The sequence below is a fragment of the Nyctibius grandis genome, chromosome Z (genome assembly GCF_013368605.1).
Source record: "Nyctibius grandis isolate bNycGra1 chromosome Z, bNycGra1.pri, whole genome shotgun sequence".
Classification (NCBI taxonomy): Eukaryota; Metazoa; Chordata; class Aves; order Nyctibiiformes; family Nyctibiidae; genus Nyctibius; species Nyctibius grandis.
The window spans coordinates 69580092-69641039 of record NC_090695.1 but is presented as its reverse complement, the minus strand read 5'-3'; the positions used below and the strand labels follow the sequence as shown (position 1 = coordinate 69641039).

The following is a 60948-nucleotide window of genomic DNA, read 5'->3' as shown; positions in this document are numbered from 1 at the left end:
CCCAAATTAAGGAAGCTGATAGTGACAATGAAGTTTGGAGTCAGTTGGCTGAGTGGCTGCACATTAAGCGAGGCCGCTCAAGGAAAGCAGACCTTTATTACAAGTGTTGGTCCCGGGGATGGACAGTATCCATGAGAATTTGTGAAGCACTTCTTACAGCTTGTCCACAATGTCGGACAAGGCTTAAGGCCAACCACCCAAATCAAGCCCCAGCCCAGCGTATCAAACAAGGCAAAGCTCTTTGGAGCACCTGGCAAATAGATTATCTTGGTCCTTTTGAAGCCTCCCCATGGCAAAAGATATATTTTGGTAGGAGTAGAGGTGGTGTTAGGATTGACTATGGCTACAGCTGTTATCACCTCCATGGGAGATCAGACGGTCTGAGCACTGAGAGAGTGGTTTAGTATTTTACCTATTCCCAAGTGCATTCAAAGAGACAATGGGTTGCATTTTAAGGCTGCAGTGGTGCAAGACTGTGCACAAGGGGAAGACATCAAATGGATGTTTCACACACCATGTTATCTACAGGCTAACAGTATAGTTCAATGAAACAATGGTTTGACTAAAAATATGCTGACATCTGACACCATGACTGGGACATACAGTTACCACAAGCAGTTTTTACTCTTAATAACCAACGGGGAAATTATGGAAATCCAAAAATTGGAGCATTTTGTCCTACAGGACCATTAATGGGTGACAACAATATGGTAGCAAAACTGATAGTTGGATTTGCTCGAATTATGAATTTAACCTCTGTAACGGTTTGCTTAGCCACACTCAAGACAGCAGGAGACCCTTTACCAATCTTTGTGCAGGACATTAACATTATCTCTGGCTCTTGAGCTTACATGGAAGCAGTACAATAGCTATAGCTGGGAGAGAGAGGGATTTTCTTTTAAGTTGCGTATCAACCTACAGGGCCAACTTCTGCAAATCCCAGAGGTCCATCTGTGTTTCTTAGTGCAGAGACTTAAGTGGAGTTCAGGTGATAAAAGCAGGTTACCTTAAGATTACTGGTAACATCTGTAATGATCTGGGGCTCCAGGATTTCCCTCTCCAATGTAACATATGGAGATGATAAATAACCTGAGGAATGCGTATCTGAGCTGTGCTATGGCTCTGCTAAAAAAAAAAAAATGAGGTTTTTCAAAGCCTCTCCTTTTAGCATGAAAAAAAAACGGCATGTGCCAGAAGAAGAGCACCTTCTCAGTTATGTTGAAATAATCTGTTGTGTATGTGTATGCTATAATGAAGATTTATTCTTTAACTGCCAGGCACTGGGCTCAGTTAAGAAATATTCTCATACGCATGGAGCAGAGAATCTATCATGGTCAAACTTTCATTAGCACATGCTGTTTTCAGTATCATTATGCTTTAAGATTAAAGTTCACTTCATTATTTTACCTCTAATATTTCATTGATTTTTTTCTTTCATTTTGACAATTTCAGTATTTTCTTTCTTTACAAAGTGGATTATTCAAATACTTATAAAGTAGGTTAACAAATTTTCCAAGGTCACAGAAACAGACATTTTCATGAAAAAATAAATCTTACCTTAACCTTCTATTTTGTAAAGACAAATCTGTTCAGGTCTTGACAACCCTTAGAAACATTCAGTGTATCTCACTAATAGGTTTCTGTTGGGGAAAAAACAGTACATTTTCCACATAATTTTATCAAGTAAATACTTTGACAATAACTTTGTATTTGCCCACTACAGCATTTCTTTCTGTTGCCCTCTAAGACCACGACATTGTCAGTCACAACACACCGACACAAATCCCAATTCATATAGAAAAGAGCTACAGTTCTCAGAGGGGCTGAATTCCAGCTTTGGCTCCTCTGTTTATGAGGAAATCATTCCTGTCCGGTCCCCTAAGGCAGACCAGGAGACATCTTGCAACTTGCATGTTATCATGCATATGATATCCTCAATGTTTAACATTATCCAGTTGGGGCACTTTTGGACTCTGTGACCCTGTCTAAGCAGAACTGCCTATAGGAACAATGTAAGGCATAAAGGCAAGATATGCCTTTCAGTCACCTTGCTGTAAAGGAAAAGAGGGCTTCTACAGCATGGCTACAATGCTCCCACTGGTAGGCAGGGAAGAGGAGGAAAATGTGGATGTCCATCTCTACCCACTATGGTCTTTCAGCAGTCAGATCCTTGCTTCCCTGCAGAATCGCTACTATTCACTTCACTGTCTCCCATTCCTCCTGCGTAAAAACAGGCTCTGTGTTCCTCTCTTCCAAGCAGGTTTTTTTGTCATAACTCCTGCTCTGATATTCAGGTATCTGCTCTGATATTTTCATTAATTATTGTGGCAGATGCTGCAAAGGGGACAGCACCACTAGAGAGGACATCCACTCCTGGGCCAAGTACCACTGTACTGGGGTCCATCCTCTTCCTGAGGACTGACGATCTTTCTTCTGACTGCACAGGTTCTTTACACCACCTCAGGTGTTTTCCTTCCAAAGGAGTGCGATTTAATTGCATTAAGTCCCCAGCTCCTGAAAAGATACATCCCAGTCTTGTTTCTTTCACAATTTTGAGATTCCTACTGTCTCCAAGCCTAAGCAGCAGAGTCTTGCACCAGAAATACATTTCTAGACACTACCTTTTCCCTAAGACAGCCACACTTTGTGATTCTTTCTCAGCTGGCTACGTGTTTTTACAGTCTCTTTTAACAGTGTTTCTTGGACCTCTCACCGCTCCCAGACTAAGTGCCTTGTACCCTAGGAAGAGGGTCTTTGCTCAAGCACAAATTGTGTTACCAAATTGTTATAAAATAGTCAGGCTGAAGAAGCTATTATAAAAAGAAGAAAGATCTATAGCTGCAGCAGGGGACATATGGTGGATACACGAGAATGAAACCTCCAGGGATAACTGGCAAGAACGTATAAAATGGTCAAATGTGTTGTGGCACACACCAATTTTGGAATATTTTTTCTTATCAGGCATTCACTTGAAATACTTTCAACTCATTTGGCAGTCTAATTCTTCTACGTCTCATTGCAAATCTCTCGAATGCCAGTAGCGTTATTCAACATTGCTGCATCTAATTTATTGAGCTTCTTTGCTATGGGATATTTAACAAAACAGTAATGCATTAGGCATAATTAGAACGTGACTAAATGAATTTCTGTAATGCTGGTTACACTGGTTTACTGCAAAAGTAATTCACACCTCTATGCTGTAGACCCAGTATTACCTGTAAGCCAGCTCACAGTATAAAGGATACACGGCACACAGAATGCAATGAAAAAGCACCAAAATTTGCAAAATCTTAACTGACAGCATGCCTGTTGACTTTAACAGTAGCAATTAGCAATGTTTAATAATAGACTATTAAGTAATTACATACTGTTGTACTTGTGCTGAATTTTATCACTAAATTCATGGCTCTCCCTTTGTCCAGGATTCACCAGCAGGATGTCATCCTCAACCACCAACATGAAGGGAGCTGCAGGGATTTTCTTACAGATGATGCTGTTTATTCTAGCACCGTGAATAAAGCATCTCAATTAAGCACTGATGTAAGCACTGCTGAAATAGCTTACATTTCTTTTGATTTTGTTGAAATTGAATTCTTCAAAGAAAACTGGGCAGTCATCCCTTACCCTTTCATCAATCCAAAGCAATGGGAAAGTATAAAAGTTAATCTCAAACATGAACAACAACCAGCTGCGCAACCTTGTGTGGTCAAACCTTATGTCAACAGAAAATGTAACCTGACATACTCTGAGAACACATTTACCTGGGCTTTAAACTTTGCCCCACTTGACAGGAACAGACATGTTGCGTTACAACAGGCTGATGACTTTTCAGTTCCAGCCACGCCAAAGAGATACTAACATCTTTAAAGCAGTAGGGAATGTCACTGGTTTTAAGAGAGGGATGTCATAACCACGTTTTTAGTGAGCTAAGTTTACAAAATACTTTTGAAACGTGAATCTGAACAACTCCCAAGAAGAGTTTGGGGTGCTAACAGATGGGATGAGTTGCTAAATTCACGTCTTATTCCAAGACCAACATCAGGCAACTCAAGAGACAGTAAGTTCTAGGTCTTCAACTATGTAGCTGCAAGGCAACTAGCAACTTGGCCACAGGCTAACACAGGATGAAGGAATCCTCTGGACGTAATTTAAGTAGGTAAATTTCTTTTAATTTCCATAGCCTTTACAAACACAGCAACTGAGTGAGGATTCCACAAATACATTATTTTATTCTATCTTATTCTGATTTATTCTATGGGTGATTTCCGGTAACTGCCAATCACCAAGGTAGCCCCTCCAAGGTGGGGCTTTGAGCAATCTGGTCTAGTGGAAGGTGTCCCTGTGCATGGCAGGGGGGTTGGAACTAGATGATCTTTAAGGTCCCTTCCAACCCAAACCATTCTATGATTCTGTAATTCTTTTCATTTCCATAGCCTTTACAAATATGTACAAAGTGTTCAAGTGCTTCAAGTCAGTGGCCTATGTTGGCTGCTGAACATCTGCATCCATTTACTCTCACTTCACATTTGCATGTTTTTCCTCATAATACCTCTATTTTTACTTGAAAGAAAAAGGAAAGTAAAGATTGCAGTGAAGGCTTACGATGGCTCAGAGAGGAGTAACCTTCAGAGTCTGAATCCAGCCAGCAACAAATTCATGTAACAAGGTCCAACTAACCAGTTTGGTGTCAAAGCAACTGTGAGTACCAGATGAGTTTGGAAAGCACAACACAGTCAACAGAAAACACTGGAAGCACTGAGACCTAACTTGACAGGACTGCTGTGTACAGGAGTTGCTAAGAGGAGCAGCTATGCTCAGAATCCAAACAGCCGAGAAAATAATGGTGAAAATGGAGCACAGGAACCCAGGCAGGCATAGGCAAGTAACAGACTTGAGAAGAAGCTGGGAGGAGTGCTGTGACACACAGTAACATGGAGAATCATAACAGCAAGCTGCTAGTCAGATCTAGCCTAAAATGGGCTTGACATTCTGTAAGAATTGTAAAATCTTCAGTAGTTGTCCTTCTTGGAAGAAAACCTAGGGTTAACAACAACTATATCCCTTAATCCAGCTAATGATCTTCCTCACACCCTATTGCGTATGTCATTACAATGTCAATATGCTCAAGTGAGTTCTTACAGGTAATGCAAAACCCAGTCTATCAAATTCAATTTTAATGTGTCTTACCACTTGTAATCAACAGCTTTTGACTATTATCACAAGATATTGTCCTTGATGTCTTGGGTGAAGGAATAATACAGGAAGTAGCAGGTGAAATATCCACTTGTATCCACTAGCAAGTGGAAATTATTTTTAATTTCTGAAGAAGTTATTAATAGCAAAAGGTTGCTCACCATTTTGATGCAGGGAAAAAAAAGATAAAAGGCTAAGAACAAGAAGCAATCAGAGCTATTGGTGTAAGAGTGGAACCAGCTTTAAGAACAGTCAAACACTCCTGAAATAGCAGTGATGACTAGTAATGTTGAGGAAAAGACAAAAGAATAAAGGAGGAGGGATATCACTAACATCTAAAGACTTACTGTATGACGGAAATGGTTGAAGTGTTCTAGCTCGACTTAAAACACATCTGTGTATGCTATAAAAAACTGTATTAACACATTTAATGAGATCATCCAGATGGCAAATATTATGTCAACAGTGTTATACATAAATTGTTTGCAATAGCTTGCTGGTTCTGTTTTCAGAAGAATGGCCTGTTTGGCAAAAAGTATATCTTTTTTCTCCTCTTTTCTCCATCAAGCAGTCCAGAAAGAAAGAAAGAATGAAAGAAAAAAAACAACTTCCCTACAAATCTTACAAGTTTTGTAAATCTTGTACATACAGATTTAAACATTTGTACCCAAAAAAGGTTCTTGTATGTCAGTGAAAAAACACATGTGCACAGAGTAAAATGAAGTATCTATCTCCTTCACAAGCAGAAACCATTTCACAACTGCTCTGCGGCTGAGAGGCAGTGAAGCATGGCACAATTACTATTTCTCACATTCAAGAAGTAGGAGGGGCATACAACATTAGAAGACAGCAGGTCTGGAGTATACAAACAGAAATACATTATTTCCCTTAGTATTTAATTAACTTGTAGGTCCCATTACTACAGGATGTTGTGAAGGATAAATGGGTTCTAAAAGAGATTAGATGAACTCACAGAGAACAAACAGGTCTGTCGGGAACATTAGACACAACCGTTAGAATACAGCTGCGTCATGAAGTTATCTGAATAGCTGTCTGCTGAAAGCTGGTGTGATGTGCTTGAGAAAGGATCACTTTATACATGACCCATTTGCTAGACCCTTTGAATCTATTCCTTGCTCCAGCTAGAGATAGACATCAGGCTTGACAGACCTTTGCTCTGATCCAAGATGAAAGTTTTTTATCCACTGTTCATTCTTCTTCTGAGGCAGGTCCACAACTACTGACTTACTAATCTTTTAATACTCTAATGTCCTCGTTCAAAAAATTATTCTTTAAGATCCTCTAAATTAGTCACAGTAACACCCGTAAGCTCAGAGGTTTATTATGTATTACATTGACATTTGAGGGATTTGGGACTGTTTCAGATCCCTTCAAGAAACTGGGAGTAATGGGCTCTTGAGAACCATATCACCAGAAGCTAACCATTCTATGGCACTAAGGTCAGTAGTAAACTTCATAAAAGAACCTCAGGTGTACATCATTCCCATGGACTCCACATTCTCAGTCCTAACGGGCTAGAATGCTACAGTCTGCAAACTTCCGTAATATTTCTCTGTTCTCTTCAAGCTTTAACATCAGTCAAAGTTATGGATAAAGAAGAGCCACAACACCACAGAGAAGATGTAAAAGCTGACTTCCCATCACCTCTGCACTCCTTTGATAACCCTGATGACTTTTCTTGCAAATTTGAGCAGCCAAAATGGTGCTGACCTCATGATACGTGTGGAACTGTCACTTGTTTCAGGCAGTATTCTGTACTCTTAAACTGCATGTACATGTTTACAGATAATTTGTTCCAGGATACATGACTAAAAAGAGTTTCATAATGTGACAGCATTAAAAAAAAAATCACATATATAGAAAAACAAAACCACACTATCATTTCAGTCTTATGCCAAATGCAATGAACCCATCTTTGAAGTTTTCTCATCAAAACTGCATGCATCTGTATTAGTTACTCTGTTAGCCTGTGTCTGTAGCTGTAGCATGTGAAATACAGCAAAGGTCTTGTTCAGGAGACTCTTCTGCTGTGAGGTAGTACCCTCAAACAGCAAAGTTTAAGATAACCCCATTCATGAGTTCCCAAACCTTATTATTTGAAACCTAAATATCAATTCAGAAAAACAACATCTGATTCAATCAAAAATTCCCCAGAACTCAAAGCTTTTATTCTGGTAATCTTTAGCTCCTTAAGAAAAGAATCCTAATTTTGGTAAGAAATTTAGCCTCCAAAATTAGGGCAAGAAACCTGACTATAAAAAATGGGTGGGTTTTTTTGGGTTAGTTTTGGGTTTTTTTCAAGTTCCATCATTTGTAGTGGAGATAAAATGTTTGCTTTCAGAAATAGGTGTCTGAGGCAAAACAGTGAACACAGCTTGCCAAAATGAAAGGAAGACTGATTTTTACAAACTTTAAATGAATGTTAATAAATTGTTAATAATTCAGGCTTTTTGTTTTATTTTTGCATCAACAATAATTGTTTATTAAGCACAATATAGGTTTTGGTCTCTTGCACAAAAATTACATTCCCACTTTTTTTTTTTTTTTTTTCCAAGTAATTTCTTCATTCTGATTTACATTTTTGGTCATGAAAGCATAAGGTAACTAGTTACATTACCTATAGCCATCCAACTGTTTGTTCATTGACAGCACAAACTAATACAATACATGAATATTTAAGCTGCACGTATTAATTTTTGCTCTGACTGAAGTGAATGAAAATACTCAGTTATGCATGTTCTAAAATACTTTGTCATATGTATAAAATACAGCATCAGAAGTCCCAGTACAATTCTTGGAATTCAGTATTTTTGGTTATAAATTGTACTATTTTTCTGAGGGGAATTTTATGCAAACAAAACCCTTAAGTATTTTACAGCAAGGCACTTTTCATATATGTTAACACACACAGACTCTGACTGAAGAGCGTCCGCAAATGAATCCAAGTTTCCTCCAGCTGCGTTGACAATCTGGATACTTCTTCCAATAGGTTTGGCTCTGATGAGAGAATCTTAAGATGTAACTGAAAATGAAAGCAAGCAGTTAGTGAAACGAATACAGATAATAAAAAAATTTAAAGATCAGTTTCCTCATTCAATTCCAATACTTTGCTTTCAGGAACGTCCCAAATAAGGGAAGGACTCTTTCCCTTCAATTAATTCCCTCCATTTAATGCCGCCTCCCTTTTGCTAGTCTTTTACGAGCCATTTTACTCCCAAATATGTATTAGATGAGATAAGGTAGCAAAATGTCTTAATTAGTTATTGCTTTACTAGATCTTCTTCTGCCACTGCTGCTGATCTATCCTAATCACACACTTCTCCAGAGGGTAACCTGCTCCTCTTTCCAACCTGCATCACAAATTCCTCTTTAGGCTAGAGAGGCTAAATAGATGCCCTGAGGTCAATCAGGATTATTATTTTAATTATCCATGTTGCATAAAGTAAGAAGAATGATGCCAGCACACTCCGTACTGATAGAGGGAGATGATATCTCTCTACGTAATAAACAGTAACCTTGGTACAGCATGAAGAAAAGAAACCTCTCAATATTGTAGATAAGCAATACATAATTAGCAATTAATGGATGGAGTAGTTATTTTCCTGGCTACAACTTAAATCTAGGAGTCTTGCTAAGCTCAGCATTTTTATTTGGAACCTACAACAAAAGATATTGGTGTTCATGTGTCACAGGGTGAGTTAATATTATTCTACTGTAGCTCAGATCTGGAGTACGTTTCTGAGGCAAACTACCTAACTGTCCCTAATGTACCCTGCAAGAGCTAAATTTCTTTTGTATGAAACTAAACAGAAAGACGAATTCTAACATCTAATATTGCAACTATTAATCATATCCACTCCATGGGACCATACTAATAAAAACCAGACCAATAATAAACAGACATGATAAAAAGCCACTGGTGAACAAATATCAAGACCTCAACCCTAACTGTTTCACTCTACAGATCTACTCCTATTCATCTGCACTACTTGTTCTTGTGGAAGCTGCTCCATGTGTTCTATTTAACCCCAACAATAGGAAAAGAGCAAGTCATATTTGTCCAGCATTACACTCTATCTTTAAAACCAATCCCTGCAATACTGCTATCAAGAAACATTCAGTTAAATTGACAGTATTACATGTGTCAGAATGTTTATAACAACTTTCTCCTAGTAAACTGTAATTAATTGCTTTCCCACAGTTTCATAAATCAGAGTATCTTGACAAGGTAAGCATTTGTACCTCAGAAGGGTTTCAATATTCTGCAGAACCACTTTCTCTCTAAGAGTAACTGCTACTGTACTTTATCACAATAACTTTCTAACTTACACACACCTAGGAATAATTTCATTAGCTCTATGATGCTTAACAAGTAACAGAAGAAAGGCACTCCACTGACATGGAAAGTAAAAGTCATGCTTGCAATGTCTAGTGGTAAGTCGAACAAAATGCTTATTTTACTTCCCCAAACATTGTGCATTTAATTCTTTTCTTACTTAAGACGTAGCATATCTTAGCTTAGCAAGGAACAACCATTAAGAAGTTAGGTATGTTACAAAAAATAAAAACAATTCTAAGTAATGAATACTAGAATAAAACCTGTCTAGCATGGTCATCTTCACGATATCTGTTTTTTGCAAGTTCTTTTTGACCGAGTTGTCAAATTATCGAATAGATTCAGTTAGTCATTTTAAAAAATCACTTAAGATAATTCTTTCCAGCAATTTACATCGTTTTACTAGACAACTATCATTTTAAACAAGACTAACATAAAATTTTATTAAGAAAATTGTTACCTTTAAAAATAGCGCAAGGTATGCCTGAGCAAGCTCGAAGTTGTACTTCTTGTTCAGCATCATCCCAATCATTCTCAAAAAGCTCAGCATCACCTCCATTGAGCCACCACCTTCAGGGGCCAAACCCCTTAGTTCTATCTCAATATTGGATGGTCCCAAGCTTTTCAGTAAGTTAAGTGGAGCTGCATCTGTGTTAAAGCATTAAGGAATACAGTATCAGGAACATTTGCAGAAATCAATCTTACAAATCCTTCACGTGGACAGGTTTATTCCAAAATTCTTAAGCAGTGACAGTATGTTTCAAGTTTCTACTGTTTCCTTACTTTTTTTTTTCCACAAAATGCCATCTTGCCTATAGTTTACTGTCCCATCACATACTACAGAGAAGTTCATCTCTAATAAGACAGTTGCATTTTATTTGTAGGTTCACCTTGAAAAATACACGTAACATCTTTGTATTTGTATCACTTTTTTCCCATTTCTGTCTTTTAAGCTAAAGAAAATTTCTTATTAACCACATAACACTGTCATTTTACATCTCTTGGCAAAAAGAATGTATATACTTGGGACTTTAAGCTGTTATTGAAAATATATCCTAGAAGACAGAGGGTACTACTTTTAGTAGGAATCTTTACAGTGTTTACTCTTACTGACATTAAGCTAAATCAAGGATCATCTGGTGCCTCTAAGGTAATTATTACTTTTGTTAAGTGAATTCCTTCTACTTTTCGTGGGACCTGGGGGGTGGTGGGGTGGGGGAAATCTTTTCCCTGGTAGAAATAGATGCAATTTACAAACTCCTTCCTCCTCTTCATAATTGTTCTTCCTCAGGATTTCTACAATCCTACCTTTGAGAATTCCATCTATTTGCTTTAAAAATGCAGAAATAAAAATATATACAGTTGCAAATACAGCTGTTAGTAAAAATATTTTTTAAAATGTCTTCTAATTAATACTCCTTTTTCTAAGAAGAGCAACTTCGGATACTCTTATATCATGGTAACTAACAGTATCACGCACTGGATAATATTCCTTAGGTGGTATAAATCTGTTTCCATCTGTGTTTGATTCCTATGAAAATCATTAGCTAGTTTTAAGTGTAACTGTGATATCAACAGTACGTACCAAACATGCATTAACTCATTTTTGTGCTGTGCTATTAAAAAAACAAGCATGGAACATACTATGAAGCTGGTACGCACACAATATGGAAAAGATGCCCAGCTCAATCTATGTTCCACAGTCCTGATCTGAGGTACGAAACCCTGTCTCCATCCCAACAGTAAGCCAGGATGGCTTCTAGTATACTACTATTTATTTGCATAGCCTAGTCACCTTTAGAAGAGATGCTTGTAAACTAGCAAGCACAGAGCCATGTTACACACCAGCAGCTTCCTGAGTCAGGATCAACAGGCCCTCTGGACTGGGATTACAGCACAGACCTGGAGCACACCTGCTTTACAGCAGAGAGGTGGCCTGAGGGAGGCCCATGGGACCACTACTGCAATGCAGCATGGAGTGCACTTGCTCCCTGGTACAGCCAGCCTCTAGATGCCTGTTTAGGTCTTTAAATATTCACCTGATATTTCAGTCTTCTCTGAGCACCTCTGAAGCAGCTTAATAGAATACTATCAATTGAAAAACTAAAAATACACCTTGCTTGTGATAGATAATAAAGTTCTGCACACAAAATGTTTTAAGCACAGTTGAGTAAGCTGGTCATCTCAAAACAGTTTAATGAAGGGGTAGAAAAATTCCCAGCAGAACTGCCTTGTGAACAACCTACCAATGACTGTCCATTTACATTTCCAAGTCAGCTATATTAGCGATCATTTCCAAAAATCTAAATTTCAATGATTCTGTAGCAGTACAAGTTAAACAGGGAAAACAGCAGGTACATTCCACAGCCAATTTAAGTGACTGAATTTCAGAATGAATTGAATGCTGAAATAAGTCCAACGGCTTATTTTTAAATCAATTATTTCTTCTTAAGCTTTAAATTATAAAGCAATCAATTAAAGCTCTAAGTTTGCTGACTGTTTAGTGAAATAGCCCTTGAAAACAGAACTTGCTAGGCAAATTACGTTTTTCATGCTTCAGTGAATCACCAGACTATTCCTTATGAAATCATTCCCTTCCTTTCTTACCCTACAAATAATATATAGCCCTTTTTCTGGGTGAGACCATCACTATCTCCAAAAAAGTCTATCAATCTTAGGAACATTACCTTCTTTCTTTATATGGGTTTTAGCCAGAACTGGGCTCCATGCTGCAGGCAAGCTGGAGTACCAACGGATCTTTGATCTAGACTGGCTATCTATGTATTAGTCAGCTTTATATAACAGGTCATTCTCTTTGCCTTTGCTACTGTACTACGCATATTTTTTTTCTCGTACATGTGCAATTCTGGCATTAGAAATTGAACTTATATCAAAATACTATTAGCATCTACATTTTTAGTGAAATGTCTTGTTAACTCACATTCATTAGTGCTCAGGGCTTCTTCAAGATGAATGTAGAAATCAGATTTCTGTGCCAGTACTCCGAGGTTTACTACCTTTGACTAGACCAGGAAAGTTTATAAGAGAGTGTACATAAATATGTAAACATATTTTTACATCTCCATTAGATTCTTTTCCTAGTGACAGAATAAAAAACTTTAAGAAAGCATTAATGTAAACACATTAAAACTGGTACTTCAAAGTCTTTAGCAAGATTTCGCTCAGCACTAAAAAGCATTTAAGATTTTCTTTTAAAATACACTACATAAGCGCTACTATATTGACTCTTATTTTTACCTGTGTATCATTTTCTTCCTCTGGAGCAAGGTATCGGGGTATAAGACCAGGAACTGTTGGGATGAAGAAAGGGGCTGACTTGGGAACTTTTGGTGGCTCTCTTGGTTTATTTTTTTTCTGTTAATGAGATATTTGAATTAAAATCATCATCATCGTAAGAATATGTGGGAATTTTCTTTGTCTGAAAACTGTAAGGACTAACTGAAAAGTAAATATAAGGTAAAATGTTTTACCACTAAATATGAAGATACTATTTAGAGGAAAAACAGCCTCTCTCACAAATCCAAGAAATTGTGAAAATCACCATATAGTCTTCTACTGCAAAATCTTGAAAAATACCTGAAAAGTGGCATCAGATTTTGTGAATAGGTAAATGCAGCTCATAGAACAAGGGCAGATATATCTGGCCCACATATACTGCTGGTTTTTGCGCAATCCCTCTTTTTCCAGTTATGGGAATGCCTGACAGTGATTTGGAGGCATAACCTAGAATAGCTTTACAGGCGCTTACTAGCTGCATTGACATGGAAACACCTGCCTTCAGACAGCTATTTTGCACGTTGCAGAAACAGTAATGGCAAAAGTTATGGAACAGCTCCTATTTCTCAAGATTTCTTGAGCATCCCAGAGAATGGTTAAGCCAACTGTCTGTTTTACATTACAGGAGAAATAGCCCTTATTCTACCTTCCTCTTAAAAAATACAATCCAAATACTACAGTTCATAAGCAATGGTGTGCCTAATACCATTACCTTGATAACATCAAGACTGAGGAGATTTTTCCACCTTGATTCTGGTAATGAGGAAAGGGTCACCAGTTGCTCTCCCAATTGCTCAGGTGAGACATATTCCATCATTTCATCACATGTTTCTTCATCTCCTGCCACGTCCACATCTTTCAAGAACAGATATATTTTATGAACATATATACTTCACATTTATTTATTTTTTAAATCAAAACAACATCATTGTCTTTTGCAATTTTTGAAAAACGCATGCATAACAGCTATATATATGGGTGCTAGCATAACATATAGCTGAAAAGCTACAGAAGCAATCTTTACTAACTCCATGAAATATTAAATTTAAATTGCAAACAATTATAGCTAAAATGCAGAATTGGATAAACAAGATTTTAAAGACTAACAAGATTTATCCGCTTGGGCTGAAATTATATAAAAGCAATTCATAGATGTCCTTAAGGAAGAACAATGGATTACTTTTTAAATTTTGTTAACTGTTTTAAAATATATACATAGCAATTTTAGTTCTGAGTTACAAATCTGTAAAATCTTTGCATTTAAATACGCACAATATTCACAACCTGTTCATAGGTGTGACTGGAGTGGCATACAAAAATGAAGAAAATCTCAACATTAAAGCACAACATCACACAACAAAAGACATGCAGTCTGCCATTAGGTTTTCTCTAGACTTCCTATGTGGTCTTGACCAAACACCTCTACCTTCCTTTCCTTTTTGCAAAACACTACATGGCTGAAACCATGAACGTGACAGAAAAGCCTAAAACAACAAAGAAATTAAATCATTAAAAGCTCTAAGCATCTAAACAGGAACTTTACATTTGCTGAAGACAGAAAGTGAACGAAAACGTTCAGCCAGAGTCAGTTTATAGGATTAAAACATTAATAGTTTTAGGATGAAATCCTGTGTCCCTAAATTAAGTATCTAAAAAAGTATGTGCTTAATAAAGCAGTCATCATCAAGTATGTTCCTCACTCTTTTATGCTGTCAATAGCTAGGTGCATTTCTCCTCCAGAAGGAGATCTAAATGTAGGCGCTGCTAAACTTGGGCAGACAAGATCTCCATCTAGAGGCCTTCAGAAGCACAACCATTTCTATTAAATGCATCAAAAATGCAATTTAGGCCTTTCTTTCACTAGGAATCTAACACAGGTACATGGCCAGCCAGCTGAACCCAATTCTCTTGCCAACAAGACAATATACAGCAGTGAAACTACCACAGCATACAGTCAGACAAAAAAGTTGGAGGGAAGTGGAACAAAGAACAATCTCCTTCCCACTGCCAAACAGTAACGTTAATTTCAAACTGGCCTCTCAGATGTCAAAACGGAAGGTATTTACACAAGTCTGGGATTAAAGCCAGCAAATAGCACAGATGTTTTTATTATCTACAAAATCTCCTTGAAGATGTGGAGACCATCACAATGTAATTCTTTATGTCTGAATATAGAGACATGACTAGGTTTTAGTAACTAATATCAGCGTATGAGTAAGTATGCCAAAAATGGTAGAAGCAATAGGAACAGTTCAGAGAAAGAATGCTAAGACACAATGAATCTTCACTGAGGAAACAAGCCATCTTCTATTTGAAATACAATACCAAACTGAAAATAAAATACTCTTTCATCTGAAGACTACCTTGCACAGGGCAGGTGCTAGGGCGTGTCACCATAGAAGGTTCATAATCTGCTGGAAGGGGCCGTAAAGAGACGAGTGAATACAGAGAACGGTTTGACCTGAAAAATAAGACAGGCATTAAAAAACAATTTTCAGGTGAATGGGCACAAGTATTTTAGATATAATTTTTACTGCAGTCTAAAACTACTGCACTATGGCAATTCACCAGGTTCTATTCAAGATTAGTTTTCCTCATCTACCGGATAAACAAGAAATGAAACACTACGATATACATCATCTGAAAGTCTGAAACATAAAAGTTTTGCTCAAGTATTATCGCCAAAAACGTTTAATACATATGGCATTATGAACCATGATTACTTCAATCATTGCCAGTTACTGTCTTTACTTGAAATTGCAAAATTGCCTGTCTAAAAAGCTTCTTTTGTACTTAATATGTACAACACATTACACAACTATAAATGATTCATCCTGCTTTCACAGAATTACAGTAGTACTTTTAGCAAATTTTCTTGAGGTTTGGAGCATGCACACAAGTCATTCTGGCAAATTATTTTCTTCTGTCAATATAAATCAGGGCCAGGTTTATACATCTGTCATTATTCACAATGAAGCACTTTTACTTAAGCATGGAAAGGTACAACAATTGAACACCCTCCAAGCAAAACTACAGGCAACAAATGTAACCTGAAAGATCTATCTATCAAAAGGAAAAAAAAACCCAAACCACTTAAAAGGTGTGTTACTTCATAACTGGACCTAACCAGTCATTTGCTTTAAAACTGTATGAGAAGGAAATTGAACTAAAACACATTTTACGTCTGTGCTGATCTATCACGAATAAACAGAAAAAAACGCAACTTTCAAATTCTACTCAGAAGTCTCAGACAACATTGTATACCAGAACAAGAAAAAACAGCCTTCGGAAAGTAACACTGTATGAGCACTGACATTCCAAAAGTGGTAAAAAAAACCAGTAGAGTCAAAGAAAAACTTTGGAATGGCATAACAGGAATTCTTTAAAGTAAGAAAGAAACATTTAGAAAAATGAGATCATTTAATTATCAGAATAAATATCTTAACTTCAAGAGATTTCAAGATTTACGAATCACAACAATACAAAATACCTGTCTTAATTAGAAACAGGGAAGACAAAACCCTGGAGACGATACTTTGCAGAACAATTCTCTACTTGCGATAAAGGTGATTAAAAGAATTCTTCCCCATCTAAAATGCTGTGTAGGAACAGATATATTATATACTCACCACAAATAAATTCCAAGATCATCCACATGTGTTGAAGCTAGAAAATCTCCTGTAGGAGACATAGTAAGGCTCACAGCTGCGGAGTCTACCAAAAAACAATCTATGAGGCTAAGGAGAAAAAACACAATAGAGAAATTCTAAGATGAACTTGTTTATCTATGCATATCTGAATTACAGCACAAATACAACTGAATGCAAGCAGACACTCAAAGTATGTATACAAACTAGTGTATTATAAGTATTCAAATATGACATATAAACTTAGCAAATGAATGGTACTGTGCAACAAGCCACTCGCCTCTGTAAAATTCTCTAAAATCAGCTAAAGCTGGTGCATTTATGCTACCTCCTTACACATCCACATTCTGTGGAAAATATGATGAACCATCTGTCCACATTTGACTCCTTATGCCTAATACTAAGCTTTTTAGTGGCCATAAAGTTCATTCTTCCAATCAGCCCCATGCCACTCTGACTTCATCTTTTAACAGTCTGCTGTTAATTGTCAATTCCCTCTCTCAAGATACTTCATATACACCTGGTTAACACTAGGATCTAACGTTCCTAAGTGAAAAATGAACTGTAGACTGCAAAACTTTATTATCAGTAACAGTTTGTTTTGACATTACCATATCTTCAGCCTGATACACCATTCCTTAATCATTCCTTTCACTATTGCAGAAAATGAAAACAATACCATGTAAAAAGAAAGTTAAAATATTCTGTAGTATGTGACTATTTTAATAATAAACCACTTTTGAGTCCTGGACAATGCACACTCTAGCAGACTTCCACACAAGCGTGGGTTCATAGCACAGCTTGTCACTTGTTGAGGTATAAATTTCAGTTACTTCAAATTGTAAGAAGCAGTTGAGTTTGACAACTAGTTCACTGAGAGAAATAAAAAAAAAAAACAAAACAAATGGAGAGCTTGAATACTTTGCTCTTGTTTACAGACCAAAATCAAAAGCAAAGTGAGAAGTGATGAGAGCAGCTAGTTCTACAAGGCTGGCCTGTTCACTAACCATAGAAAAAATACTGATGTAACAAAACAGGTTAAAACGTAAAATCTTGTGGGCATGTATTTTCTTAGGTACTCAGCACTCCTGTGATGGTTTGACAAACCATGTTAAAAATAAAAGCCTTTTTTTTTCCCCTGAATGAAATGTTTTATTCCTTCTGCATGCTGTTAGTTACATGTTACAAGTAAAAAGTAATCAGGTAAGAGCTAGGTCATTCATCGCTTTCAACATAAAATATACTAAAACTAAACCAAAAAATGCCAGAACATGTATCAGTTACACTGACACATTTTGCACACAGTGCATAATGGCTAAAAAATTTACCACAAATACTGGGTTTAGTTTCAAAGCCATCCTTTTACCACAATCTTTATCAGTAACTGAGAAATATTGTTCAATAAAGCAACTGTAAGGAATAACTGCAAAACAAAGGTAACATTAAATCACATTTTTCTACTTACTGAATTTAAATCATGATTAAAATTACGGATTTGGACAGGGGAGGGGACTCAATCCCCTATAGGACAATGAGAGACATGCTTGTAATTTTTTTTACACAAAACGTACAATAATTGCTAAATTAATCCTGCCTGGGGGCTTAAGGCATTTACCTTTACACTTCCTACCTAACTGCAAAAGTGAGGTAATGGAAAGTATAATGAACTCACAATATCAACATGTTTCTTATACCATTCTGCCTCAAGTACTCCGTCCAAACTGTAAACAGTCAGCTTGTACCCTTGATTCCCTAATTTGTCTATGCAAGCTGCACTGCAGAAAGAAAACTTTACATAATGCCAAGGTTCCAGCCTGTAACTTTCTCTACTCAAATCAGTAATTTTTTTCCCAATTCTCAAAAACCTTTAAATAAAAAACATGCACCAGGAATACTTACATTATGTAAGGACAGTTAAGCAGCATTCCCAAGTAAAAACAGATGTTCAATAAGTAAATGGTATGACATCTATTAAAGTCAGCTGGTATTTTTTTGTAACTTATCACTTAGTCATCTAAAAACATATTTTCCATTCTTTTATAAGGACAATATCAAAGCTGAGTCTTTAGAACACACAGTTTATAATTCAGTTACTCTATTTATGAGCAAATATACCACAGTAGAAATAAATCAAGCATCTGGCTTTTTATTAAAAGCTGTTCTTCCTCTTCAATACACTTCACTGCTTATAGTTAAGGGAAAACCTTTCCTTTAAATTCTGGAAGACCACTTTAACCTAATTACTTTCAAAAACAGTGTTTGTTGTGAACCTGACTAGATTTCAGCTTGACCAGAATTTCTTGCAGATTTGAGAGAAGAGACAAAATATTCACTTATGTGTTACATGCAAACAAGAACTACAATTAGATTACTTTTAAAAAACAGTATGAATGGATTCTTACTGCAAAGTGTTATGTTATTAAAGAAATGAAAGATACAGGTAACATTTCTGAAGTTTTATAATAAATGCTGCAATTTTTTGTATGCATATCATTTTGGAAGGGAAAGAGGGTTAGAAAGTCCAGAGCATTGATTTCCATTTATACTGGAAAGAAGACAGTTCCTGTCCAGCCTGTCCCATTTTAAACTACTGCCATTCATCATGTAAGAATAGGTCAATTGTTTGTTGAGATTCAACACACTTTTCATAGTAGAATGAAACTTTTACATTATACAGAATTATTTACCAAACCACATTAACAAAGTAATCAACCCAAATGAAACCATTCAGTCCCAGCTATGACCAGAGCTGCACACTGTGTAGCACTAGTTTAAATTACTAAAAATCTACCTCATGTGCTGCTAAAAGAATGCACTGGAAGAACTCACAAGTTACTTTTCAGCCTGTTTTTTCTGGGCTCCCAAACTTCTTATGTGTACTTGTGTAATTCTTGGCCAAATTTCATTCCTGGAGAAGACTACTCACAGTGGATAATAAAAAGAGTATTTTTGGCAGTTGCAAGCATGCACAAATGAAAAATACAACTGAAGTAAAGCCTTATTGTGTTGCTAAAATGAATGTAAGTGGGAACAGGCTTCTATTTATAAAACCAACTGGAGTATTGCATCCAGCTCTGGGGTCCCCAGCACAAGATAGACATGAAATCAGAGGAAGTCCAGGAAAACGATCAGAGGGCTGGCACATGTCTCCTATGAAGGAAGGCTGAGAGAGCTGGGGTGCTCTGCCCTGGAGAACAGAAGGCTCTGGGAAGACCTTCTTGTGGCCTTTCAATACTTAAAGGGGGCTTATAAGAAAGACAGAGAGACTTTTTAATAGGGCCTGTAGCAACAGGACAAGGGGCAATGGTTCTGAACTGAAATGGGGTAGGTTTAGATTGGATATAGAAGAAATTTTTTACCATAAGGGTGGTGAGACCCTGGAACAGTTTGCCCAGAGAAGCTGTGGATGGTCCATCACTGGAAGTGTTCAAGGTCAGGCTGGACAGGGCTTTGAGCAACCTGGTCTAGTGACAGATGTCCCTGCCCATGGCAGGGACGTTGGACTAGATCTTTGTAGGTCACTTCTAACTCAAAACATTCTATGATTCTATGAATACTTCAGCATATCATAAAGCAATTCACCTTAAGCAATCTCTTGCCATTTAGATTATAATGCTGCTTTCAGACAAAGAACAAATTCACACTCAATTCACACTACATGAAAACTCCAGGTTTCACCATTAGATCTTCAGGACATTGTTATTCTGTATACCCAGAACAAGGCACATATTGCCAGCATCACACACAACTAAAGTAGTGTGTACTAAGTTGTTACACCGTGTACAGCTTTGAATACCACATAGTATAGGCTGGTGACAGATAATCAAGCCAGAGGCTTTTTGCCACTTAACAGACAGAAAGGGGATTATAATAAATTTCTGCTATACATTTTTAAACTAACTCACCATCCAGAAGGAAGGTCCCAGGTCTTAATGGTACAGTCCATTGATGAAGTTATTAGCCAACGACCATCAGGACTGAAAGTCTAAAATAAAATAGTCAATTTAATGGCTCAGCTGACAAGTCAGTCCCTACAGGAGGTCCTGTTTTACACAGTTCAAGATTAGATTGCTCCCTAACACCAGGATGAAATGGTCTGGCCATAAAACAAAACTGATACCACCTTATTGAAAGCAAGAAAAGGACAAAAATTGAAGCTATTTCAGAACAGGTTTGAACATATGACACAGGATACACCTGGCTGTTAGTAAAAGCACTTTGGTCCTCACTTTTACATTAATGATGAACACCACTGAGCATAAAACTGAAGAAATCAAATAAATACTTACTTACTAGCACTTAGAACTAAATCAGAAGCTGAAAACTATTTCAATGAACACTACGAAGCACTGTTACACAAGATGTAAAATAAGTAATTACCAGTGCGTTGCACAATCTCAGATCTGTTTACACCTTTTATTCACCTGGCTCATCTTTTCTATATGTACAGTTAAGACTGTTGCACAATTTTATTTTGTTAAACCCAAAATTAGCTTGTTGCGAAGTTACAGTAAAATCCCAAAGCACACTAAAAATACATGGCCATTTGAACACTATACATTTTAACTTGAAAACTAACACAGCCAAACTGCTGTAGAGCTGAACTACAACTTTACTATTCACAGCTGAACATAATACTTTGTGACTTAATATACGCAGAGAAATCCTCCATCTTTAAAACAAATTAGGTATTTGTGTATGTCACATGTTACAGAAAATGAGTTAACAATTACCATGTCATTAATCCGTCCATGGTGTCCTGAGAACGTTCTGACAATCTTCCTCGTTTCTATATCCAAAACACTAATACTGAAGTCATCAAAGGCAATTCCCAGAATACCACTGCCAAGAATCATTAACACATATGATAGTGAATACTCAGAGACAAAAAATAAAAACAACATCCTAACATTGCTCCAAAAATCTTTTACCCTGAGATAATCTCAGGTAAACAGTATTACATTCCTTCAGTCTAATGAAATGTCTTGTAGTCATTTTGTTTTGTCAACTAGTAGTCAGTTGGAATTTCAAAGCATCAGAAATTTAAACTTTATTAGAATATTTGGTTGCCATCCTAGACTTATGTACTTACAGTAAAACAATATGCACATGAAATAGCTTCAGTTTCTTACCTGTCTCTGTGAAGCAGAATTGCACTTGGAGAAGAAGAAAGCTCAGTGGAATAAACTAGATCTTTAGTTTTGAATTTCCAAAATTTAATTAATCCTTCACTACCAGCTGTGATTATGAGCTGGTTTAATCCATCCACTGCTACCCCCCTAACGGCCCCCTCATGTGCTGCAAATCAAGGGAAAAGAAAGTTGTATTTCAGAATTTAAACACAGCATAGAAATCAGCAGAACGCCAAACACTATTCTGTATGTCTTCACCAAATTACACTAAATGAGCAGTAAGCATATGACAAACAATTCTAAAGCCACCCAACAAGACTGCTCAAATATTAGAAGTTTCTTTATCAGTACAGAAACCAAACTGCTTTCCAGTAAGCACCTAGAATACATTACAAAAGTTGTGAGATATTGAAGCTGAGTATTAGCTTTTATTTCTGCTTTCAGTTTGGGGGGCTTTTTTTGACTGTGAGTTCTGAGGGACTTTTTGAATCACTTATGTAATGCCTCCAGGGGGCGCAACCGCTCCAGGCAAAATTTACAGCTTGAATTCTGGCACAGTCTGGGCGTTTTCCTAGGCTACTTTACACTGCAGTGTAAAGATAAGGCATAGCTCCTCTGGTTTTGGACCAATTTTATTTCTCAGTCTATGCCTAGGGCTACTGGCCAGTAACCAAACTTATAAAATTCATCCTGCTATCAAGCAATGATGCTATTAGGAGACTGCTTCATGTTTGCTACGCTAGGTGGCTTTTAGAAACACAGTAAGGTTTAAGGGTTCATCAGGACTCTTTCCTTGTTTCTACAACGAAAAAAAAAAACAGATCACAAGGGCCCTATTATAAATTGCAGACTTAGAAAGCAACAGCAAACATACATGAGAATACATGACATTAAATATATATATATACACAACCATTAAAAGGAAAACTCTGAACACTGTCACATTAACTCCTAAGTTTGCAGCTGGATAATTTAAAATAATAGCATATGCAAAGAACTGGACTTGCTTAGGATTACAACTTCTCATGTATGTAAAGTACTCTTTCATTTTTAAGCAGGGAGCATAAAACAGATGGGAAAATTTATCTCAGATAAACCCTATAACTAGAAGCCAAATACTGGAAATGTGATTATCTCAAAAAGAGCTGAGGTCATCTCATTTTAGTGCTAACCATTTTGGTAACTGCCGATTTTGTGTTAATTAAAACGAAACACATGCTAACACCAGAGCTGTTAAAATTAGTGGGATCCTGTTCTTCAGAGTAGGCTTCGAATTACTTCTGATACCAGTGCAAGATAGGACAGTGCAGGGTAGAGAAACTGAAAAGATTCCCAAATTCAACTCAGAAGCTGTGTTAAATTTCCTAGATGACAGAATACCAGGTCATCGCTGTTAAGAGTCAGTATTTTAGAAGTGTAGCAATTCTTACCTCTATCTTTGCCGTAACACCCTCTGTGAATGCCAGACTGCATGTTATACACATCTACCTGTCCAGTTGACAGCCCAATTACAGCAAAGTTCCCACATGAGGTAATGTCAACTACCTTTCAAGGGGGGAAAAAAAACCCAACACCTATGAAAACAATTCTTTAAGTGTATATCTAATTAGCAAAGTTGTTAGAAGATATATCAGGAATATAAAATACTAATATGTATTTATTAGACTTCTTCAAGGAAAACTGCACACCATGAACAACAGATTACATTTCAAAAAGCAGAAAGCAGAGCTCTAAAATAAGCAAATAGTCAACAAGTAATAAATATGGCACTGCATGCTTATGAAGGATAATGAAATACTGACTTAATGACATCCATCAGAAGTCATATCTAATGTCAGCACTGTAACCTAAATGACTAACCTATATAAGCAAGACATCCTCGAATTCAACACCTAAAATAAACTCCAAGCATGCCAACTGCATGCCTCTTTCAATGCCCGTATTGCTAATGGCACCCCAAACCAGAGTAAATTCACACAGAGTTTAAACAGCAAGAAACAAAGAAACAATGGTCTAGATGTCTTTGGAAAGATACAGTCCAAAGAATCTAGTAGTTAAAAGAAACCCAGGTATTTACAACTGAACGGATCTTGTCTACCACTTAACTACTAACCACAAGGTCAGAAAAACAATTAATCACAAGATACAGCAGTAGTATGAACGCCTAGCACAGGAAGTATGCCATGGTAACTACTTGTCTTGCAAGCTTGTAAGCCGCAGTAAACATTTGTATCTCTTTCACTGAGTGTTTGACTTCCATTGTGTCCAGCTCAAGCTGTAAAGCATTTTAGACGGAATATCCCACCTGCAATTTGGAAATACATTCTTCTGTATAGCCAAAAAAAAGTAACTTCAGCAATTTGCATTCACAGAGCAAGTTTATCATCACAGGCATATAGTCAAATCTACATCACTATGACAGGTTAAAAGTAAACATCAACCACCTATCTGAATCAGAAAATAAAATCTGCACTTAACCTGGATGTTTAAGGAAAAAAATGCATACGCAGCACTTTTCTTAAGACCACAGGCATTACAAAACAGCTAGCAGGACACACTGAGCTGGCAGGAAGCACTCTGCAAAGCAATTAAAACATGTCTAGATAGTGCTTTTTCATTTTAAATATTGCTTCTGTACAAATAGAAATCAAAATAGCATATACTGTAACGCTGAAGAAACATTAACCTAAAAAAACTTACTGTTGCATATATATCAATAGGTTTGTGTTTGCTAAATTCTTCTGGCCTCAGTTTATGAGCTCCCATGGATGTTTTCTGATAATTCCAGGTTGTACAGGTTATATACCCTTGATGGCAGGCAACAATACTATCCCAGTCACTCTGATGTGCCACTTCTGCAATGTAACACGTACTCCTTTTAGAAACAATCATTCTAAAGTCAAATAAGCTCTTCTGGTATCATAAGAGTACTTTGAAATACCTTTAGGCAGAACAGTTCATATTTAGTGTTCTTGTTGGACAGTCAAAAGGCTACCATTCAGAAAAAACACCTGGCAAGCCACTGTGTATATGCTAGTGTAACTAAAATGCTAACAAAATCATGAGCATTTTTTTGGTATGTTATGTTTGTATATTTGAGTCTATGCGGTTTGAAAAGCATATTTAAACTTAAATGGTTTAAACTGCTCAATCTGTACACATTTCTACCTGAGTCTCTCAAATGTCTCTTCAGCTGCTAAAGCAGCAGATGCCACTAGATTAACAACTTAAAGAAGAGCTTAAGAGTTAAGTCTGCTTCACATAGCAAAAGACACTTCTGCATTTGCAGGAAAATTGTTTCTCAAAAGCTCAGTATCCAAACTTTGTAGTCAAATATGATATGTGAGGATCTAAATAATGAGCAAGTTTGCTTTTTCCCCTGGAATTCATACATTAAAAAAATTGAGAGCTTGAAATTAGGTATTTCTAGAACTTCAAAGAATAAAACAATCGGATATAAACTAGTTCACCAAACAAAGACAATACAGCAAAAAAAAAAAAATATAATTAAAATGTACTTAAATAGACGTTTTCTTGTATCTCCAAACACATTTAAGGTAGTTCTACTACCCTAAATCATTCAGGCAGGTCTAATATTAATTTTAGAAGTGCATATATATATATATATATACACGCACACATATTTGCAACAAGTATGTACAGATAGTCTGTATCACTGAAGTCTGCAAATATAAATATCACATGTAGTCAAATGGCTACACAAAATTGTAAATCCGAACCTTTCAACATATGAAGCAATCAACCATTCTTGGAAGACAAAAGAACAGCTGCACTTAAGATAAAACAGACTTCAAGTCTAAAGAGGAGGTCATTAATTTAAAGAAACACATTTTGATGAAGCGATTCTGCTACAAAAACTTAGGTTCACTATTTGGATACTGAATTACAAATGAACAGAGTAACTGAAATTTTACTTTGAAAACTGACTCAAATAAAGGAACTGGGAAATCAAAATCAACCACTATAACTCAAGATTTCCTTAGCTGACAAAGATCTTCATCCCCCCTAATTGCTGGTTCTCCAGCGTGGAATAATATGTACACCAGAAGATTCTGGCTCCCGTGCTGGAGATTTTCAAGCCAAGAGCCAATAAAACATAAAGATGTTTGAAATAAAATGCTCTTTTTTGAAACAATAGAGAAGTTTACCACGTAAAATGTTATTTTAAACTGTCAGTCAACAGCTCACGAAGGGGCACAAAAACTCAATAATCTCATCTTGATACAGCATGGGCTTTCAAAACAGTAGTGTCTTGAGGTTTAAAAGACAAAATGAAGACATGATGAGCTCTGTAATGTATCTTAAAGACTACTTACCTGAAGCAAAGACTGTAATTGGTGGAAGGGCCATTGTATCAAGTTTAAGACCTTTCTTTTTTGATTTCTTTTTGTTAATTGAACCTTCAAAAAAGAAGTTAAGTGTCTCAATCTCATGTCTAGATGCGAGAATAAGTATCTGAGAATATTGGTTTAAAAAGGATTGCTTACTAAATGTAAAGTTCCTATTCAACTTAGAAAAATTTGGCTTATATTAACACAGCACTGCTGTTACCTAGGATTTGAAGAGATAAGAACATTAACAGAGCTCCTGTCAAAATTCATGTGATCACTACTACTCAACCTGTTTGTTCCAGGATCTTGTGCTGACATCCTAAGGAAGAGGTCCCCCCATCACAGCTAAAACCGTGGTCACACAGACATGACTATATAAAGCAATACGTAAAACCCAGCCCTTTCAACAACCAGAGTCAGGAATTTCAAATTTATGCCCAAAGGATACATATAATCAATTAATCTACATCTGTCTATTCAAGTCTATTTAAATACATACATATCAATATATAATTACAGATATTTAAAAATAAGAATTATTTTAGTCTTTCAGAGCCTTGCTCTCTGAACTGTACAAAAAAGTGTCCCTTAACCATGGCATGGTGTGGAAGATGTGGCTTTTAAATTAAACTCTACATTAAATCAAAGGAACTAAAGTCAAGAACTATAAATTAATAATTTAGTCAATTGAATAGAAGAGGAATGGGGTAAAAAGTTGTACTTACAGATGCTGAAATGTCAGCTACTGTTTTATACATTTTTGATACATAAATCATGCCAAATGTGTCCTACAGTGAAATAACATACAATGCCAAGCTACAGAAATTACTTTTCTTAAGCACAAACAAATCTGAGAGTACACTTTATATACATCAGGAAGGACTTAGTCTGAGGAACAACTGAGGTGAGTAGTTTTCATACAACAGTTAAAGTGAAAATAAGGCCTACCTAATGTTTTAGCTCCTGTTTACATAAACACTTTTCAGGGCTTTTTTCACCAATATTTGTACTTTCACTGAAATACTTACCACGTCCTAAGCTTTTATTGAACTTTTCATGCACTGTTGAAAAAGACTGCAATGTTCCATCTTGACCTGACAAAATAGTAGCAGAGAGCAGTGAAGGGCAAACATCAACTTTCTGTTTACTCATAAGCTATCAGAGCAAGAAAAGCAGAAGACAAGCACTAACATACCTCAAACACTATAATAAAGTATTTACTAGAAATTCTGGTCCAAGAAAAAATACAGATATGTTATAAGCAGTGGAACTAATGGAGCCTAATTTTCTATGGCCTACCTCCCATTCCTACTACTTTGCCCTGCACATGATCAGAGTGACACCTATTTTACAGAGCTTTTCTCCATGTTCAATTCCTCTGTCCCCTCTCCTTTCTCCACCACAATATCTAGCTGTTCCCAGCTTTCTATGATTAAAACCTTAAATAAACTGTTATATCCTTCAAATACCTCCATAATATTTCCAAAGCTTTCCCATGACCCCATATACTCCCTCACCAACTACAATATTCCTTTCTTTATCCTTTGTCTAACCAACATATGCTGTGGCTGGTTAAGAACTACACCCAGGTTAGCCAGTAAGCTAACCCAAACAAAAATGGTAGAAGCTGAGCTGCAAATCTTTCCTGTAAACCAGGACAATAATGGGACTTCCCTCCTCTATCTAGTGACAAATATTCACAGAACTGATAGGAATTTAATTTAATTTAATAGAGGGATAGAAAGTTCAAATTTGAAACTAGCAAGCAGGTCCACTTCCTGGGGGAGATGTGGACAAGGCAGAACCAGAAACTAACAGAAAATGAAATTGCACAATGCATGTAAAATTAAAGGCACTGAGATGATTTTTAAAAATAAGAAAAATCACAAAACATTTTAACTAGGCCAAACAAGTAAGGGAACAGAAAATTAGTCAAAGTGAATTTAAAGAATCTGAAAGACAATGGAACACTTATAGTACTGACGCAACGTTTCCTCGCTGCTATGATACAGAAGTAAGGCAGGATGTATATACTGGGAACTGGGAGAAATGCCAAGCAGGATGAAAACAAGTGACATCGGTGAAATTTTACAAAGCTAATTTGTGGAGATGACTGTTCTAAGGAAACCAGTAGCACTTGAAAGGCACCCCACAGCATTGCTACCTCATTTCTGTTGCAAAGTTTTACCACTGGTTCAGAAAGGAATGTAGAAAGTCAGTCTCCTTACACTGCAGATACATCAGATCTCAAAGCCTGAGACCCTTTTCACTTTAGTGGTTGCCTCTGTGCCCTCTCCATATGTTTCAGTACAGTTAATAAAGCAGTAAACTGCACAAGCCAATGTGAGGATTTGTTAAGCAACTCTTGATTGTTACTGTGCTTCATCTGGTATGAGCTGAATTACTGTCAAGCAACTAGTTACCTGAATCCAAATTACCAGTTGGATGACCAACAAGGAATTTTTAGCACGGGTGGTTTTAGTACAGCGTATTGCTGTGCCACATTAGGTGTAACATTCATCAAAATGTAACGTTTTCAAACATTGCCCATGTAGACAATTTCATTACTTCGAAGTAATTAAAGATTAGGTGAAGAGTCTCTATTATTCCATTACAGAAGTGTTCTGGGTCACAAAACAGTCTGATGTAGTACTTAATTTCCTAAGGCGTCTATTTATATATTTTAAAATACACTAGTTTCTAAGGAAGGGTAGTCACATGCATTTTTACACTTTTAGATTAATATCTTGGTAACAAGCAACCTTGGGAATATATATTACAGACACAATTGAGCTGTAACAAATTGCAAAGACATTGCAACCCACATAGCTTGCTCAAATTAGTGGGAAAAGCAGAGCGGCTCCTCTAAGTTACTAAATGCATTACGCTGCTTATTTTTTTCCTGTAACAACAGAATTTCCCTAGTTCTTACAGGTTTTCATTTTGACCAGATGATAGTTCCTTGGGAGATAATGAAACAATTTTCATTCATCAAACATATAAATACAGATGACAAAAGCAGCTCCTAAGCTTTTCTGCTTGTAACTACTTTCCAGCCTACCCACTGATATACATTCCTCTAGTGAAACTGAAACAGCTTGACAAAGTAATAAATGGTACGGTCTACACTAATCACTTACTATGTTTCATAAATACACATACATAACACATGAAATATAATCTATTGTATTAATAGAAGAAAGACACTTAGCTCTGCAGGTTTCTTTATCACCGTGGAAAATCAGAGTGAAGAATAAGAATGAGAATTCATACCTGCACTAAGAATTTGCTCTCCATTTTGCCCATGGTATCTGATTCTTGTTGGTGGTGCACTATGTCCCATTCGGCTTCTCAATACACGTCCTGTACCACCAGGTCCATCAAAAATCCACACCTGCCTCCCCCCAAAAAAATGCAGAAAACTGAAGCTGATAAACATCGCCCTGCCAATAATTACACCTCTTGGCAGCGGAACAGGCTTAGATGGGAGCTAGTGGAGCAAACTTCATACATTGGCTTTCATTCTTGATCCTACAACTCTGGAAGTTTCCACCACAGCAGCTGACTGTTTCCCACTGTTCATCCTGCCCCTCCACCAAAGGCTAATGGCATTAGAGGACATGTAGCATGAGGGACTTTTATCAAGAGCAACTGCTCATGACCTAGAACTTTATAAAAATAGATCAACATTTAAGATAGTACACCAGGATATAAAGCATGGTTCTGGAAAAGTGGATCCAAAGCTTTGCTCTTCAAGGCTATCATGAAACAAAAAATGAAGCCATGACACCATGGTAGCAAATCTTTAAATTGCCCCACTACAGATCAACTGAGAGCCAGCAACTTCAGTAACTTGAATTTTGTTGTATTTGTTTAATTTAAGAACTGCTACTTCAATCCAAACTAAACATTTACACTTTGGAGCACTACAAGAGAAAAAAAAAGGTAACAGCAGATAGCAGCAGCTATCGTAACTTACCCGTATAGCGTTATCAGCACCATTAGTAATAAGAAGTGGCTCTCCAGGGACAAACGACATACCAGCTATTGCTGTGGAATGGGCATCTTGCATCTGACACAGTAGTTTCTTCTCTTCTAGATCCCACAAAGCAATGTGTCCAATTGGGCTACCAGCTGCCATTACTGGATGTCCATCTGCTCAAAAAAAAAAAGTTCAAAAGGTTTGGTTATTGGTATTCAGCTCGTCCTTATTTACTTCTCACATCTTAAAACTGATGCAAGATAAGGCTACAATCACAAAAAAAAAATTCTCAAGCTGATTCTAAAAGATATGTTTTAACTGAAATATTCTAGTATTTCAAACAGAAAAGAAACAAAGTTCACTGATAATAAAACCAGGATTTTTTTCATGTCAGATAACAACAAATATATCTAAATCCAGCAGCCGATGCTAGAGGTTTTGCTTGAAAGCACAAGAGATATCGTACCTGTACCATTTTCAAACATTACTCTATACCCTAGATTCTTCCCCAAACTTTAATTAGTCTTCACACTTCAGGATGTGACAGCTACTGTATCACTCTAGAAGTTATCAGTCCTTTTTTGGCTCAACAGCTTGCAAACATAAATTCCAGAAGCTGATTACATGTTTATTCAATCACTCTAAGCAATCATTAAAACATCAATTCACGGAATTTCTAATTTTGTTCTATTTGCTCTATCCCGTCTACTATTAAGTAGATAAACGCATCATTCTAACTTCTAAAAACATACTACAAATATTCAAGTAAGTTTTAAAACTTGTATCAAGATAAAATTCCACCAAATATTCTGCATTATTGGTAATTAATCTTTTTGCTCCCACAAAAGAAAAAAAAACAGTTTCCAATTTGCAATTACACACATCACAGATAACTAAACCAGGCAGGCCTAGGGTCTTCTTTTTTGGTAAAGCTTCACCAATATGGAAATTTGCTCAGTTTATTTTAATTTAAATGAAGAGCACTTTACTCAAAGACAAAACGAGTTCATGAGTTCAAAACAACCAGGTTATATTTACACTAAATTTCCTAACTATAAAGACCAGAAGAGAGAGAGATTAGCAAATGTCTGAAAGCCACACATTCAAGAAGGCAATGGAAGTTATTTAACTTTATTAACATTTTGAGTTAAACGGCTGACAAAAAAAAAAGGCACTCTTTCCACTTCTTACAAGTCTTTCCACAAGTCTCTCCAGTAGCATTCTTCCTCAACAGGGTCTGCATCAATCTATATTCTATTAAGATTTGCAAGTTTGTCTATTCAAATGAGAGATTAGATTCAGTATCAACAGCTCTGTAGGCAGGATCAACATTAACTATCTTTAGTAATTAGCACATGCTTGTTAGACAAAAAAAAAGCTGTGAATATAAACAGTGTTCTCCAGTAACATTCATTCAGTAGTCATGCAACTATTAACATTCTAACTCTGTTTTGGAGGGGGAAGACACTACTGAGAAGTAGGTTTGGATACCAACTTACAGTGTACTGATTACTCTGCACTAACTCTGTACTGTGGTAGCTCTTGGCACACTGTAAACATAAACTGTCCTACTTTTCTTTGAAAAAGGAGTACTGTGTGTCACACTTCGTGTGCACTGAGTCAGTAGACAAGAACAAGAAAATGCTATAAAACCAGTCTGATGAAGACACATAATCTCCCTTACTTATCGGTAACTTTTCTATATTATCTGCAGCCTTTGAAAAGTAAAACTTTCAGCCCAAATTTTGATTCTGAAATGCTTTATCAAAACATGTTTTCCTACCTTCCACCTAGTTTTAGTGATTTTATACAGATTTTCATTAAAAATGCTAAGACTCACCTGTACGAAAAGCTATTGCCATGACGGGGCCCCAATCTTGTTGAAATTTCATCAGAGTTTCATCAAACTTAATATTATGTACAATGATACGACCAGATACAAGACCGATTGCAACAACGTCCACTGCTGGAGCCTGCAAGACAAATTGAACAGCAACTGAAATGAAAACGGAAAAGCTTGCTGCTACACTACTAAGACCAACACATACAAGACAATGTATCTAAGTCCAGGACAAATAGTAAAGAAACAAGGCATCTCGCACGAGATCTTCTATCTATATTACCTTAACACATGACTGAACATCTGATAAATCTAAACAAAAAATGAGATGCAAGATTTTGTGCTTAGTCTCCACTGGATGAAACAATTGTTTCCAGAAGCTGGAACTCCTTTGAAGAACACCTCACTTTAAGTTTTCAGTAGTTCTGGTAGACCATTATACACCCTGCCACACACCCTCGTATTTACAAGTTTTATCCAGGACAATTGCAGACCATTTTCAAAGCTATCATCAATGCTACCAATAAGTTTTAATTAATTTTTATATCCACAAAAATACAGCATATAAAATTACAAAATCTTTTCTTGAATCGGCAAAATCTACATTAACCTCCAAAGCAAAATAAATTTAGCAAAAAGCCACCAGTGTAACAGAAGTTACACGATACACATGCATCTTTCAAACAAACTGTTTCTGTGAATTCATTATATCATTCAGTGATTAAAGACTACAAATGTAATGAACACAAAACAGCTAAGACGCTAAATGCAACAGAACTAGGACTAGAGGAAGGGCAGATAATAAGCCTTCAAGTCTACCTTTCTTCAATGTCTAAAATGATCAAGAAAGTGTTATTAAAATTACGTGTGAGAACACAAGTCATCTTTATTGCTGTCATTTTAAACAATGATATTTTGCCTGCTATTTTTGACCAGTTATATAAGAAAATAAGATACCAAAATACTAACTTGTTCAAGAGTTGTGACTGCTAGGTGCCATCCTGGAAACGAGTATAAAAGTTTGCTGGAAAACAAACAAACAGAAAACATAAATCAATTAACCCTTGGGGATTTTCCACAACAAAATGGATGCTTTATAAGCACTTACACAGAAAAGTACATCAGCTTTCTGTCCTTATAAATCAGTTAAAAGGGAAAAAAAACTGTGATACTAATAAGTAAGGTTAAGAATAAAACTGACGGTTAATTTTTATTAAAAAATTTAGTGCCATGCATTAATACCTCAAAGGTATTAATTTCATAACACAAATAGGAAGACCCCTTCTATGCCAGTTGTTTCCCAGGCGTTTCTGCTCTGAACACACCTTTTCAGAATTCTTAACAGTAACATAAAAAGCCAGACTTTGTCCAAGTTCTAATAAAAACAAATCCTCCATTTGCAGAGTAAATTCCCTAAATGAATACACTAATGCATATTACAAGAACACCCCATCTTATTTCTTTCAGAAATGTTAACAGCCAAAATGTGAAGCAGCACTGTTCACCGACAAGGCAGTCACGCAGTACTGATTAAGGGTGAATTATGAAGACAGTTTTAAGAACAGACATGATCAAAAAACTATTCCATCACCACAGATATAGGTTGTTATTCTTAAAAGATTGCTATTAGCCATGTGTTACCACTTCTCACCTTCCTTTCTTGCCAGAGACCACCAAACCTCCCCCTCAGTTCTTTCAACTTATTTTTTTGTCTAATTGTGCCCACATCTATCTACAAAATAATCTACATAGGGAACGAACAGTTAAAAATAGAAATTGCTTAACCCAGCAAAATTGCTAAAAGGGCAGTAACAGTCCTGTAAATGTTTACACTATTAAAAAAGAAACTAAGCCATCTAAGGAAGATTTTTTTGTCATCTAGGATGCATTGCATCTCAGATGCTGCAACAGGCATTGAAGAGACATGAGTACTATGAGGAGACACCTACTTTTCTGTATTTTTAGGTTATTTCTATTTCCTGATTTATATAGCATACACAGCATCTCCAAAACATCAGAATACAAAACAAAAATATTAGCAGTGATATCACTAAAAGTATACTGTAGTTAGGAGAATAAAACACTGAACTATGCAAACTGAGTTAACACCTATTTGCAGTATGTACTTTAACACGCAGGGAAGTTCACTGTAGCTGTAACTTTCAAGAGTTAGAAAAGCAACTGATTGGGGTAGGCATGAAATACTGCCAGTATGGATGGTGCTCTATGGGGACATGCTCAGAGACAACTACATGTCTACACATCTCTTATTTGAGTATAAGGATCAAATGCTAGTAATTACCTCCACACTACCTGCCAGCACTTCCTTGGACCCACAACAACCAAAATAATAAGCTTGGAAGAAGGGAGGTAGAAGGCCTGAACATGCATTTACTACTATTTTAATTATTTTCATGGGAAAGCTATGTGATTCCAAGAAATAATAGTAAAAAAAAAAAAAGTCATTAAAAAAATTCCTGAACAATCTCTGACATCTTGCAGGGAGAGTAAACATCACGCAACTTGAAAGGCATCAGCATTCAGGGAGCAGCAGCATTCTTTGCTCCTGGAGATAGACCAACTGAAAACTTGTGCCAAAGGACTCAGTAAAAGATTCCATGTTGAAAACCTGCTGTACTTAAAAGTATTATTTGTTACATAGGAAACTACTCGGAGCATGAAGTATATCCAAGTTATTAAGAATCTTACTTGGATCTTATATTCCATAGCTGCAAGCTCCCTTGTTCACTCCCAAGGAGAATTTTATTCAAATAGGTGCTGGGATGCAGAACTGCAGAAACTGCAAAACTGGCCTTATCAAAATCCACTTGAAGATACTCCTCTGCAAAAAAAGTAAAACACACTGTTAGTGTGGCTACCGCTACAAATCTGCAGGCTTGTCATCCCTTGGCAAATGTAAAGGTAGAACTGATGTTTACTCTGTACAAATCCCACAACTGGTGTTTCTTGCATTAAAGGATTAGCTAATGTGTAACAGGACAGGATAAACTTGTTTACGTTATAACATCTGTTGGCTTGAAGGTATATTTTTTTCCCTATAAGCTTACCCAGCACAACAATGCTGGCAAAACTGTAGTGATTTATATCTTTCTGAAGGATTCCTGCTCCTGCCTGAGCAAAACACCTCATCTGATTAGCATGTATTTGTTTGTAACAGCAACTTCATCTCTAAAGCCTGTCTGCATCCACTTTCGAGACCCCGCATCCAGGGAATGACATTGGTCACACCAATGAGAATGCTTTCTAAAGAAAAAAATTCAGGGCACTGAAGCAGGATTTCATAAGCACTTTATAATGGCATGAGAAGATGCTGACACAATCAAAAGATTATTCGTAAGAATTTAGCCTTACCCAGACTGGCAAATTTCAAGGAATCACAGGATTTCAGAGATGGTGCCAAAGCTGCTGTACCACAGCCTTCACCAGAAAATGGAACACTAAAATGCAGTTTCCATATAAGCATATCTCTTTATGCTATATGGAACCTTACTGGGTCTCTGCATGTGGTGCAGGATCCACACATGAAAAATTATTGCAGGATTAGGACTTCAGATTACCGTTTAAGTAGCACTATCTTTAAGAATTTTTTTCTTTTTTAAGAATAAACTAGTTCTGAACAAGTGCATTTAAAAAAACCTTTTTTTCAAATTACTGAATGTTTAACAATGCTATCCTATAAAGTAGTAACAAAAATAAAGTGTCTCTCACCTTCTGACTGTATATTCCAAACAATAAGAACATTATCAATGTCCACAGAGATGACATGATCACCAAAAGGCTGCAGAAGGTGTATCCTTGCCTTGTGACCTTCATAGGTATGAACCACCTATAATTTCAAAATAGAAATGTTTTCAATGCAAGATGTTCAGGTAGCATATAATGTTAACATAATACTTGAGGACAGCTAACACATGTCAGCAACAAGTTTAAATAAAATACATGGAAAGGCCACACAACTTTAAACAGTAGATACATGATTTTCTCTGATATTTAAAACTGTTGGCAAAAATATTTTACCGAAATATTTTTAATTGTTTAGTTTAATTTTAATTCATTTAATTTATGTGAAGTAACAATTTGGTTTTTATCTATAAGTAACTACTTAATTATTATAATTAATACATAAAACACAGGTCAGCCATTGAAGAATTTTCTCTTACATTCTCCTATTTTAAGCTTTTTATTCCTCCTTCTACAGCTTTTGTTTCCCTAAAATCAAAGGTACTAAAAATCTACGGAAAAAGATGTTTGTAGAAAAGTAACTGTCTTGAAAACACAAACACTACGCAACTATTTTGTACTACTAAGCAGTAAGTAAACTAATAAAAACCTCTTTGTTCCTGGCAAAAGCATGGAGAATATTGTCATATGCAGCAAATATCAACATGCGGTCCGCTGCCAAACATGTAATGTCTTGTGGCAGAGAGTTACCTGTTAACCAAACAGAATAAACGTTCAACAAGTTCCAGGTTCATAACAAAAGAGAAAGCCTGACAGTGTATTTATTTAGCATGATGACCCACCAAGAAAACCCTCCTGTTGAATGTTCTCTTGAATTTCTTAGAGAAATGCACACATTTCAGATGAATGAAAATATTGCCATAAATAACATCACACAAGTAACAACAATGTAACAGAAGATAGGTAGACCACAAGGTGGTTCTTTTGAAAACACTTAATAATAAACTACCGAATTATCACTGTAAGTGTAGGCACACGTTAGCTTCGTGAGGGCTCATAAAGAAGTTATTCCAACATAACACTTCTGTGGACTGCCAGAGCCCCACAGTCCACTGGAGTGGAAACACCAATGATAAATCAAAGTCTCAGCATTGGCAATGCCTATTAGGTTAAGCCATTCTGCAGATCTGGAAGCCAGTGACCTACTCCTGCATGCGTTTCCTAATTACAGCTAAAGACGCCGGGAATTTACTGCTCTAAGAATACACCACACTCCCCACCTTGTGACTCGTTCAGAAAAAGTATCTACTATTCTGATTTGCTACTTTATTAGCTCAAATGGTAAAAGAGTCAAAGCTCCAGAACACATTGAGAAGCTGCTGGTGTGGTCTCAAATGGTAGAAAACTGAGAAAAATACTCTAGGGAAAAATACTCTTAATCTAGGGAAATATAAAAATGCAAATCACAGCACTTAACGATTGTACAGAGAAACACCAGATCAAAAACCAGTCACTGTGGGAGTGCACCTATTATACACACTTACATGATCATGCAGCAGCCTTCCCCATAATGTTGCTTTGTATTATGAATTATTACCAGACACAAAGAATCCTGTACCCTTTGCTGTACTGCAGCACAGCTTCAATGGGAAGAACAAAGTTAAGAAAATAAAAAAGCTTACACTTTATGAGAGGTTTCATTTGTTTAAACACATCAGACATCTTCCCATAGTGCCTCTGAAATTACTTAGGCCTATGATAAAGTTACAGATACCTGGTACTCCACATAAGCTGTATGCAAGTCTGCTTAGGCCAAGAGAGTTTTAGGCACGTTTAGGTACAATTAAAAAGTTAAGAGCACCAACCACATAACATCAATAAACCAACAACACTGCAGAGAGAAGCATATTGTTTGATTTTTTCAATCACAATTTTGTACATAAACTTCTCAATTCCTCAAAGAGCTTAAATGATGACATGTGTAAGAAGATGTAGCCCACTGAAAAGGATTTCACAGAATATGCAATGCTTTTACAATTTTGTAAGCTGAAAATAAAAGTTACATTAATGTATTTACAGCTGTAACTATTCACTGCTGATCTTTTACATCTAGTCCCGGTTGTGTGACAGTTATTTATTCTCGAGTTTATAGGTGCTCTGTTAATGAGAAATATTTTGCTTTATCAGGTCTGTGTAAAAACTTCATGGTATACAGAAGTAAAAAACCTACTTTTCAAGACAGTGTGCATCTCACTGAATCATCTCAACATCAGCTGGAAGTGACCTTTGGAAATCATCTAATTCAATCTCCCACCCACCTCCTCCCAAAGCTGGATGGTCACCAGTACTAGATTGGGTTAACTGCAGCTATACCCAGCCCAGTCTTGAAAACTTCTAGGGAAGGAGATCGCTGAAGCTCTACACTGTACTTCAGTTCCCTCTTAGAGCCATTTTTCCTAACCTCCACTGTGACCCTCTCAAGCTGCAACCCGTGGCTGTTGCCCCTTTATACTCTGCCTACCATTACCACCACAAATTCAGCTCAGCCATCTCTGTAACTGCTCTTCAGGTAACAGGATGCCTCTAGGTCGCCCCATATTTTTCCCTTTGCAAGATGAAACAAATCCAGTTACTTCAACATCTATTCTCATACTGTGTGCTGTAGGCCCCTGACACTCCCCAGTTCCTCAGCATCCCTCCTGAAAGAGAAAGGGAAGGGGTGGGAGGGAGAGAACCACACTAACTAGGTATCACAGTCCAGGTATGATCTCACTGGCACAAAGTACAGGAGCATAACAGCTTTCCCGGATCTGCTGGCCACATTCACGGCTCAGTACATGGCTTGCCCCATTCACAGTTACTACATTGCTGGTCCATGTTCAACCTGGCACCAGCACAGCCCCAGGTCCTTTCCAGAAGGATGCCATGCAGCCAGTCAGTTCTCGGCTTGTTCTGTCCCAGGTGCGGGATTCTGCACTTGCCCTTGCTGAACTTGGCGAGGTTTCTGTTGGCCCAGGCCTAGTAGTCTGCAAGGCCTCCCCAGACTGAACCTCTGCCATGCTGGCTGCCAGCAACTCCTCCTAACATAGTATCGTCTGCAAATTTTTACTACGAGTGCATGCAGCCTCATCACCCAGGCTGTTGGTGAAGGCGCTGAACAACATGGGCCCTGCTCTTGACAGCTAGGCTGCTATGCTTTGTTACCAACTGCCAACTGGATGTCAAGCCATCAATTCATATCCTTTGTAACCAGCAGTCCAGCCAATTTTTAACAGTCCCTAAAGACTTTTAGTCCTATCCACACCTGTTCTGTTCCTGTAATTATTTTCCTCCTATAACACAGCCTTCTAGTAACCACAAAATCAACAAAAAAAAAAGGGATGTGGAATTAACAGCTTTATTCACTGCTCACTCCTTTAAGGCCTAGGGGTGTTCTTTGAAGAACAGGATGACAAGAGTAGGAGGTTCACTAGGTATATCCCCAAGAGAACTAAGTTACAGTTGCAACAGCAGTCTTGTTTCCAAATTGACATTCAATATTTCTGAGACTCCTTTCCAACATTTTCCAGTGTAAATATTACTACATACAATTAATTTTCCATTTTTGAGTTGAGAATCAAGTGCAGATGTCAGATGTGTTAAAAAAAAAACAGGAATGAATAATCTGCGCATACTTACTCACAGCAACAATACCGAGTTTTTTCACCTGCAATGAAAATGTTAAAAAGGCATTTTTAGTGATTGGTTGGAATGAATTTGCTATAAACAGAAATTTAAAATTCTAGGAACCAACCTAGATGAGATAAGGAATTCGTATGCCTCACAGACCAGAAAAATTATTCAACTTAGCCTACAACCATACCTACAGGAAAACCCACAGATCAAAAGGAATGGGACAATATACTTGTGAAAAGATAACCATTCTGAAACAGTAAGTTTTGCTTCTTGATATACTTTACCCCAATGCACAGAAACTGAGCACACGTTTAGACACCTTGCAGAGCCTGGGCAAATTTGTTTTCACATCATCTCTGCTTCTGCTTTATTTCCACTACAATCACACTATTTTATTATCTTATCTGTGAGGTTCATGTAGAATTTGCTCCAGTTACACTCATCTTTGCCCAGTGATGATCATTACAATTTTAGTTCAAAGTCTGTGGAGAAGATTGACAGGAGTGAACACTAAAAGACCACCATAAAGGCAAAGGAAGATCTATACTGTCTGCACTCTGCTGTTCACTATAATCACTCAGTTCGGTTCTGCTTTGTTACTGTTTCTATACACAGGAAATGCTTTTATTGAAGAGCAAGAAACAAGTCAATATCACAGCCTTTCATCTTGCATAACTGAATTATGCTCATCTACTTCTGTACAGAAGTTTTAATACGATGTGACGGATTGCTCCGCCCTAAACTGTAGCCCTGAAACTCTAAACCGCCGCTGCCCAAACTGCAGGCGAGCTTTGGTTTATCTAGCAACGAAGGAACAGCCTCAGCATCCGGGCGCGACTCTGCTCCGACGGACGGGCTGTGCCGCACCTGCCAGGGCACACAGAAACCCGCCACCGCTGCCCACACGGCTACACAAGCCCGTTGTGGCCTGTTCAACCAGCAGCCTCCCTTCCTCCCAGCCACCCGCCGGCCAGCAGCCCCGCTTGCCGCCGAGGCCTGCTGCCGGGCCGCCGCGACCCTCACATGCTCCCGCCTCGTGACAGCGAGACCGTGGCGGGGTCGGGGGTGGGGGGGAAGAGGCGGCGGCCTGGCCCTGCCCCGCGCCCGGTCAAGTCGCCCCGCACGGCCCCGGCCTCCCCAAGGCCTAACGCCGGCCAGCGCCGAGGCGGCCCGGCGGGGAAAGGAGAGGGGTGCCGGGGGGCCGCGTACTCACGTTGTAGGTGTGGACGCTGCGCCCGACGGCGGTGGCCAGGTAGAACTCGCGGTGTCGGCCATGGTAGCGCAGGACGTGCGGGACGTGGCCGCTGAAGCGGCCGAGCACGCGGAAGCCGGCGAACAGCCCGCCGCCCTCACCCGCCATCGCTGCCCCACGCGCCCGCCGTCCGCCCGCAGGAAGCGTCCCCCCCTTCCCGCTTCCGGCCAGCCTGCCCGGCACTCCACCTCCCCCCCGTGCGCCGCCGAAAGCGGTCCCCGCGGCAGCACCAGTTCCGCTGCCGGGGCAGGGTCGCCGCCGGGCGGCACGGCGCTCAGCTGGCGGTGACGCTTCCCCGGAGCCCCGCTCCGGACTCGGGTTTGCCCGGCGAGGCGCAGAAGGGAGCGGTAGCGCCTCTAACCCGGCGGGCGCCGTGCCAGGCACCCCCCACGCACACTCACGAGAGCCCCGCGGCGGCCGCCGGGGCGCGCACAGGACCGTCTCCGACGGACGCCGCTACACACACTCCCCACAGCCACGGCTGCTCGTTTTTTTCCTTTTATTCTCTTTTTTTTTTTTTTTTTTGTAATAAGTTACATTTAAAAAACCAACCCGCTGGATGACTTCGTTGCGATGACTGCACGGCGGGCAATAAATATTCAGCAAAGTCCGGTGAAGGGGAAAAAACAACGAGCCACGCTCCCAAAGGCCACCTATCCCAAATTGATGTAGCTTCTCCACACCGCCATCAGCTCCCGGGCTTTGCTCTCGTCGCACGGGCCTCGGATCGCCTTCTCGGCGGCAGCGCCCTGTCACCGCACACGCGTTAGCCTCCCGCCGCTGCCCCAGGGCCTCCCCGCGGCAGGGCTACCCCGCCGCCCCGGCCCCGGTCCCGGTCCCGCACCCACCTGTGGCCGCCGGTAGCCTGGGCAGTGCCGCTGCACGATGGAGACGGTGCTGAGCCACAGCGGCGGCCGCTGCCCGCAGCCCCGCGCCCGCTCCAGGGCGCACTCCAGCAGCCGGCCCGCCCGCTCCGCCCGCCGGGAGCCCTGCGGGCAGGCTGTCGGTCACGGCTCCGGGCAGCGACCCCGGCCCCGTCGGAGCCGTCAGCCCTCAACCCCCTTTCCCTTCAGCTCCTCCCCACGCATCCTTAAAAAAAGGTTGCCCATACACCCTTTCTCCCCTCCTCGCTCCCCATCCCCGCCCCCTTCCCTTCCCCCCGCTTTCCCCCCTTTTTCTCCCTTTCCCCTCGTTTTTCCCCTTCTGTACCCTTTTCCCCTCTTTCCCCCCTTTTCCACCTTTTTCCCTCTCTTTCCACCCTTTTCCCCTTTCTTCCCCCTTCCTTTCTTTTTTTTTTGTCATGGAAAGGGAATGCCACCTAGCCGCCGGGGAATGCGTGCACCCGGGCGAACCTCGGACTGCTGCGGGCCCGCCGGCGGGGAGGACGCGTCCTCGCATGTGTGAAAATCGAGTTGTAGCTCCTAGAGGGAAACAACAACAGGGGATGCTCGTTAAAGCTACGGCTACCAGCCCGCCTCGGACACCCCGTTATAGACGTCCCTACCGCCCCAGCGCGCCGCCGCCCGCCCCCGGGGCCGCGCAGGCTGCGGGCGGCTGCGGGAGGCGGGCGGCGGCGGTGCGGGGCAGCCGATGCTGGGCTGCTCCGGGCTGCTCCGCCCAAGCCAGCGGCAGGGCTGCGCGCACGGTGCCGGTGGCGGTCGCGGTGCCAGTGCCGGTGCCGGTGCCTCCCCGAAAGCCGCCGTCTGATCTTCCCGCTAAGCGCCGGCTGCGCGTGCGAAGCATCCGCGTAGCTTCTAAAGCACATATCACCTTTGCAGCCGTGACACCATCTTCAGCGTCGGTGAAGCATTACACAAGCGACTTTTCAGTCCTACGGGTCTGCAAGGCGCCGGGAAGCGTCGGGTAACGCCCTGGCAGCAGCCGCCCGGGCTCCTGCTCTACGTCCCTGCCAGTCCCAGCTTCAGCGAAGCACATGTTAGGAAGGTCGCCGGAGGAGAGCAGGAGATTACTTCCCCGTCCTGTTTCACAGGCACCGGTTTACTAAACTAACCAACTCCCGGCTTGCTAATGGAGATTCCCAGAAAGTAGCTGCCGGCTGTCAAGGGTAAAATCGTGGAGGCAGTGCCGTCCCGACAGTTTCCCTCCGATGCCACCAGAGAAACCACCAACCTCTTTTTTAAAGGTCATGTGTAGATCCAAAACGTTTAGGAGATCCTCTTGTATCTCGTCGTGATTACAGAGGCTGAAATTGTAGGTGGATCCCGGCGATAAGTCGGCGATCTGAAGAAAGATGATCAAGCCACAAAAGACTGTGTAAGAGAAAGCCAAAGGTTAATTCTCCCGCACCGCTACATGACCCGACAAGGCGCGGAGGACAGATCTGAAAAGAGGGATGCCGGTGCTTCCGGAGCGCTAGAAAAACTGGTTGGTTACCCTTGTGATTATCCATGGTGTCTTTACACGTTGTTTGTCTCCTGCTGGGCTTCAGATCGTTGCTGGCTTCATATATGTACCTGTACGCCTACGGAAATGAAGGTTTCCAATTCCATAATCGGGGCTCAGTTGGACGTCTCATGCACCTCTTTCCAGAACTGTAAATAATAATTATTCAGACTTGAAGTTGTGTCACTGATTCGAAAAGAAAGCCGGGATAATGAATAATCAAACGGAGCATCTAAACACAAAACAAAAAAAAGAAAACAAAAACTCCACCACAGCCAATCTTGCATGAAACAAGTGTGAATAGCCCTCCCCGTAACTGCGTGGGGTTCACCTTCAGCGTGGACTGTTGCAGTAACACTCTCTCAAATGCGAGACAAAATGCTTCAGTGCACCTGCAGAAGCACTGCTCGGGGGCGGACGCTCATACCCTCCACACTGAGGTCGCAGGGGCATCTCTAGTGCATCGTTTTAGTACGTTAGCGCGGCAGCAGGTGGAGGGCAGCGGTCATTTCCGAGTGCTGCCTACAGCTTTGTTTTTCTTGGGAAGGTGAACGTTTTACCTTACAAACCACTTTCTCCGGGGAGCCTCCCTTGCGCAGGCTGCAGGGAGCGCAGCCGAGAGGGGCTTGCTTTGCCGTGGGGACAGCCGGCAGCCCCGGGCACTGGGGACCGGGATGCACGGGATGCCAGAGATGACGGAGGCCAGGCTATCCCGGGCATTGGAAACAGGGATGCTCGGGACGTGGGGGGCCAGGCAGCCCTGGGCGTTGGTGACCAGGATGCCCAGGATGTCGGAGGCCAAGCTATCCCAGGCACTGGGGACCGGGATGCCCAATATACAGCAGGCCAGGCTGCACTGGGCGCTGGGAACCGGGATGCCCGGGACATGGGGAGTCAGGTTGCCCCGGGCACTGGCGACCAGGATTCCCAGGGCGCCGGGGGAGGCTGGAGAGAGGAGGCATGGCCTCGCTGCCTCCGTCGTCCCGAGCAGCCCCCAGAGCCGTTTCTCCGAGGGAGCCCAGCACCGACACCTCTGCCACTGTTCCCACCAGGTATCCCCTCGTCCCACGAAAGTGGTTCACGGAAATTGCCCCGGGGGCTACTGCGGAAGCCCCGGCCGGGGCGGCGCGGCCCCCGGGGTGCGGTGGGGCAGGGGCGGGGGGCTCGCACTGCGGAGCCGAGCGCAGCCGCGCCGAGCCTGGCCTGGCCGGGACAAGCCTGGCCGGGACGAGCCGCACCTATCTGCGCCTCCCGCCCCGCAGCGGGCACGGCTGCGAAGGCTTTAAGCCCAGCCTCAGTTTCAGAGAAAGTTCGTGTTCGCCTTCGGGGAATGCTTCTCCGACATGAGTCATGAGGGAAACCCAGAAGGACTGCCACCGCCACGGGAGAAAGGGCTTTTTCGGCCAGCTGAGCGGGGGACGAGCCAAGCAGTTACTCATCACTGCGTGCCTGTCCGCTTGAGTGGGTTCCCCCCGCCCCGCTCCCGGATCTCTCCCTTCTCTCTGTCCTTTTGTCTTCCCGTCCTTCACCTCGCAGCCTGGGCGGGTGCTGCCTGCCGCCCTGCACGGAGCTCGGAGCGGGACAGCGGCGGGCGCACGGCCCGGCCCGGCCCGGCCCGGAGGGCGCGGAGTGGAGGCTTCGCCTCACAGGCGCTGGTTCGAAGAAGTGTGGCATCAGTCCTGTGGCTGTGTGTATGTGTGCGTGTGGGTATAAACCTAATTCTAGTCAAAACCGACTTTTAAAACCCGATGCCTTAAAAGCTATTGCACTAATTGAGATGCAGTTGCAGAGCAGGTACACTGAGCTTTAAGCCAAGCTCAGGCAGCCTTCAGCACTTGAGAGAGTCTTATCCAGGGTGCTTCCCTTCATCACTCTCACAGTGTTGCCAAACAAACCATCAGAACCCCAGTTTCCTAAAGGATGTCTTGTTCTCATATTACAGAAGCTGTTGGGATTTTCTTAACTTGCAAAGTCGTGTGCCTTCATCTTTCTCTGGGGCTTTTTTTTTTCTGAAGTTGCTAATGGGTTTAACAAGAGTTAGCAAGTTAATGAAAATACAATTCTTCTAAATAGCCTCGTGTTCCTCGTTTTACAGCTGCATAAACAAAGGTGCACCCTAGCATAAAGGAAGTCATTTCAGGTGAGTTTTATTGTACTCCTGAAAACCAGCAGCATAACCGATGAAAGGCCTGTTCCTGCCATGAATTTGGTGTAATACCCCTGTAAGGAAGGAATTCAGGACCAGGAACATGTTATTTTTTACTTTCCATTGTTCATTTGTCTTTACTGAATGGGACACAACAACCCCATGAACAGTTAAATAAAGGTGTTTATTTGTCCCTACTAAACAGGACATAGTAATCCTGTGTATAGGTAAAGGGTACAACTTGTTTTAATGCAAATAACACCGGCTTGAAATTCTTTTCCATCACTGTTAATGTACACATGCTTTTATTTCTGAAGTTGTGTCTCTGAAATTATCAGTAGAATAAAGTTGCAGCAGACACTGACAATACAATCAGATCAGCAAATGAAAAACGTGTTTTTTAAAGGAAGCAGAGATGTATATCGCTATAAAAGACAATTTGACATTCAAAACATGCCTGTAAGTAAGTTCAAATGAAAGATTATTAAGATGAAAGGAATTCACTTATTTTTCTTTAATCACTTTTTTGTATGTGAAAAGTGCTGTGAATAAACAGTATTTGTCAACAACTTTGTCAGTCTCTAATTTCCACCCAGCAGTAACCTCAGAAATGTCAAATTATGATGAATATATTTTAAAGTTTGTTTTCTATTTTAACTTCTTCAGAGATACAGGTTCAGTTACTGATATATGTACCAGAGAGGGGGGGAGGAGAGGGGGAAGAGCAATTTAGAAATATCTGTCCCTTTTTATAACTATAGCAATTCAAAACTTTTACTTGTTGCAGCCATAAGAATGCTGAGGCCTCACTTCTGACGGCAGATTTTGACCTGAGCAGTTGGCCAGATTTGAGGGATTTGGAAGTAGTTTCCGTTAAGAGAAATAACTCATGACAAGAAGTGTTTTTCTGATGGAGCTTTATACTTATAGCACATCTACTTTCTTCCCTAATCCCTGCTGCCTGGTTGCCTTGAAGACCTCACATTTGTGACCGTGCTTGAGCAGCAGATAGGATTGAGAAATAGCTGTTGCTATTTCGCTGCAGGTTGAGATGATATCCGTGGGTGTGGGACTGCTGCCAGCCCTCACTGGGAGAGGAACAGTTTGAAGCCAACAAGAAGTCACTAACTTTGGCAGTAATTTCTGATCAATACTGTTATACTATTGGCATTATAATTTGCTAGTTTGACTATTTGCTGAGCCAATTTTTGATTCTTACGTCTTGGTACATGTAGCTGAAAGGCAAATTTTAGGCTTTTTTTTTGTACACACGAGCAATATATTCCTCCCTAAAATACCTCACTGCTACGGAAATGCCGTCATATCCAGGATGTGTAACACGATTATACTTTGGATATGTAGGATTTGGGAATTCCTTAAATTATGAAATTATGTACTTGTAAAGGAGATATTATTACCCGAGGGAAGCTGAGGAGGTGGGAAGGAAGTGGGTTGGTGGTTGAGGACAGGCACGTTGTATATCACAGCCCCAGTGCCCAGCACAGGCTGCCCTGGGGCGAGGCAGATGCACACAGCCTGTCTGTGACCTGCCCACCCTTCCCAGCAGCCACATGCATAGGAAATCCTCCATCTGCCTGGGCAAACACTGCTCAGGTTTCCATTTTCATGGATCAGGCTGTGGCTGAAGAGTTAACTGCTGCACCCCCCACAGGTGCAGAAGGCACTGTACACTTCTTTGGTGCCCAGCACGGTCTAATCACTGGTGACAGCACCCAGCCAGCTAACCAAAAATGCCCTGCCTGTAGCAGCTTGGGTATGTGAATGTCATCATCAAGAAACCTGTACTCAAGCAAAGATGAAGATGATGTTAGAGATACCGTTCAAGCACAGAGCGTAGGGGTAAAAGCTCAATGGCCTCACATTTCTTCCCATGTTTTTGTTAAAATAGTTTTATTTCAGAAAATTATGTAAAAGCTTTACTGAAGCGTCATCATTTCCAACATAATGGAAACTCAAAGTGTTGGCCACATTTTTTTCCACATTCCCGTCTGATGCTTGGACCCTGCTCTTCCTGGTCCCAGACACACAAGCTTGGCTGGTTGTCCCTACACATGTTTAGGAGCTTACCTTCTCAAGTGATGACCTCCACATGCCACTTGGAAGAGGTGTGTGTATCCCCGTCAGGAGCACCTGAGGTTGGCTGGTGGCTGGCAATGACCAAAACAGCTCTGAGAGAGTGTAGCAGCTGTTGCCTTTGGTACTGCTCAGCTTCCCCCAGAGATCAACAGACATGTCAGCAAAACACAGGAGAATGTCCACATTATCAGAAAAAAAATCTAACCCTTTTGATCTAATAGGCCATGATGATGGTATTTATTTGGGTAGATGCTGACTAGACCATCAGCACATCATCAGGACTCAGGCATGTGGGTCCTGAGATGAATACAGAATACCTTTCTCCCAAACTTCCCAATACCAGTGGCTTCTATGTAGCACATAGAAAGCCCCAGGTTTGAACATTAAGGTATCTAAGTCCCACAACATCAACAGCTGGCACACCCTTTCTTTTAAGAACTTCATACCGGTCTTAACATTGTTCTCAGGACTATGTTTCTAAAACTAACTCTTTAGGAAAGTAAACACCCATCAGGAAGAGAAGCTTCAGCACCAGGAGCCAGACTGATGGCCACCTTGCTTTGACAGGATCCAGACTCTCAGCTGAGGTCCTTTCCATCCAGGCTGACTAATCATAGCAGTGGGGATCTGGTATTCTCTGTGCAGGTTGGTTGCTAGAAGGAAGAAAATATACATTCCCAAGAGGAGTCATGGTGATTCATTACCAGAAGAAGACTGCGAAGACTCAGCACGCTTACTTACACTGTAACTTACTGTGCCTACACTTTGAAAGTTAGTGTTTAAGGAGAAATTTAAAAGAAGCATATGGAAGTACTTTGACCAAGTCTTGTGTGCATGCAAAATCTGAATAAATGGAAGATATCACTTCAAACTGATAACAAAATAACCCTCAGTATGCTGCTGGAGTGTTATGAACCTGCCTTGCTTCAGAATTGGATATCCCCACTGGCTGTCATTACAGCTGGATACACCTGACCATAGGAGAAACATTTTTTAAATCACCAAAGCAGGGTTAGGAAACTCAACTGACCTTTTACTCCTCAATCATTTTTCTTCAAACTCTAGCTTTGAAACCATGACATCTAGCTAGGTCAGTCAAAGATTTTCCAGGTAGCAAAGATTAGGAAACATCAGTTCCATATGTTTGAAATATTTCACCAAATATCTGGAGTTTGTATCATCCAAGAATTATTTCAGTGGAAATGCAGTTGGATTATCGATGTGGTATGTCAAGGGAGAAACCCCAAGGCCCTTATTCAGCAAGGTGAATTAAAAACTCTGAATTCTGGAGAAAGTCAGTCTCACCGCTGTTGGAAGCAGTGAAACCAAAAGGACATCCTTGTCCTTGATCAGTCATCAGATCCACAACTTCTGGAGAAGCTGAAGAATGACATATATCCAACTGGAAATGTAGATTGCCAAAGAATGTTTCATTTTTCTGATACACAACTGATAACCTTTAAGCAGTAGCCTTTTCCTTCTCCTATATTTGCTCTTCCATGCACTTTGTTGCTTACTTTAATGTCATGCAATGACAATTTTATAAAGCTTTTCTGAACATTTCAGTTGCACACTGTTTAACAGGAATATAATCAGACAAACACTGCCATGAATTTGACATTATTGGCGTAATTAAAGGGTACTGTAAAGAAAAAGATAAATTTGTAAGATTTTTTTCTTACAGGTATTAGTAAAGTAAGCAAATGATTCAAATCACATGTGACTGAATGAGAAGATAAGCTCTAAATTAAGCAGTAATAATACTGAGATATCACATTCACTATGGGGAGCAACAAAACCTTAATAATACAAACAGCTTGCTACAAAACAGTTTATTACCTTGCCATTCCTGACTGAAGTGCAGTGTTGACAAACTTCTGCCTTTGTGCTGATTCGGTCAAAATTTGGAGTAGGTCTAGCCAGTACTGGAAGGTTCAGATCAAAATTTAAGCTGTTGTTTTTCTAGGGCTGCAGAAATCATCAGAATTAAGCTTCTTCATAATCACCTGATCAGTTTTGTACCCAACTACAATATGCTTTACATTTTATTAAAGGAACTTGGCATTTAGCTAAATTTTCTATCCCCCTACTCTCAAAAGAGCAATGTGCCAGAAATCTGCTCTATGTAATTAATGCTGAATTATATTTTGCCAGGAAGGACTGCCAAGTAGAGTAACAGACAGATGTAGTACAGCCTCAGGGAAAGCAAATGGAAGTTCCTGCTAACTAGAACCAAGAGGATGTCTGACTCTCACTTTACACCTGGTTTAAAGTACCTTCACTCACAACGGCAATCCTCAATGCTGCTGCTCAATTGTTGCATATACCAGGGATACTCACTCCCTATAGGAAGTTCTCTACCCAGAAGTCTTCCTTAATAACATCCCAAATAATGTCAAGGACTCCTTGCAGCTCATGGCCTTGGATTTGCATCTGATGCTGCAAATGACCCATGGTCTCAAGACAGCCCAGGGAAGGTACAGCACATGGCAGCACCTTACGGGACACTGTTTTAGACTGCCCTACTTGACAGAGTTCGAGGACCATCTGCACTGAAAGCACAGCAGTTCGTGTATTTGTTCCTGTGTTCACAGCTCCCTCACCAGCCCAACAGCAGAACGAGGCAGGCTGCCTGTCCTGCACCTGGGGAGGGCAGCGGCATTTCCAACCCACCCTGGAGCCTGGAGCAGTGATGCGAGGAGCTGCTGCCTCCCTTCCAGAGGTGGTGGCTTCTTTGGCATCACCTCTGAAGGGACTGGAGCCTGGAAACAGACCTTTTGTCTGCTGCCAGAAACGCCCCCTCCTGCTGGTATTTCCTTTGCTAGCTGGCCTGATAGTGTGCTCCAAGATATGCCTATCCCAAAAGCCACTGGAGTATTATATTGAATAAGGTAACCTGTAGCTTGTGTGAGGCTAACAAAGCTGGAGTCCGGATAAAATGTGCGTATCTATTTCACCCTATTCACATATTATGTCCTGTTCGAAGTTTTACATCCCTGACGGTCCCTGGGCACACAACACATCTCTGCGCAGTCCCTGCCTGCTGGCCCCGAGCTACTCCCCCTGCCCCAGCCTGGCTGCAGGCAGCCATGCACTCTCTCAGCCCTGCTGCCACCCCTGCTTGCTCCCTCCAAAAGTCTGCTTTTAGATAACTCAAATGTCTCCCATTTCTCTGTCTTTAACTTTCCTCTTACTCTTGCGCTGATGCCATCTCTTAGCACACGCCAGGCTGGGTGAAGGGCAGAGGGGGTGATGCTATAGCTTTTGCACCCGTTCCCAAGCGGGAAGCACCAGTTCAGACCTGCTGGTGGTGTGGGTCGGTTGCAGTCATAGCTTGACGGGAGCAAAACTTTGCACACATGAGTTCTCTGTGATTAGGAAACACAGCATGTGGTAGAGGCATCGAAACAGCTTGAACCCAAGACAAGTTTAATTTGGCAGAGGGGGTGAACCCTGAGCTCAGGCAAAGAAGAGCTCAGGTCTGTGCATAGTCTTGGCAGCTGCAGGGTGGAGGTGCCCGGCTTTCAAAGCAGGGTGTGAAGTAAGTGGCCACACAACAAAAACACCACTGTGATGTACTGCTGAGTTAACCTGCATCCTCTTGCTGTCACAGCAAGGGGGCTGTTTCACTCAAAATGAAGCGGGAAAGAGGGAGGATGCAGGTAAAGGAAAGGGAAGTAATGAGGATTTTTTCTGGCTCCTTCCCCATGGCACAGGAGGTGTGGGATGCCTTACTGGGAATTGCCCTTGGACCATAGGGCCCTGAGCCTCAGGGAATTAAAAGCCAATTATTTGTTCAACTGCAGCTGCTCTGTGCCAGCTCATAGGCAGCGGGGACTAAGGAAACTGGGAGCCAATCCCTGCTGCAGATCAGAGTGGGGTCTGGTAGGTTAAACTAAGCTGGGGCACATGATTCTTACACCCTATAATGAGCAGGTTCAAAAAGGTTGCTACTGGGAAATGCCTGCTTACTGATGCAAGTGTACCTCTGTTTAATGTCTCTTGACAAAAATTATGAGCAGCTGGAGCCAACTCACTTTGGCTTTTTAAAGTAATAACTATTTGTAAGTTGACAACCAATAACCAACACTTCCAAGGGCTGTTCCGAAAAGAATGGGGAGCCTTCTGGCATTGATGTCTGTTCGTGAACTGAAAGATTGAGCCAACTGTTTCCTGGTCTTGTGGGTCTTGATTCACTGTCTGTTATGCAGCACGAAACAAATCAAAGCAGCTGCTTTCAACTCCGGCATTGTTTTAAGAGAGCCATACTCTGATTTTCCAATTCTAGGAAGAAGATGGAGAAGCAGCAAAGCTATAGATTTAATAACTTAACTTCAAAGCAAGAGATACTAGAAACATTAACAAATGTTGTCTAGAAAGTAACATATTTTACTGGGAAAAATAGACTGTAGAGCATAAATTTTAGTACATTGTTTCCAGTAAGATATGGTGATACATAAAATTTCAAGAATAAAAAACTAGGAGGCTTTAGGGAATTTAGATGTGGTAACTTTTTCAGATACATACGATTTTAAAAAGTTAAGGTTTTTGAAGGACAAGCCATCATTATCTACTAATATTTTCTAATTTCTCAGTTTACAGGTTACTATTTTTGTGATGGAGTGGAATACTATATAACTTCTATTTAGATGAAAACATTTAGATCTTTTGCATACTGAAATGCAATATTTCTCATTTATATAATAACAACTGCCTGAATGGTAGGATTTGTTTCTCTTAGGAGAAGCAGCATAGGTGGCATAAATTAATTATTCCTTTTGTGCAGTTCTGTTTAGTTCCAAGGAATGTATGTGCAATCTCATTTTCCTGGAGGTTGTGGAAAGAAGGAAAGAAGTATTTGTGCCTATGCTCTTATCTCGTGATAGGGGTCAGAGCAGGACCCTGAACCCGCTGGTTTTCCATCTCTCTCTGAACTTCCTTTTTTTTTCCTTGAACCTCAGAGAAAGATCCTCAAGCAGGTCTCCCTCCCGTTTTGCACTAAGAACCAGCTCTGTGGCAGAAATGACTATATGGTCATTGTAGTATCATACTTTATCCCAACTCTATCCATCTTTTTTCTGCTAAACTGTAAAGCTGACATTCCTAGTGGTTTGCAGATCTGAATTTTTTTTGAAATGTAACTATGTGCAGATTTAGATTTCATGTCCTAGTAGGCTATTTCTACAAACTTGAAACTTCGAAAATAATCTCATCTTGTTCAATTTCCTTTAGAAATTCAAGTATTAAGCTAAGAGTAAGTGCCAAGACTATTATCAGTTTTTGAAATGGTAAAATCCAAAATAGTTTGAGCCATTAAAGCTGTCGAGACCCTGTGCAAAGGTTTTGCTGCAGGAGCAGACATTATGTCTGGGCCCCTATAGAAACCCTATTTCAGGAGTGCCTGGAAAGCTGGGAAGTTAAGCACAGCTTCAGTCTTCTTTTTATTGATAGACGTACATTCTCCCCTCGGTACTTGCACAGCACGTTTTATTTTGGAACCATTCCCGTAGATACTGAAATCTGTTGTTATTCCTTCTCTCCCTTACAACCCTCCCTTATAGAATATTTTATGATTTTTTTTCTCCTCAATATTTTCCAATTGTCAGAAACACTCAGGAAATTAATGACAGTCTTGTTCAGGTACACAAGAATGTTGATAGTTAAAGGACCCCAAAATGGAAGTTGTAAAGTGGGTTTTAAATAGTTTACCCCTCTCCCTTGCTGAGTGCTGATGGTGTCATACTTTGTCTCCAGCACTAGAGCAATTTTCTCAGTGTGAATCAGCTGCTTCTAAATTATTTCATTCACTTATGGTTGCAGAGAAAATAGCTGTAGGCTCCATTTATAACATAAATTTCCTGGTATTTAATACACTATCTATTAACTGTATTTAAGTCCAGACAGTTATTAGCTCAAGTAGCATAAAATCTAGAATTTTGTACAAATTCCAGAGGGCCAAGTTTTGCACACAACTTTCCCATAATGAACATGTACAAATGCCCAGTCACGGGGAATCTCTGCAGAAGAGCTATTGGGAGGTCAGCTTCAAAAACTGGACTTTCAAACCATTTCAAATCTTTTCCAAGCCATATTGGCATATCTGACCTAATTGTGTGTACCTGATAGTCTTGTGAATTTTACAAATCTAACTGCTCTTTCAGTAACTGGCATCTGTTTAACTAATAAAGTCTAATGCAAATAAAGAGGGCCAACTGTTTTACTCTCAAACTTTGATGATTTGTTTTGCTGTTCCTGGTTTAAGTGCTTTGTTCTGGCTTCTTCTCAAGTTTGTTCATCTTTTCTTGTGGCCTTTTGTGGTCAGCATTGCATTTATCTAAACTACTCTTCGTACGTCTGCATGGTTCTCAGGCTCACAAGCCACATTTAATGTTCCTAAAGTTCCAAAATGGCCATGGGCAAGAACAACATCCCCCCTTCTAGCCCATGTTTTGAACACAAACCTGGATTCTCAGGGTTCAGAGCAGGCATCTTCCATCACATGCATTGTGAAGTACTTCTTTCTCTTCCTGGCTGATAAGAGGAAAAACTTTGTATTTCATGACAGGTCACATAGCCCTCCAAAAGGATTTTGTTACTGATCTTTCTCAGCATCCCAGCATCATGTTTTGTAAGTGATGATTTTCTTTGAAATATTTGCTGAAATCTAGAAAAACAGAAACATTGGTTTCCTTATACTCTCAGCTATGATATGTAATTAGATTTATCTTCTTTCTCCAGTTAGCGCTTGGACAAGTCTGGTGGCTCGTGGATCCCAAGACATTTCTCATGTTCTTAATGCAAATGTCAGGGTTAGATCATCAGCATGCAGATTTATTGTCTGTATGTCCCCAGCGTTTTAATAGCCCCTTCATGTGGGCTTTCTTGAAGTTCTTGAGGAAGTATGAAGTATCCACCTGCTCTGTTTCTAGGACACAAACTGAACAAAGTCATCATTATGTTAGTAAGGCATGTCAAACACACTCTACCACAAATGTGCCCTTATGGCAAAGGCGGACAATGGTATCCTGGGCTGCATTAGAAAGAGTGTAGCCAGTAGGTCAGGAAAGGCGATCCTTCCCCTCTTTTCAGCACTGGTGAGGCCACACCTGAAGTGCTGCATGCAGTGCTGAGTTCTCCAGTACAAGACAGACATGGACATACTGGAGAGAGTTCAGTGAAGGTCCGTGAAGGTCCATGAAGGTGATGAAGGGACTGGAGCACCTCTCCTATGAGGAGAAGTTGAGTGAGATGGCACTCTTCATCCTGCAGAAGAGAAGGCTCAGGGGGATCTCATCAATGTATATAAATACCTGAACAAAGGCTACAAGGAGGACTGAGCCAGGGTCTTTCCATTGGTGCCCAGGGAAAGGACCAGAGGCAATGAGCACACACTGAAACACAGAAGGTTCCCTCTGGACATCTGGAAACACTTTCTACTGTGAGAGTGACCAAGACCTGGCACAGGTTGCCCAGAGAGGTTGCGTAGTCTCCATACTTATCATAGACTCATAGAATCATTTTGGTTGGAAAAGACCCTTAAGATCGTCAAGTCCAACCATAAACCTAACACCGCCAAGTCCACCGCTAAACCAAGTCCCTAAGCACCATGTCTACACTTCTCTTAAATACCTCCAGGGATGGTGACTCAACCATGTCCCTGGGCAGCCTGTTCCAATTCTTGACAACCCTTTCAGAGAATAAATTTTTCCTGATATCCAATCTAAACCTCCCCTGGTGCAACTTGGGGCTATTTTGTCTCGTCCTACTGCTTGCTACTTGGGAGAAGAGATTGACACCCATCTCTCTATAACCTCCTCTCAGGTAGCTGTAGAAAGCAATAATATCTCCTCTCAGCCTCCTTTTCTACAGGCTAAACACCCCCAGTTCCCTCAGCTGCTCCTCATAAGACTTGTGCTCTAGACCCTTCACCAGCTTTGTTGCCCTTCTTTGAACTTGTTCCAGCACCTCAATGTCTTTCTTGTAGTGAGGGGCCCAAAACTGAACACAGTATTCAAGGTGCAGCCTCACCAGTGCCCAGTACAGCGGGATGATCACTTCCCTAGTCCTGCTGACCTCACTGTTTCTGATATAAGCCAGGATGCTGTTGGCCTTCTTGGCCACCTGGGCATACTGCTGGATCCCAACTGGCCCCATAGGCTTGTGTGTGTCTCAGTGGTGTAGCAGGTCACTGACTATTTCTTCTTGGATTATTGGGGCTTCATTCTGCTCCCCATCTCTGTCTTCCAGTGCAGCAGGCTGGGTACTCCAAAAATAATTGGTCTTACTATTAAAGACCAAGGCAAAGAAGGAGTTAAGTACCTCACTCTTTTCCTCATCCTTTGTCAGTATGTTTCCCCCTGCATCCAATAAAGAATGGAGATTTTCCTTAGCCCTCCTCTTGTGGCTAATGTATTTATATAAACATTTTTATTGTCTTTTATGGCAGTAGGTAAATCAAGTTCTAGTTGGGCTTTGGCTCTTCTAATCTTCTCCCTGCATAGTCTCATGACATCTTTGTCCTCCTGAGTGTCTTGCCCCTTCTTCTTCCAAAGGTCATAAACTCTCCTTTTTTTTCCTGAGTTTCAGTCAAAGCGCTCTGTTCAGCCAGGCCAGTCTTTTTCCCATCAGCTCATCTTTCAGCACATGGGGATGGCCTGCTCCTGCACCTTTATTTCCTTCTTGGAGAATGTCCAGCCTTCCTGGACTCCTTTGCCTTTCAGGACTGCCTCCCAAGGCACCCTGCCAACCAGGCTCCTAAACAGGCCAAAGTCTGCCCTCCAGAAGACAAAGGCAGCAGTTCTACTGACCCCCTTCCTTACTTCTCCAAGAATTGAAAACTCTATCATTTCGTGATCGCTATGCCCAAGACGGCCTCCAACTATCACATCACCCACAAGTCCTTCTCTGTTCACAAACAACAGGTCCAGTGGGGCGCCTTCCCTACTTGGCTCACTCACCAACTGTGTCAGTAGTTATCTCCCCCACACTCCGTGTATCTCCTAGACTGTTTCTTCTCTGCTGTGTTGCATTTCCAGCAGGCATCTGGTAAGCTGAAGTCCCCAATGAGAACAAGGACTAGCGTTCATGAGACTTCCCAGCTGCTTATAGAATATTTCATCTGTTTCTTCATCCTGGTTCCGTGGTCTATAGCAGACTCCCACCATGATATCTGCCCTGTTGGCCTTTCCCCTGATTCTTACCCGTAAACACTTGACCCTATTGTCACCATCCTGAAGCTCTAGACAGTCAAAACACTCTCTAACATCCAGGGCTACCCCATTGCCTCTCCTTCCTTGCCTATCCCTTCTGAAGAGTTTATAGCCCTCTGTTGCAGCACTCCAGTTGTGCGAGTCATCCACCATATTCCTGTGATGGCAACTATATCATAGTTTTCCTGCTGCACAATGGCTTCCAGCTCCTCCTGTTTGTTGCCCATGCTGCATGTATTGGCGTTGATACACTTCAGTTGGGCTATTGATCCTGCCACCTTTTTTGGGGGGAGAAGCTCTAATTCCTATGTTACTGTTTTCAGGCATTTCTGTGGTTTCTAACACATCAACAACCCTTACATCTTTGCTGCCACACGGATCTCTATCCCCTACCTCCAATGAGATGGCTAGGGTGCTGTGCATATTAGTACACGGACATTTCAAATGTGCTTCAGTGTACTCAGCACATTATGGAGCAGACCGAAGGATCTCGCTAGCACACCGTCCCTTTAACATTGGCGTACCACCCCCAGGCTTATTTCTAGTGAGCCTAGTTTTATCCCTTTCCCCCTTCAAATCTAGTTTAAAGCTCTTGCAATGAGCCCTGCTAACTGCAAAAATCCTTTTCTCCCTTTGAGACAGGTGTACCCCGTCTGTCACAGGCCTGATGTCGTGTAGTACAACTCATGATCAAAAACCCTAAAATTCTGCTGGTGACACCAGTCATAGAGCCAGTTATTGATCTGCAAGCTCTTCCTGTTTCTTCCCTCATAATCCCCTGCAAGTGGAAGGACAGAGGAGAACACTGCTTGTGCTCCTGATCCCTTAACCAGTTGTCCCAACGCCCTGAAGTCTCTCTTAACTGCTCTTGGAAAATCAGTAACGGATAATAATCCGAGGGCCATATGAGGGTAGGAAGTTTTCTTGTCACATGCTTAACCTGGGCCTCAGGGAGGCAGCAGATACTTGAAGGTAATCAAAAGGCATTTGAACACAGTCCTGGGCAATGGGCTTTAGGTGGCGTGGCCATGCTGGAGCAGGAAGGTTGGACCAGATGGCATCCAGAGGTCCCTGCCAGCTTCAACCATTCTGTGAGTCTGCGATTTTGAAACTCTCTACACCCTGAAAATGGTGTCTTCTTTTGGGTTCGTGACATATTAGTTTATGTCTTTGTGACTGATTCTGATAGCTATCATCTTAGTCCTGATTACAACACAGATCTAAAAACCTGGTACTTTACTCTGGCAGAGAGATTAAAAGTGCTTGAGCTACCCTCCTGGGCTGTCAAGAATGGGACAGAGACCTTTAAGGAACAAGTCCTACCTAAGCCTTAGGGCTAAGACAATGTCCTAGTTGAGTGAGACAAAAGTGCCCAACCTCTTTTGGTCTGAGTAGAGTAAATCACTCAGGTCCCCCTCTTGAATAGCACTTTCAAACACCGTCAGCTGCTTCTTCCTGCTCTGCACTCCTCCAGCATGAATGCTAACCTGATTAGCAAGCTCTGTTCAACCGCATTTTGAGTAAGCTTAGTAAATCAGGCCACCCTAAGAACAGTGCAGAGTTTTGATTCCACTTTCCAGTTGTGGACCGGTGGCAGGTTCTAACCTCAGCTTGCCCAGCGTTGTGCTTCTGAGTACACCTTCAAGTCAGCATTAAACATCTAAGGGAATCTGAGCTTCAGAACAGGGAGCTTGATTTCATGAACTGCCTCTAGGTAGTACTTAATACTAGACAGTCGAATTATTCTCTCAGGGCTGGGCATATAACAGTGCTACATGACTTGGCTGTCTGATCACATTAAGCTGAAATTTCTAAGCTTGGCTTTTTGAGCATCTTCAGATATTTTAAAATAAATTGAGTGAGAAATCCACAAGCAAAGCAGGAAATTAGAGGGTAAAATTGATCCCTGGTATCAGAGATGGTGATCTGTTTCCAATGGTTAAAAACCTCCATTGGTCTCTAGAAAGGATTCCATTATAGATTACACCTTTCTGACAGAGAGAGAATTTGTTGTGGTTTTGGTAAACACTTTGTTAAGTTCGATAAAAGTTGGCAAAACTACTTTAAGTATATATAGGTTATGTTTATACAGTAAAAACACTAATTATCATAGCAAATGAAAAAAGTAAATGTACACAACTTTGATGTGTAACTGTTCACAGAAATATTTCAGGTAAACTGGATAGGATGAAAAAATATTTTCCAGGATACTTTTCCCCACTTAGATTTTAGAAATAAACCCAGTTAACTGAAAGTATAATTTCTCAGCCTTCCTTTACCTTCTAACTTTGAAGAAAAATGTGTGTGCTTGAGCAACCACTGGCCTGAATTCAGCTATATGGGAGAGAATGCACACATGTGAAACATTTAGATATTCTCTCATTCCTACATTGGGACAGACATCCAAGTATATAATGCCAAATATTGGAAACAGATAAGAAATTTAAAAAGTCTAGACATTGCCTTCTGTCAGTTTCCAGATATGGCTGCTTTTACCAGAAATAAGATTATGAGTATCACAGCTCTTGGATCTGGATAGCTCATCTGTGAGGTTGTGAAGTCCATGATACAATGTTGATTCACGAGGTTTTTCAACTTAATTGGGATAAGAAGTTTGAACTTCCTAGATCTAAAGTTTAAATTCTGCATGCTATGTGTTGGGTTAACAATTTCTGAAGGAGACTTGTACTTTCTTACTTGCAAGGATCAAATCTAATGGGGAATTACTCTGCTTCAGTGAAGACGATTTAATTACTTTTTTACAGATAACTCCAGATAAGGTTCTTATGGCATTTTTACTTTGTAGTTGCACAGAAGGGGAAAGAAAACGTTGATGACACCATACGTATAGAAATCACAAGGTATCTTACACCCCAGCCACTAAATCACTCAAACAACTGTGTTCAACCTTGCTTGCTAACACCACACGACAGATAAATCAGCTATGTGGAAGGAGACTTAGGTCTTAAAAAGTCTTGTAGGAAGGCATTACAAAAGAAAGCATATCTTTCTCATGCTATCATTTGTTAGGAACAGGAAACAAAACAAGCCCCTGATGAGTCCAGGTTATGAAACAACACCTTCTAGAAGACACTTATATTTGCCATGTCCAATGCATACATATGCAACACATAAAATCACTGTTCCTGTGTGCTGATAAAATGACTGTATTCAATGCTGCTTGCAGTGCTACTATGCAAGCGGTATTTTATGTCTTAACTTATAACTAACTTGGGTATAGTCATCCAGACAATAGTGACCTTAGTGTAGCTGCAGCCTATTAACCCATGTAATACACTTTCAGTCATAGTCAAACATAGCCCCTGTGTGTTTTGTTTTCTTTTTGTTGTTTACCACAGAGGATGAGAAACCAAGCCCTAAAAGTAATTTTTTGAAGTTGATGTTGCCCCTAAGACACAGCTGAGGATACAGCTATGGCACTGGTTTAAAATGTAATCATACTGCAGTTCCTGAGGTAGCTGCAGGAGGCAGAGGGGCTCCTGAGCTGGATTTAACCTAACTCCATTGGCTACTTGTAATAGCATTATCACAATGTGTGCAGCCACAGCAAGGACTGTTTTTTTAAGCACCCACTATGAAGCTAGTGTTATCAAGGCTACACAGAATCAGCCCATAAATGAGAGGGTTGATGTTTATGCCTGTTTCATTTGGTGAAGTACTTTGGTAAGTCTGATTAGACCACAGTATGAAAATGAAAATTAAGAGATTTGCCCTTCAAAAGAAACATCCATCTTCAGCCTCCTGACTAAGCACAAAATAAAATAAATCTGAGTAATACTGTGGAACAGAGTTAAAAGTGGGGGAAAAAAAGAAAATTCTCCATTGTTTAACCAAAGATAAATTTCTGTATAACCATTTTAGCCCACAAACAGAAATGTCATAGAAGATCCAGCCACATGCTCTCAGATTTTTTTGTTCTACCCTAATTTCCCATTTTTTTGATGTAGTGGTGGATGAGTACAAAGAGGAGAGAAGACAGCCTACCCCACGTAGTTGCTGAGGTCATTACTGACTACATGTTAAGAAAAGATGAGCAACAAAGAGGAAACCACAGACCAAATAGCACAGATCTTCCAATAACCACCATCTTGTGTACCTCCCCAAGGCAACACCATCTCACCTGTGAGGAGCCCTGTTTTCCAGTTGAGCATGAGCACATTTGTGGAGAACAGAGGAAAACTCCGGACAGGCCTCGAGCTGAAGCCATATTTAATACAGCATTAACATGAACTATCTGCTAGTCTCTGATTAAACCAACATGATCTTCAGCATCCAAAAAAATTATCAAACACGGAAAGCTATTCGGTAGTGGGCTCATTATAGTCTCCCTCTATAAATATTTGTCCTATCAGAAGAGTGATTTTCAGGGAAATCCCTTAAGACTGCTGTCCCATTCTGAGAAAGCCTTTTCCCCCGTGCCGCAGAAAGAGTGAGAAACTTCACTTGTAAGAAAGAAGTAGCAATATGTTTATTGCTATAAAACAGCGATCTAACAAAGTTTGATAGTAAATGTGACAGTGGTTCAAAAAGATTCGATGGCAAGGTACACCTGATTATTTACTGCATAGAGGACAGGGTCAGATAAAACTGTTATGGAGACCCTCCTGTTGAGTCACAAGGTTCAGAAAGGACACCCTTGCTTT

At 40.4% G+C, this 60948-nt stretch overlaps 1 protein-coding gene across 3 annotated transcripts; it reads right to left on the bottom strand.

The window, feature by feature from the left end:
• Window positions 1-7644: 7644 nt before the first annotated feature.
• Window positions 7645-41371, bottom strand: WDR36 (WD repeat domain 36). Of its 3 annotated transcripts, XM_068422821.1 has the most exons (24): window positions 41278-41371; window positions 40982-41178; window positions 39185-39208; window positions 36152-36252; window positions 35530-35647; window positions 34510-34642; window positions 32770-32824; window positions 31801-31933; window positions 29958-30133; window positions 29252-29372; window positions 27007-27072; window positions 25964-26047; window positions 24327-24481; window positions 23057-23171; window positions 21627-21792; window positions 21228-21336; window positions 20400-20479; window positions 16477-16584; window positions 15211-15308; window positions 13560-13702; window positions 12809-12925; window positions 12492-12573; window positions 10011-10198; window positions 7645-8236 (listed from the first exon to the last, which is right to left on the bottom strand). In XM_068422821.1, the coding sequence occupies exons 4-24, from the start codon at window positions 36206-36208 to the stop codon at window positions 8087-8089; spliced, it is 2454 nt and encodes an 817-aa protein (XP_068278922.1). In that variant the 5' UTR covers window positions 36209-36252; window positions 39185-39208; window positions 40982-41178; window positions 41278-41371; the 3' UTR covers window positions 7645-8086. The 3 variants fall into 3 exon arrangements, with proteins under 3 accessions (XP_068278922.1, XP_068278920.1, XP_068278921.1); XM_068422819.1 differs by lacking the exons at window positions 40982-41178; window positions 41278-41371 and adding an exon at window positions 40391-40556 and having other exon boundaries at window positions 39181-39208; XM_068422820.1 differs by lacking the exons at window positions 25964-26047; window positions 40982-41178; window positions 41278-41371 and adding an exon at window positions 40391-40556 and having other exon boundaries at window positions 39181-39208.
• Window positions 41372-60948: the final 19577 nt, after the last annotated feature.

Bases quoted from the DNA above. Each gene is read 5' to 3' on its own strand.
- WDR36 (XM_068422819.1), bottom strand. From the start codon at position 40,537: ATGGCGGGTGAGGGCGGCGGGCTGTTCGCCGGCTTCCGCGTGCTCGGC. The intron at 21,337-21,626 runs GTAAGAAACTGA...GATTCTTGGCAG, and splicing joins ATTCTGCTTCACAGAGACAG to TGGTATTCTGGGAATTGCCT. The intron at 16,585-20,399 runs GTGAGTTAGTTT...TTTTCTCCTTAG, and splicing joins TGGGACCTTCCTTCTGGATG to CCTCATAGATTGTTTTTTGG.